Below are 72,089 nucleotides of genomic sequence, written 5' to 3' on the forward strand. Positions count from 1 at the left end.
TGAGTAGTATACATATTTAGCCTACTTATAATCAAAATTTTATCACTTCAAGTGGCAAACAAAAAAACCTTACCCCTGAGTGTGGTTCCACATGCCTTTAAATCCAACACTTGGAAAGCAGAGGCAGGTGGATCCTGAGCTCAATGCCAGCCTGATCTACAAAGTGAGTTTCAGGGCATTCAAGAATACACAGAGAAACCCTGTCTTGAAATTTAAAAAAAAAAAAAAAAAAAAGACAAGACAAAACAAATAAATATTTACCACTCTATATAGGACCTTGAGCCCTCACAGTTAATGCAGAAAGTCCACAGATATCGATAAAGGAACTATTTATTGAAGAGTTACATTGAGGAGAACAAATCACTAACACAGGATAAGGCAAATCCGTCACAGAGTCCTGGAAGGCTGAGAACTGGCCCCACACTGCTCCACACTGCCTGAGTCAGTCTCCACCATGCAAGAATGCCAGGAAGAGAGGGGGCCCGCCTGTGTGCTCCTCAGGTCTTAAGATAGCTAAGAGGCCACACCCTAGGGGCTGGTACCCCAAGGTCATAGGTGAAACACAGTGTCCTAGTTGCTTGTGTATTGGATGACCATGTGGTGAAACCTGAAATGAATTCTATTAATTCAGATATTACCATCTATTTTCTTTATTTGTAATATAATAATGTTTCTTCTCTCTCTCTCTCTCTGTCTCTGTCTCTCCCTCTCTCTCTCTGTCACTCTCTGTCTGTCTCTGTCTCCATACATGTTCTACTTGCACCTATGTGTAAGCACATGAGTGTGGAGGTCAGATGCTGTACATATTCTTCAATCACCCTCTCCGTTATTTTTTAGACAGGTTCTCTCACTGAACCTGCAGCCCATTAGTTGGTCCGGACTGGTAAGGCAATGAACGCCAGGGATCTTCCTGTCTCTGTGCCCTACTCCCCCCCCCCCCCCCCCGCCCAGCGTTAGATTGAGTGGTGTGTGCCACCCTGCTTGACATTTTACATGGGTCCTGGGGATACGAACTCAAGTCCTCACGTTACTGTGGCAAGCACCTGAGCTGAACGATATCTCCAGTCACTAATATCAGAAATTTCCTTAGAGTATCATTTCTCTTTTCTCTGAAAAAAAAAAAAATGCAAACAATTCCTTTGGAGCAGGTCAACTAGCAACACACTCTTTTAGTTCCTGTCCTGTGAGGCTACCTTTATTTCACCTTTATTCCACAGACATGTTTTCTCTGGGTGGAAATTCCTTCTTGAGACGTATTTCTTTCTCTACTTCAAACATTTGTATCACTTCCGCCTGGCCTTCCTGTCTTAGATAACAAGTCTGGCTACCAGGGTGTGTTTCCTCTGCCATTTGTTTTCAGTAGTTGGATTTTTTTTTTAATTTAATTTTAAAATTAGTAACTTTAAAAATGATTCTGTTTGAGGTCGCTTAATTCTGTGAGTGTAGATGTGCTTTTCACCAAATTGATATGTTTGGGGGCATTATTTCCTTCAAATATTATTTCTTTACCACAATCTCTGTTCTCTCCCCTGAGACTCTGATGACAGGAATATTATGCCTCTTGATATATCCAATTGTGGGGGTTACACATTTCTTATTCAATACTTTCCCCCTTTTACTATTATTAAGGAAATATCTACTAGTCTCTCTTCTACCTCATTGGCTTTTTTCCCTTCATTTCTAATCTGCTCTTGAGCCGGTCTAGTGGGTTTTTAATCTTGAGGTGTTTCTTCAACTAAAATGTCCATGTGGTACATCTTATTTCTTTGCTAAGAATGTTATTCCACTAATTTCTGCCCTTCCCTGAGTGAGCAATTTTGTGACAGTTGTTTACATTCTTGATCTTGTCATTCACATCGACTGATTGACATCATGTGAGTTGAGTGAGATTTTTGCGGGCTTTTGTACACTGCTTAATTTGAATCATGTTCTGGATATTTTGAGTGCGCTGTGATGAACTCTTGGGTCTTTTGTAAATTCTATGGAGAATACTGGTAATTTTGTGTTAGAGGATTTTAATGGTTGGTGAAGAACTTGCACTGCCATTTAGCTTTGTTCCGTATGTGTGCTACTCATTGGCTAATTGATGACCAGGTTGGTGGCTTATCTCATGATTCACTCTCTGAATGTTGGTATGCTCTTTAGGGTGAAGTTCACACACTGTAGTTTCAGAGTAAGCCAAAGGATTTGTAAAATACTTATGACCACTCAGATACTTTCCACTGACCAGATTCCTATTTTAACTCTGAGTGGAGCTTTACATACTCCACGCTTGTGTACACTTCCTGCAGCTGTGCCCAGGTCCAGATGTTGACAGGAAAACAGCAGTAGTTTCCCACAGATCCCAGATCAAAGAGGGAGATAACCCTCCTGTAAATTTTAGTCCTGTGAGCTTCTGGGATGACACTACCATGATGCCTTGCTTGGCAGTAGAGTGTGAGAGGATCGAAAGAGCCAATAACGTAGAGAAAATATTAGGAGAGCTTTTTCATGCTGCTCAAGCTAGAACAAGATGGCTGGTCCATGCACATCTTTGCCAGGCGCTGGGCTATGTGGAGTCCAGTCTGGAGAGTAAGACCAGGAAAAATAATGGTGCTTCAAACTCTAGTCTCTTCCAATATACTTGGGTGTATACTTTTCAAAGTCCTTGATACATTCTGTGGGTTTTCTAGCTGAGAGAAACAGCGTAGGCTTATTCTATCTTATTGAGACTCAGGACAACTATGCACAACTCTTAGCTTTCTGTCTCCTCAGAGCTTTGCATTCTATTCTCTATGAGGGTTAAACACAGGACTGATCATCCCTGCACCACCTCTATGCCTGCTGAAGTACCTTGAACGTGATTTTGTGTCTAGACTTATCAGAACATATGGATAGGACTTGTATCTACCTTGTCATGTTTGAGGTCTCAACAGGAATGGCTCACATGTCTGGATAAACCAAGGAAGACTTAGTCTATTTCTTGATCCTAACTTCCATCTACTGTTTAGAGGTCTCTGCCAAAAATAATTTCTTTGTTCATAAGTCTGGTGCCTGAGTTGGACTACCTGGAGCAATGAGGGCTAGTTGACAGATGACTTGCCATGGGTTAGTTCTATACTGCCCAGCATGGCAATTTCAGAGCAGTCAGGTTTCTTAGAAGGGAACTGTATTCCCCCGAAAGAATCTTACTCTTTCATGTTTTAGTTTTATTTGACTTCGTGATGCATATGCATTTAGCAAGCTATCTTAAAGTCATTTCAGAACAAGGCAGAATAGAAATGTATAAATCAAGTGGAATGTAAATGAACTATTGGGGGAAAATAAAGAGGTGCACAGTAGAGGCTGATGAGAGAGAGCTCAGTTGCTAAGTGCTTGCAAGAAAGCCTGGGGACCTGAGCTCAGCCCCCAGAACCCACACAAAAAATCTGGCTGTGATGGTACATGAGTGTAATCCCAGTACTGGGGCGATGGAGACAGGCAGATCAATGGGGCATGCTAAAAAGACAGCCTACCCATGTCAGTGAGAGTCTGTGGATCAGAAAACAAGGTGGATGGTACCTGAGAAGGACAAACAATTGCAGTTATCTTCTTATCTTCTTATCTCATACATATGGGCACACAAATGCACAGGCACCACACACACACACACACACACACACACACACACACACACACACACACATGAGTGCATAGTGGTTTCCCTAAAGGAATTTTAGGTAGTCTTTAATATCACTCAAGGTTTCCTAAAAAGTTGTGTAGACATGAAGTGTTGTATTTATTTATAGGAAGCCCTGAATGCATCAGATCTCCTAGAAATGGATTTGCATTTATTCTTTTGTTTAATTTTTAAAGAAGATGAGATTTAGACCAGCTAAAAGAAGTAGGAAGAATTAAAAAAAAAAAAAAAAGATGTGGTTTGCTAAAAAGTAGATGTATTGAAAAACAAACAAGAAACCAAGGTATATTTTGGGCACTGGCAATCTGTCAATTGGGCTGGAGAGACTGTGCAATGGAATTCTGGGCAGTGGACTTTATTTTCCCATTTAGGAGACCCTTCACCCATTACCTTGGAACTGTACCTTGATTCATGAGTTCTGTAAACCAAGGAACTTTGCTGCAACATTATGCTGAGTGAGAAGATGAGGAATGGAGAGTCCAACTAAGCTGCTTCTGCTTTGCCACTGTACCAAGTCAGAGGCTTCACTGCTACAGACAGATGGAGCGGACAGTAAAGAGGCAGAGAGCACTTGGGATCCTGAATCTAGCCCGACCTGAGTACTCAGAGTCCTATTCCAGAACCCTCCGAGACTGGGGGTTTGAACCAGGTGTTTGAGAAGGGTGAGGGGGAAACAGTGCACAGTTAGAGAAAGCGAAACATCACGGCAAGTGTGTGTGCCCTTTAGTAATTGAGTACTAACCTGTCTTTCCACCTTTGCCTCTCATGCTTCTCTTTCCTTATTCTTTGCTCTGCCCGCTATATTCGCTACATTCCATTTTGCATGGGTTTATTTTTTTTAATTCAATTTGAGCATGCGTGTGTTTGTCTGTGTGGAGAAGTGTATGTGTGTGCAGATACCCAAGGAAACAGAAGTGCCGGGTTCCCATGGAGCTGGAGCTACAGACAGTGGTGAGCCATCTGGCATGGGAACTAGAAACGGAACTTTGGCCCTCAGGAGGAGCAGTGCGTACTCTTAACCGCGGCACCATCTCCTCAGCCCCACCCCCCACTCCATTTATTAAGTACTTATTAACCTTTTATTGTTTTATGTATTTGCTAATGCTGGGGCCAATCCAAAGTTGTCCTTTTCTTCCTTTTATATAGGGAAGTTCTTCGTAACTAAGGGGTTATCTAGGTAGACCTCCCCCTTGTGTGTATGCAATCATTTATACACAGCATCCCCTATATAAATCCTATTACAGCATTTATTGTTTTATTTATTATTATTTTGTTTTAAGACAGGGTCTCATATCTCTCAGGCCAACCTGGAACTTGCTATGTGGCTGAATATGACCTTGAGTTTCTGATCCTCCTGTCTCCACCTCACTAGTGCTGGGATTACAGACAGGTGTGTGTTGCCACACCTAGTTTTATATGCTGTGCAAGAAATCAAAGCCAGGACTTAGTACATGCTAAGCAAGTACTCTACGAACAGAGGTGCAGCCCCAGCTCATTGGCTGTTGTTTCTTGTTATTGTTTCTCCTATGATTCTGTGAACTCCTTGAGCTAGAGGCCAATGTTTTTATGCTTCAAATCCCCTTTAAGCATTTAGCACAGTGTCTAATACACAATCGGAGCTGAATAGAGGTTGGAAAAATGGCTTGGGAGTTTAAGAATAGTCACTGAGGACCTGGGTTTGGGTTCAGCACCCATCTTGGGCAGCTCAGCCACATGTAACTGAGTTCCAGAGGATCTGATGTCCTCTTCTCTGTAGGCACTGCATACATGTGGTGTACATACATATACTCAGACATATACATAGAATAAAATAAAATTGGAAAGGAAGTTAAATGTATGTTTGTGAATGGACAATGCATGAATGACCTGGAAATTGCAGGTAATAAACCAAAACAGACTTTCCAGATTCCACTGGCTTTTTCCACACCTATTCCTAAAAGCATCCTAATTTTGTTCTACAGATTGCTCAGGACTTCTTATTTGTTTATAATAGTTTATTTCTTCTGTTTTTTTCCACGTCCTTTTTGGCTAGGTGTGGCTGTGTAACTAGCTTCACTGCAGTGGGCAGAGTACTTCCAGGTCTGGATGTCAGAAGTTCCATTCTCCAGGTTTCCTTTTCTCGTGGCCAGGGGAATGCCCAGGTGACCTTGGAAGCAAGGGCTGACAGCATCTTAGGTTCTGCCAACCTGCATCCTTAAATGACCGCAAGAAGCAAGTCTCTACCCACATCCTATCAACAACAAACTGTGCCCATGCCAAGAACGGCTGGAAGAAGGAGAAAAGAACTTCCTTTGTGTCACGTCACTCCAACTGGGGGATTGATTTGTTTGCTATGAGACACATTGCCCTGAAATGAGAGCAAATAGGACGTTCTAAGTCCCAACTAGGTTCTAAGTGTTGTGACAGCTACAGATGGAGAAGAAAGAATACTATTCTAAAATGCCTTCCTATTGTCTTTGGCTTTCTATGCTTTGGGGAAAAGGTCATTCATGGTCTGAGGTCACTGGGCAAGTGTGTGGCAGGATGTGGTGAGAAGGTTAGATTCTATTCCTGGATCTGCCCCCCACTGGCTTTGGGTATTCCGCCAAGGTAATTATAGCATGGATGCTCAAACAACCCACCTACAGGGAAAAATATGTAAAAGCTAAAACCAGCCCAGCAGAAATGCAGGTGATACTGGTTTCTGCACAGTGATGCTATTCTGGTTGGGCTCCTGCATGCTTCAGAAATCTCTATGCACGATGCCTTCCAGTCTTCTGAGTACGACTTACCGATTCCAAGCCTGGCCAGCCGGAGGAGCATTGTGACCTTCCTTTGATGCAGGCAGGCGTCAGATGCACCAACCAAAATGCCTCTGTTCTTGTCTGTGTTGACTTTCCCAGCCATAGAATGAATACGAAATTTACTTAGCCACAAAACGAGCAAATTTTTAAAGCTCCAAAAGGTGTAGTGCATTGCTAGAACTTGCCACTCATTGTTCACAGCTACGCACTAGAAACTGGGCCTTCTCCAGTCAATGCCCACAACTGCACACTTTCCTTATCTATGCGCCCCATCCTATCTATAGCTCCTCAGCAGGCAGCTTGAAGACCACTGCCCAGTCAGAGGGGAATAGTTTCTACATATAGGCAGACGTACCTATGTTGCCATCTGTGGGGAAAGAGTCACAGCTACTGTTCTTGGGATCCAAGTTTTCTCAGAGCCATAGATTGCTCACTCTCCATGTCTAACATGAGTGCTTTCTCTACCCTTCCCATCAGCACCTGTGACCATGAGAAGCTCCTTGGGTTTCCCCATGATTAGGCTCTTGTCCTTGACATTCTGCCACTGCTGATGTTTAAGCGCCCAGTAGGCATCCTAACTACTTTGAGAATGTCTTACCTACAAGTGTAGGCATGTGGGGTGCATGCTTGGAGGTTCCAACTCAGCAGCTGTAAGACGGAGACCAAGAGTCTGTGATTTCAATTGGGGCTTTATGTTAATCTGACACTGGCAGGTCTGAGATGCCACATCTGGGAGCGACCTCTCCCCACATATGTGAGTGATCTTTTTTTTTTTTTTTTTTTTTGGTTTTTCGAGACAGGGTTTCTCTGTGTAGCTTTGCACCTTTCCTGGAGCTCACTTGGTAGCCCAGGCTGGCCTCGAACTCACAGAGATCCGCCTGGCTCTGCCTCCCGAGTGCTGGGATTAAAGGCGTACGCCACCAACGCCCGGCGGTGTGAGTGATCTTTCTACACCACAGAAGGCTCATAATACAATAAACATGTCTTTAGTATCTTCCCATTTCTGTGAAGATTAGGTTCCAACACCATAGGTGGCAGATTAGGGCTCATCAGAAACCGGCCTGCGTTTACGTTACAGCATAGGCTTACCCCGTGAAACCTCCACTTTCATATTCTTGATTTCAGTCGTTCTGAGGGTGGAGGGAGGGATTGTTTGTGTCTGCCGTGTTTTCCATCACTGACTTGTGAATATTCTTTGGCCCTGAAACCATTTGCTTTGCCTCACAGCTTTTATTCAGTCAGCTAGCTTATAGTGAGTTGAGACCGTATTTCCTTTGGGAAGTCGGGTCACACTTTTCCTGAGAAAGAGTCCTCCTCTTGGTGTTGAGAGCTTTCCTGAGCGCCTCCACTGAGGGCACTTTCCCCATGATTTGCTCATTCTTATCCTGTGGGTGTCCCCACCAGAGCTAGAGTTATTGGCCGGGTTCACATACCTGTCTCCAAGCCTCCAGGGAACTGGGTCAGGGATGAGGACCATGGATTGTGGGCAGTTTGGGCCTGGAAAAGCCACTGCCCAATGTTCTGGTCAATAAGAAGAGCCAAACATCATTGACAAGCAGGGAACTGTTTCTGACCCTGTCAGAATAGACATCCGAAGAAGAGATAAAATATTCCCACTGGTATTGACCCATCACCACCAAACATCCTTGACTAAGCAGAACAATGTTCTAAAGTGTCCTGCACTGATACTTCACATCATGAGCAGAACTGTACTCAGGATGTCAGAGTAGCAGGGAAGAGGAGATGGCCACTAGGCTAGCCTAGCCTGTTCTGAGAAATGATGCAGGGGTGTGTGTCCGTAGGTCACTATGTAGTTGGACCTCTTTGTTATAGACTGCAGCCTTCTCCTTAACTAGTATGGATGGTGTTATACCTCCTAAGCAAGCTTGTCAGGAGGAGAGGCAATGAGTTCCCCACCTCTTGTCCTAACTGAAAGGGCAGCTCTGTGGAGACAGGAGGACAAGCTGAGCCCTGACACTTGGTGCACACACCTTTGGGCCTGCAGGGTTAACCCTTAAAGCCACAGCTCCTCTCCTTAGAGCCTCTGAGAAAACAAAGAGTCAAAACAAGGGGAAGGGAGAGGAAAGGATGCTGGGAGTCAGATGCATTTCCTCCCTTTGAGGATGTGGAATTTGGGTGCCCACCATCAAATAACACCAGAGAAAGGAATGTGAAAGGGGCCATGCTTGCTTTTGAGTTCTGTGAATAAGTCTAGGGAGAGGCAGTGGCTCCCCTTTGCAGGCTTGGGTTACATTCTCCAGACAACCACTGCTGGCTGCATGCGTTTGTCTCCAACAGCTCTTCCCCCTCCAGCACACGGCAGGCAGACCTTCCTGTTCCCTGGCTTCCCAAGAGCCTGCGAAGAAGACATCCACCCATCCCATTCTCTAAATGGGAAAACAGAGGCTCGGGGGCCCAGTGATTTATTTAAAGTGCAGCATAAGCAAGCAAAGAAGCCAGCAGGAGATAAGAGTTTGCCTAACTCCCCAGTCAATTTTCAGCTCCCCAGATAACACAGAGCCTAAATAAACCTACATCAACACCATATGGTACCAGCAAAGCAGGCGGATGTTGGGCACTTGTACTAAAATGGGCTATAAAGGAAAGAGAGTTTGTACGTGTGAGTAATCAGAGAACAAGCTACCCTTTTGATAATGGTCTTCGTTTTAGTCCACTAACCCAGGACGACATAATCTTTGAGGGACTGGATGGTTTTAAATCTCATGTCCAGACCTTAAAAACACAAATTACAAGAAAAATTCGTTTTGAGCACCTGATAAATGACAATTAAGAATCCTTAGAAATCTGGCTTATTAAGCATTCTTCTTAGTTAAAAAATCTTGAGGTTTTTTTTTTTTTTTTTAAAGGGCTTTTTAGGAATTTTGAGCTGAAAACACATTCTGTGTTCTTTGGGGCTAAGCTGTTTCAGAATTTTCCTCCCATCCAGTATGAAACTCAGGTTTAGTCAAACTACACTGCAGACCTGTGACCATAGAACAGCTACAGACTGATGGGATGAACAGCCCCTGCACACAGCAATGCATCCCACTAGGCTGCCAGACGGGGCAAATACAATTTGTCTATAGAATTAGGCTTCGCAGTCAGAGTCCCTGCTTTGGGTGTGTGATATCCTGTGGACTGCCAGCAGATTTCGTGTCCCCAAACAGATGGGCTTTCCCTGTATGGGCTACTCTTACGTTTTCTAGGCAAACCACAGCTGTGCTGATGTCCCTTTGTGCAAAGAATTGTTTAAGTTGCAACCACTTTCTTTTACCTGATGTGTGTCCAGAGTGTTGAGCAGGGGACAATGGCCATGCAGCAACATCTGTAGGAATAGAAGATCCTTTCCTTTGTGATTTTCAGCAGGAGCTGTGACAAGCAGGAAAAGCTTTTTTGACTCTCAGTGAGAATCCTTAATAGGGAACAACCAACCAACTCCAGTTGGTGAAGCAGGAAAAGGAACTTGGTCATGAATTTTTGGTAGCCCAGAAAATGTCTAGATGGCCACAGAATCAAGCTAGGGGTGGTGGAGATAGGAACAGTCTTCTGGGTGCATCATTGGGGTGATCTATGAAGCAGATGTCATCATCCCCCGCCCCCCAGCCAAATGGCATGAACCTCTGGCTCGGATGCCTCAGATAACTTCATGAGTTTCTGCCTCCCTGACCCAACTACCTTCTTCGTGTAGCACCTTCAAAATGAAATGTCACATGACACTTCTGGCTCATCTCTAGCTGAGGAGAAGCAAGTTTCCAACCTCTGCCTTGAGCAGGTGAAGGTTCTTTCAAACGCTGAAAAGGGAAATGGTGACCCACAGTGTAAAGTACACCCATAGCATCTATCTACCTTTTAGCCACCCCATCTTCCTCTCGGCTTCTTCTAAACAAGTTCCGAACAACACTTATATACAAGAACACATGTTACTGCCCAACATCCTGCATTAATTCTTTTCATGACTAAGAAATAGGCACACACACACACACACACACACACACACACACACACACACACACACCTCCTCCAAGGGGATAAGTTAGAGCTTCCTCAGTTTACGCTTTTGAGTTCTAGGCTCAGGTCACCAGGGCATGCACACCTTCTTCAGTTGAGTCAATCCATCCTAATGGTCCATGAGCCAGACTCTACCTGTTCCTGTCCATATGGCTTTGCAGAAATAAGAGGAAGTAGAAAAAGGAAAGGGGATGAGGAAAAGCTGACACAGCCATGTATGGCAGGGAGTACAAATGAGTAGCTATGATATCATTTCTGCAAGCAATCATATGGCCGTGGGCAGATTTTATGACCTCCTTCCTCATAATTATGCCGTGCTTGAAAAATAACAACAAAACCTCTTTAAAAACTAGCAGGTGGAGGCCCTTTAGCTGATGAAGAGACTCTTTCAGCCTTCATTTGGGGGTGGGGGAATGCCTCTTGGTGATCCTTCTAACATATGCTTGCTCTAGTCTTCTACTCCTAGACATGGCGATGTGTGGAGGTACCCAGAGGATCCCTGGGGTTCCAGAAACAGTCTCATGCAGAGTTGTATACTCATTGTAGAGAATGGCATAGCTCTCTATTTTGCTGTGTCAGTAAGAACCAATTCCCTAGGCAACAGTGAAAATCTATTTTGTTGCCTGAATTTGCAGGGGCAAGAGGAGTCCAAACTAGCCCCTCGTTAGGAGGAGTCTCATTTTCCAATTCAATGGCAACTTTTCCTTTCTCAGTAGAGCAATTCTTCCCTTGGGCATTAGATCCTTTAAGTTGGAGGATCCCAGGGTCTTAGGGATTGAAAGGAGAACTTCCATAGTAGGGTTGTTAGATTTTCTGTACCTTTTCAGCTTCTATCTTTTGATTCTGAGTCCATGCGTTTTATGGTATAAAAGATCAAAAAGCACCAGGAATGCATTATGCGTCTGAGGATGCGCCATATGCTATACAGACTGCCCCAAGCTTCTAACACACTATTATCCAGCCAACACTATTGGCTGAGAGATCAATGGGCATTCCACCATTCTGCAAGTCTAGTTACTCATTGGTGATAGGCCAGCTGTTTAGAACCACTGAAAACTCAGGGTTCTTTGAATCACTGGAAGATTTTTATGTGTTCTTAAATTAAATTCTCAAGGCCCTTTTCTTCTCCATTAAGTATGCCCTAACTTTGACATGAAAGACTCGATGAGGCTATGATTTTCCATTAGCATTGTAATTTGGCTACTACATCAGGGCCAAATTTGAGCTTTGCCGCTGTACATGAGAGGGATAGTTTAGCTTAGTACCAAGAAGTACCCCTTTTTATGATCAGGTCCTGAATGTGGAAATTAAGCTCTTTGGTGCAATTTGATGTATGCTCGAGGAATTAACATCATCCATATGCTTAAATTCCTTCTGTTACAACATCCCCAAGGCTCACTCTCAGAGGATGCTAATCTCCTAGAAGAACAGTAAGAATTTGTCTCCTGGTGCCTGGCCTTTAAGGCTATCTGAGGTTTTCACGAGAAAATCCATACTAGACACTCATTTCTTTATACATTTAACAGCCTAAAATCACTCTTGAGATCAATGTATTGGTCAAAGGGTTCTCAGAGTCACTATAGTTTTCTATTGAGTTCTACTTCAGACATAGCAATATGTGGATGCACCCAGGAACCCAGGAGAAACACTAGGTTCCAGAAACACTCTGTACAGAACAGTATAATGCTCTATGTTGCTATGTTAATAACAACCAGTCAGCCTGTATGAGCTAAGATATACAGGTATATGATGTATTAATCATATTAATCAGTTCACAGAGAGCCAAAAAGTAGTTATAAAGTTTATAGAACCATAAACAATGTTCACATAACGCCACAATCGTGCTCTGGTAGAGAACCCCTACCCCATCCCATTACTGTCGTTAACACAGCATGTGGCTCATACTCAGCACAGAATACTTCCTGTAGGATATTGTCACTCTTCTGAAAGATGACTGCTTATCCGCTTCTCTCCACCATAGAGATCGTTCAATATTCCTTTCTTCACATCACATTTCAAAATCTCATAAAGTGTGTTTGATTTTAGGTCCTGATAATATAATTGTGCCCTGGCTTGCAGAAGCTAGAAACAGAACAATGCCAGTGAGCACCTTCCATTTATGTGCTCAGCATCTATGTACCCTGTCCCTTTTTTTTTTAGTTAAATATACTTAGTTTCCCTGGGGTGAGAAGGCGTCCTCCTCACAGCAGTCTACATGAGGTCATCTGTCCCTTTCTACCCTCAGCCACGGGTGAATACTCAGTGAATCACTGTCCAGCATATTCCTTCTTCCTGTTTTGTTTTTGTTGGGACAGTGGGTTGAGAAACTCCTAGGCTTGAAGTCATCAGGCTTGAGCCTGAAGCTGCAGGAGACTGCTTTGCAGAGAGAATAGCCTGTGAGTAAAATCAATACAGAGAAAGGCAGGCCTAAAAGGGCTGGGTGTGGACACCCTTGAGCCTCTGGATCCAATCCAGTCAACCCTAGGAATTTTAACTGCTGGGGCCACTGCCTGCTTTGGTTTGGTTTGGTTTTCACTCACATTACTTTGTGTTACTTTTCTGTCCTCTGCAAGTGTAGACATGTGACCCAAAATATTAAGGAGACCTCGGGCCTGAAGGGCGGCTGTTATGGAGATCTGGAGGGTGGGGGTGGGATGGGAGAACTGTTTGACTCTGAGATGCAGACAGAGGAGGATGGTCTTGGAGGTCTCTTCGTCCCATTGCCTCCATGTGGAACTTGGGGGTTCCTGCAATAGTCTGTCAGAAAACAAGCAGGAAGTAAGTCACTCTCACAGGTGTACCAGCATGGTTAACACTCTGCACAAAAGGTCAGCCTGCTGCTTTATTGAAGCAATAGAAGGAAATGAGGATGTTTCACATCCAGGTCCAGAGACTAATCGGAAGAAACCCCCCTCAATTCCTTGGAATTTAAACCACAAAAGAATAATAAATGATAAGAATTAATTCTTTTTTCCCCCTCAAAACTAAGGCACAGTTCTTTTCTTCTAAAAACCAAGAAGGTGGAGAAGCCAATCTGTCCAATTCCATGGACATCTCAGAACAAAGCATTACATAAAAGCCAATGCTCACATTCTGTGTAAGACACATTGTGGACCATGTTGGAGCATAAAGATTTCTAACATGATGAAGAAATGTCTTTAGCAGCATAGGAAAATATAGTACTGATGAATGAGAGGAGCTGGGCAAAAGAAGAGTGAAATCAGCCTCTCTGTTTGCATTTAGGTAAACATTCAGAAAACGCACACCGACAACAGAAAACAGGTCAGCAGTCGCAGCAGGAACAAGGGCAGAGGGAAGGAAGTGTTGCGAGTGGACAGGACACTTTGATAGTAATAGAGGTATTCGATGCTTGCTTAGACTTCACAGGTAGGTGTGCGTGTGTTTCAAACACATCCAATTGTACACTTTAAATATGTGAAGTTTATTGTATATACAATCTACCTCAAGAAAGCCTTAAAAAAGAAAAGAATGTCGTACCAGACTAAGTAAATGAAGCACGAAATGAAAAGCAAATTGAGCTGGGAGGTGTATAAGAATTGAGAGGAAGCTGTCGCCACCCCTGGCAACCCCTTAAACCCAGAGAAGCTTCTCACAGAGTGAGACAATGCTCCACGGGGTAAGATATCTCAAGAGCCCCTCAGTTCCTCCTCTGCCGGTGTATAGTGGTACCTGAGATTATCACCAGGGTTATCACTCCTGCAGGGACCCTGGAGACAGGGGCATTTAAATTGAGTGTGTGCATCGGGTTAGCTCATTAGCTAAAGGCTTGCTAGATTTACACCACTGGCTTCCAACCTTCCCCTCAGGAACCCGAAATTATACCCCAGGGAGATTCTGGGACTCTAAGGTTCAGAGGTAGCTCATATTTTTAAAAGTGATGAGTCTTTCATGTCAATATAATTACTAAAACTCCCAAGTAGCTCTTAAGCCTTGGGCTGCACCTCCCCTTCCCCTAATTCCTCTGTTCCCAAGACCTCTGCGCTGCTCCAAACAATGGTCCAGCAGCCCCGAGAGCCGAGAGATGCTTTTGACTCCGCTGAATGTGACTCCGCTGAATGTCGCCCACAGCCACACAGCTGACTTTTCCTTTCCGTTGATTCTTTCTCCTTCCCCAATAATCCATATCCTTTATTCTACTCTGACTTTTCTAACTCCAGAACTAATGGCACTTAAATGACTCCTCTAACAGTCTTCGTGAATCCTTAGAAATGCTACTTTCCATCTGGGTATTGTGGTTCATGCCAGCACTCAGGAGGTGGAGGCAGAAGGATGGAGTTCAAGGCTTAGGCTTCAGATTTGTGGCCAGGCTGAACTACATGAAACCCTTCCTCAGAGAGAGAGAGAGAGAGAGAGAGAGAGAGAGAGAGAGAGAGAGAGAGAGAGAGAGAGAGAGAGAGAGAGAGAGAACAAACTTTCATTTTGACCTTAAATTGCAAACCACTAAGATGACTAACACTGCAAAGTGATTACTTATTTGAACCCATGTATATTAAGCTGAGACATCAGCCTGTGGGAAGACACGTAGGACTGGTAAATACAGGGTATGGAAAAGGCATGCTAGGAAGAAGGGTCCCGGGTCCCGGTGAAGCTGTGATTGATGGAGCGTGGAGTGTTGGAGGACATATGGGGACATGGCCCACCCCTTAGAGCTGCCACTTCTCTTGTTCTCTATCTCAGGGGCTCTGAAATGTGGCATTCAGGCTGGGTAGCCTCCTTCTGTGCGAACCATCCCCCTGGGAGTCGAGAATTCACACATGTCTTGTTTCCACACAGAAGAAGCAATTCAAATTTAAGTTGGGCTTTTAACTTAACAATTCAGTAATCTGTGCATCTCGAAGGAGGACAAAGTGGAGGCCGCCCGCTCTGTTCTTTGTGTCTATATTCTCACACATTCACACGCACGAGCCTCATTTGTGGAGATGTCTTTGAAATGTATTCACTGAAGATAATTATAGAGGTCTAACACTTCTGCTCTTCAATTAATGCTATAAAATTAATGGTCCTTCATTTTTACATCCTATGCAAATGATGGTGTCATCTCCAACTGTAAGCCTCTCTGCTCACACGCTGAATATGATTAGTGTCCCTTTAAGCTGAATTAGAGCATGTGACCTTCTGGGGTATGTCAGGAGTGAAACCTCTGTGTGCTTGTTTCCAAGGTTTTTCATTATGCAATGTTCTTAAAAAGCAGAATTTCAGAGTTGACACCAAAAACAGGTTTCAGTGACTGATGTTTTGAGGTTGTGGCCTTAGGAGAGGACAGACAAGGCTGGAGGACAGCTCATAAATCTACTATTTTCACCTGAGATGTAGGATGTACCATCCTTCACAGTATGCGCATTTCCAAACAAAGGACAGACAGATTCTGTAAGATAATGAGGCAGCTACATTGGAAATGCAGAGCGATTCAAATAGTGTAGCCATTAGAATACCCTTTGCAAACAGACCCAGGGGATCCCTGGTCAGACAGTAGATGTATTTTCTCGACAGGAAGTTCTGATAGCGAAAAATGGCCAACACTGTGACTTAGAAAGGAGGAAATTCAGGTGTTATCATTCTTTTATTTCAAGGACTCGAGTCAGGAGCTCGTGACTGTGCTTCCCATGAGCATGTAGGCATCTTGCAGGCATCATGTATGCACATCCATTCCACGAGATGCATTTCTCTGTGTTAGGAAGTTTGGATGAGTTGAAAAAAACTACAGAGCTCAAGTGCACTCCCACTCACAGTCAATATTCTCACTCACATGGAGAGCTTTCCTCAGGTGATGGGATAGCAGCTGGTGTTTGAGTCCTCGGGAGAAGTACACGGTTAAGTTTCAAACGACAGGAAGCCCCGGAAAGCGACAGAGGATAACAGAGACAGGGAAACATCAAGAACCCTGACCAGAGTAGGGAAGAGCGTTCCCTCAGTAAACAGCTTGCCACACAAGCATGAGGGCCTGCGTTCCATCCCCGGGATCCACAGAAAAAGCTGAGCTCAGCGGTGCAGCCATGTGCCTGTAATCCCAGCACCGGGGAGATAGAGAGAGGAAGATCCCGGTCTAGCCAGTCAGGAAGCCCCAGGTTCAGTGAGAGATCCTATCTCAAGAAAATAAAAATAAATAAAAATAAAATAAATACCGTAGAGAAGCAATTGAGGAAGATACCTGATGTCCAGCTCCTGCTCTTCACAGTTGCTCCCACACGTGAACATGTCCAAACCCATACAATACACACACACACACACACACACACACAGAGAGAGAGAGAGAGAGAGAGAGAGAGAGAGAGAGAGAGAGAGAGAGAGAGAGAGAGAGAGAGAGAGAGAGCTGTAAACATATCCTGCTCCAGGAGGGACACACAGGATTGCAAGCAGATTCAAGACATGGGGGCCAAAATTGAGTCTCACATTGACGAATCCTGCAGTTTCTGGCAGCCAGGATTATTTGTATTATTGAACATCTTTGTAAAGCCAAGTTCAAAGACAACATTCCATTTAGCCTTTGTGCTCTGCTCAATTGGGTGAGACACAATTATTCAGAAATTTTTGCTTTGCTTTGCTTTGTTTTGTTTTCTGTTGTAAGTGAGAATTCCTTGGCCACAGGATTATGGATTAGAAGTTGAGAAAATTCAAATGCCCCAAAAAGGGCAGGTTTGCAGTGGGGGTGATGAGAGCTGAATACAGGGAAAACTGGGGACTTCTATACTCAGGGTGTGTTCCATTTCACCCAAATTTAAAAGTCATGTAGAGTATGGGGCATCATATTCTTTGATAGTGTTTTCTGAACAATGGTAGATGGACCAGGCAAGCAGCATTCCCAGTGCCCTGCTCAGTCACAGAAGGGCATTTGGAGAGAGAGAGATGCAGCACACTGTGGGATGATGTAGGGTAGGCATGGGAGCTGGCCTGGAAGTAGGGGCTAATCAATGTCTACTTACAGGAAGGTGGAGAAGAGCTCATTCGTCAAAACTCATCTGAAGGCAAGCCCTGAATATACTGGGATGGAGAAGGATTTTAGCAAGCCGTCCAAAGCAGGACGTGAGACCCAGGAATCTAGGCTAGAAATGCCATTACCAGTTGCTCTGAAGAGAGGGAGTGAAGAGAGTGTGGCAAAGTGGGTTGGAGAACATGGGGGCCAGAGAGAGACCAGGAACAGGTAAGAGGTTGTGACCCATGGGGCAGCAGCCGTCAATTCCCTTTACTGCTTACTATTATTTGTGTGCGTGAGTGTGAGCTGCACTCATGCCCATGCACACCCATAGGACACTTGTTGTGAAGGTCTGAGGACAACCACATTTTGGGAGACACCTCTCCTACCGCCATTTCTTTTGGGAATCGAACGCCGGTCCTCGGGTTGGTACCGCAAGTATCTTTAATTCCATCAGCCATCTTGCTGGCTCTGCTCCTAGTGAGTGGTAAAAGTGACAAAGCTCACAAAATGCTGACTGGGTGTGAGCGACAGTTTGCGAAAAACCCTGAAGGAGCTGGGTTTTATGTCTAGTGGATGTAGATGAAACAGGCAGTTCACAAGTGTGTAGGGTTCATGAGGAGAGTGAATTTGAGCTTAGAAGACTCAAAGAAAGGACGGAGGCCTTGAGTGGCAGCGAAACTAGCTTCGAGACAAGTTTGTTTTCTTAAACAGAGGTAGAGAGGGGCCATGTATGAATAACGTGGGGAAGGTTGCCCATTACTTGTGTTCTTTGTATTAGAAATGTTGTCTATGATTAAGAGGAAACATGGAAGACTCCACTACAAGGACACAGAAATAGAGAAGCTAAAGAAGAAGCAAGTTTAATTCTCTGTGTGGTTAAGGCTGGCCACTCACCAGGTCAACCTGTAGAACCCATCAAGGCTAAAACATACATAATTCTATCCAGACACACTCCATCGGACAGTGAATTTATCTGAGTGTTTGGGACCATTCCCAATTAAGTAAACAAATGAACACAACCCCAACCTTACAGGACCAGCTAAGGGGCTGTCTCTAGAAATACCATTTTCCCAAAACAAATGGTCTCCTGACAACCAAAGGCAATAACACAATCTTGTCTAGACTCCTGCTTTGTGCTATAAATTATAATTCTTTGAGATGAGGAAAATTTGAATTGGGATTAAAATGTGAGATTAGCATTCATTTTTAAGGCTTGAGAATGGCACCATTATCATATAAGATAGTGTTTATGTTTTAATAGTCTCATAATTAAGTATTTATATTTAAGAGGCATGGAATAAAACGACACAGCAACTAGGATTTGTGTTTAAAAAAACATTTAAGCAAAAAGAAGGATGGATGGAACAAGAGGTTCAGAATCACAATTGTTGAACCAAGTCAAGGACCACAGGCAGTTGTACTATTAGAAAATAGTTGTACTATTTTCTCCATGTGAAGCCTGTCTGAAATGTTCACCACAAAAGTTAAAAACTAGTTCAGCCCAAATAAAACTAGTTTCTTACAATTTTCAGTGCCTGAAACATCTCTGTCTAGGTGGACAAACATCTCTGTCTAGATGGCTCTCATCTCCTACAACTCTTCCTTTAGGCTACGCCTAAGAGTCAGCCTACATCTATGAACCACAGATACATCACCAGCCCTTATGTATCAAAGCAGCATCAAGAAAGCAATGGGGTCTAGATTGTGTCCTCTAGGTTCATGTTAAAGACCCAACCCTAGTGCTCCAGAATGTGTGTCTACAAAGATGTAATTAAGGTAAAGGAAAAAAAAAAAGGCTTATGTAGGCATGCGGGAAGCTGTCTGTTTGGGAATATGGGATTTTCAGGAAGGTGATTAGGTTAGAGTGAGGCAGTGGGTAGACATTAGCCTGGTATAGGTGGTGTTCTTGTGATAAAGAGAAACACCAAGGGACAGGAGCAAAGAGGCAGCAAGAGGGTGGCCGTCCATAGACCAGACACAGAGGCCTCGGAGGAGACCAGTCCCACCAGCATCTAGATCACAGACTTCAACCTCCAAAAAACGAAAGGAAGCTTGTGTGGTGTGGCCCTCCAGCCCGTGTCCCAGGCACACTGGTCCAGGAGGGGATGGAGATGGGGGACCTGCCTCTGTTGAGGCTATTTCCCTTGTCCTGCAGGCACTTCACTCTTGGCTGGGATTCTGTGTTTTCCTCTTCCTCGTCTTCTCTTGGTTCAGGAGTACAGGCGTGAGACTGTGGCTCTGGGCTGTCTTACATTTGCCAGATCTGTGCCTGAACCACGGACGGTCACTTTCCTGAGGCCGCGTTGGTCCGTCCAGTGCGTCTCCTTCCAGAAGGTGCCACCTCATCTTCAGACACAAATTACCCCTGGGAGGTTATGGAAATTTAAAAATAAATAAATAATAAACTACTTGAGGGATTACAGTACAATAGTAGCCTATAATTCCACTCTTCATCTCTACTGAAAGAGAAACAGTGCCCCAGTACGGAAAGCATTTATTATATCTTAAAAGAAAGCTCTTATTTCTGGTTCAGAGATTCAACATGGCATTTATAATTATATTCTGGAGTCAATACTGTTAAAAATTTGGGCTTTCATGCTAAAAGTGATTTTTAAAAAAACATATATAATTACCTACTAATTCTCCCCAAATGGTGTGACTTGCCTTTTTTTTTTTAGATCATAACTCATCTTAAACAATCTATTTTTTTTTCTTTTTGAGGAAGTCTAAAATAACACATGGGTGGCTCGGCCTTGGCATAGCTAAACTCTGGAACATTAAACTGAAGTCATAACAATGGGTAATATTTTAATATAATGGAAAATGATCATTAACTTTTCTAGACAGGAAGGAAATGAATTTTCCTCATTGTACACATTCTGAGGAAAAAATGAGGACAAGACTATTTCAAAGGATGTTCTACCTCATTCAAATGGGCTTTAAGTACCATCCTGACAATAGACTCAGAGCCTGGTGTCAGCAAACTGAGCAAATAGAGTGACTGAGGAAAGAATGAGGCGTGATGCCTCTCCAAAACATATGCAGATGAACTTGAGATTTCAGAGGATGATTAATCCTACACAGCAGTCAAGTGCCTTCCCAAGGGTCTCTCTCAGATCTCAGGTAAATCGCAGTCTTTATCACATCCCTTCCCCCCTGACTCAAAGCGAATATCCTATTAAGCCTTCATAAGCCCCTTTCAACTTAAAATGGGACATAGTAATATTAAAAATGTGCATTTATTAAATATTCTATGAAAGTCACAAAACCTTCAAAAATATTTTCCTTAGACACCTGGGACAGTAGCTGTATTTCTGAAGCTGCGAGTCTCCAAAGTTCCCATTGCTCCAATTTCAATTACAGCCTTCCCACCCCGCTCCCAGTGAGTCTTGTCTTGTTCTGCTTTTTCTAGTCACCTCCATTTATTTCCTTTTTGTTTTTTCTGTGACTGCATTCTTCAACTATCCAAATATAAACAGTTGTATAATAGACACACATTCCAGGACTCCCTTCCAAACACGGGCTGCCAAGTCAAATCAAAGGGGACCAGAGACCAGACTCATTATTCCAGTGATCACACACTAGTTAAGGAAATAACAGAAAGCCAGCCAATATTTCAGCAATCAGGGCGAAGTGACCAGCCAATTTTGTTTCCTTCTCTTTATGTTTTATCATTTATGGAACTCACGGCTATAGCCACAGTGTTCCGAGGATCCCTGGGTCTCTATTGAACTCACTCTGGCAGGTAACTATTACAGAAATAGACATAGGCTGTCTTCCTCCTGCCCCCATCAAAGAGCAGCTCATTGTTTCACGGATTTGGAACCAGTTAACCCACCCAAAGGAGTAACGTTGCTCGCTGCCCTTATGGTACTGAGTGTGTGCCCTTCAGTCGACAGGTACTCCTTCCAGCAAGGCTGGCCATGTACAACAGTTGTATCTCGGTGTCCCTTAAGCTGAGTGTCATTTGAAGCTGGCAAGACTATTTGCACTTTGCATCACTGATTAGAACTTTGTCACAGATCAACTTTCTGTCCACCTGCCTTGCTCTAGTCTCCGATGAAGCCCTGGGGCGCAAATGTCTGCCGGGTGAGCTCCCTGTGACCCTGGCAAGCCCTGGATGGGCCCACCCTCCCCTGGGGAGAAAAAGAGAATACAGAATTCTGAGGCATTCATGAGCCTCATTCCTGCCTTTCTATCAGCTCTCTGCTTGGCTTCCCTCTGGCCTGGGGTACCACAGCCTGGCAACAGAGCAATGTTTGTGCCTGCATGATGTCCTGTGATTAAGGGGGGGAAAATTAATCACCACCTCTCAAATAGCAAAACAAACAAACAAAAGCCCAAGCTTTTAGAAAAGGAATTCAGGCTTGTATCGTGAATGTTAGGATTCCAATGGAGTCTGTAAAAAATGAAAATGATTGCTCATGAGAGTAACTTAATTTACCAAATCCTTCCTCCTTTCCCATCCTCCTCCTCTTTTTTAAATCAAGGTCTTTAGCTTCGTAATAAAAGGCAAAATTGGGTCAGAGTTGGAGAAGACTGAGAAAGAATAGAAAAGATAAAATTAAAAATAAAAATGTCTACCATCCTTTTTTTCCGTAGACTCTTCCACTGCACACAGGAGACGGGTCAACAGGTCTTCCAGTCACCATCTCTCACTGAAACAGGGTCAACAAACATGACACACTGGAGTCTCTCTCTCTCTCTCCGCCCCCTCTCCCCCCACCCCCCACCCCTGCCCCTCCACTTTTCACTGTGGTATAGTAAATACAGAGATGCTGAGAAGTAGGAAATGCCAAAGGAAAACTAGGCAGGAGAGTGCAAGAGTGCGGCGGATGGGGCAGCATTGTGAGGAGACAGTGGAAATCATTGACCGTGCAGAGTCTGAGCGCCGGTCCTGGAAATCATCTGCAAAAAAACGCACCAACTCCCACTCCGGAGTACAGCACTGCTGACGCGCGCAGTAATGAGAACAAGAGGGACAAACCCAACATGTTGGCTGCCGATGCTCATTCACTCTTCACTTCCGTTCACAGAGCATCCTGGCAGGCATCCACAGCGCCATATGCTTTCGGGAAGTGGGGAGGCTGAATGCTGTGGCTGTGGGGAATTGAGCCTTATTGCTTCATAAGATTCCTGGTGGTAGAGCTATTCTGAACAAGAACACGTCCCCATAGGTGTGCTCCAGGAATTGCAGAATAAAGAAGGGACTTTGGAGAAAGCCTTACACAGTTGGGTAGTGGGATCCCTGAGAGGCAAGGCTCCTGCCCCAAGTCCTACAGTCTGCAACTCCTGACCACGTTTGAGTCTTAGGCTCCTGGCTTTAGTCTGTGGCTTTAAGAGGGATGTTATGGGTGTTGATTGCAGTGCAGTGCCTCCAATCCTTTCAGTAAATCTAGGATTTTTTTCTTCTCTTAATGCCAAAGAATTAATATTAATAAATTAATGAAGTTAATTAATTAAATTTAAATAATTAATAAAATTAATAAAAAGAAAGAGGGGGAGAGAGAGAAGAATGAGGAAAATGCAGGCTGTGGAGTAAAGTAAGTTTCTGCCCAGTGTCAACAGTGACACAGTTTTGGAGTTCAATTTCCTAATCTGTGAACTGGGGGCTAGTCACCGTCACCATCCACATCTTACACAGAATCCATGCACCAAGCATACCAAACACATGCAAGAAAACAAAACAACAACAACAACAAAAGTCCACAATTCCAGAGCGAGCTCTGTGTGTAAGAAGCCGTCAGTGGGTCCGAGACCTGGCATGGCGAAGCATCCTGCCTTATTGAGATTTGCTCGGCTGTCCTTAGCCCCAGAGACTGAATTCCTCAGGCTGAGGCCTCTTGTATACGTATGGACACACATGTGCTCAAGTCACACTGTAATGAGTTGGCTTCCCAAAATTATCTAAGAAAATCAGTTTCTAAAGAGGTGTTTTGTTACAGGCCCCCCACCCACACCCCCAGACCTTAGCACAACTGACTCCATGATGGAAGTACCATTCAGGCCTTGGAACCCAGCATGTAGGCATCAACGCCTGCCAAATTAAGAACAAAGACCTAAACCTTCAAAGTCCATGGTTTTGAGAAAGTCCCTCAATGTGCTAGCCTTGCTTTTTGGCTTCTGTAGTTACGCTTTTAGCTAACTGTTCTTACTAACTGGAGTGTGTCAACACAGGATGCGGTTTTGTGCTTAAGAGTTCACCCTGAGAAAGGCTCAGGACTGTGCTCAGGCCAGAACAGGCCCTGTAGTTTCCACTCAGCCAATAGAGACTTTCTATTGGCTTGAGCCTGTGCCTGAGCGGTCTTCTCTGGTGGGTACCTCACAACAGTTTTAAGAAAGGAAATGATGACCGTTATACCTAATATAGAGTCCTGTGTTGATTCTTGATGAAATAAATAAAGAGAATGGTCCAGAATGAAAGAATAATTTCTGGAGAGTAGCTGGGGGCCTGGGAAGATGGCTCAGTTGGTAAAGTAAGTGCTTACATTGCTAACAAGAGAACCTGAGATACTTGATCCCTAGAAATCACACAAAAATGCCAGGCTTGGGGAGGTGAGAGCTGGGGAAACTGAGGCATGCAGACCCCTGCTGCTCAATGACTACCAAGCCTACTGGGCAGGCTCCTGACCAAAGAACAGTATCTGACATTTACCTCTGGCTTCACATGCATGTGACACACACACACACACACACACACACACACACACACACACACACACACACACATACACTCATGCATATGCACACACTTGGCTTAGATGAGACCAACTTTAAGATCATGAAAGGCAAGTCAAGGCTATGACCTGAGTTTTCCCTCCCCGTTCCTGTGAGTTTAGGATCCTGTTCTCAAACTGTGACCCCAAGTTTGAGTTACTTAATTCACTTCTGCCGGATATTTTGTCGCAGCAGAAAGAAAAGTAATTAATAGAGGGAAAAGAAGAACCTTCTCTGGAAACATGGCAGTTCCTTTGTGAGCATGGAGAGCAGACAGCCTTTGCTTTAACGTGCTCCTTGTCCTGGATGGGCCTCTGGTAAAGGCAGAGAGCCTTGTTGCTGTGGTCTCTGGGAGGGGACTACACAGATGCATTCATGAGCACTAGGCCACAGGCACGCATGTGCATCCCACACTGTGGCCTCCCTGCCTTTGTTGAGTGGGCTCTTCTGATGCACACCCCCAAGCCAGCAAAAAATGTGAACTCTGTTTTTGTAGCCTCTCTCCTAAGAGTGCTTTTCATTTTGGAGCCGGCCTGATAAAAAGGGCCACTTCACCAGCACCACAACTGGCTCATTTCTTTATTGGAATTATTCGAAGTTGCACCCTTGGTGATCCCATCACTCAGAGATTCAAAGAGAGGGAGAAAGCAAGTAATTAAAATGCATAAAGCTGAAAGGGCAATTACTGTCATACACCATGATCAATAAAACAACAATCTAAAAAGGCAAGCTTTTCACCATACCCTGAGACTAGCATATAGGGGCTCTGTCGTGTTTGGGAAAGGCAAGAAGTTCCTAAGTAAGTGCCACAAAGACCACACACACCTTTCAGAGGCTTCTGCACGCCAGCAGAAAGAGTGTGGACATGTACATCAAGGCCTTTTATGAAAATGTCTCAGCAGAGGTCATATTACAGGCAGGGCTGTCAATCCTCTTCCCCCCAAACACATGTAAGTATGGGGTTCACAAGCCAAATATACTTCAAGAAAACATGGTTGGGGTTGGAGGGAGAAGAAGAAGAAAGCTAATCTTTATAAAAATTAACAGTTGCCAAGATTAACTATTGCTCTCGACTGGGCCAGGCCAGCTGGGTAAGCTGCCTCTTAACCACTTCTATTCAGGATTCTAAAGTCAACACAATGTTCTAAGGCAGTGGTTCTCAGCATGTGGGTTGTGACCCCTCTAGGCTCCACTGACCCTGTCATGGGGGTTGCCTTAGGCCATGGGAAAACACAGATATTAATATTATGATTCATAACAGTAGCAAAATTACAATTATGAAGTAGCAATGAAAATAATTGTATGGTTGGGGGTCACAACATGAGGAACTGTATTAAAGGTCTGAAGGCAGCATTAGGAAGGTTGAGAATCACTGTTCTGTGGCAAGAGATAAAAGGTGACTTAATACCCTAGGTTGAATGTTTGACTTCTTTAAACCTGACATTGAAATGGAATTGCCATGGGGCTAGTGAGATGACCCAAGGAAGAAGTTAAAGTTATTTTTTTAAGGAAATTCTTTTATTTTTAAAATTAGGAAAAAACTGAGATCTAACTATCATTTTTTTATTATTAAGAAATTTTCTATTCATTTTACATACCAACAACAGATCCCCCTCTTCTCCCTCCTCCCGCCCGCCCCCCAGCCTTCCCCCACAACCCACACCCCATTCCCACCTCCTCCAAGGCAAGGTCTCCCATGGGGAGTTAGCAGAGCCTGGTACAGGGACAGAGTGGGAGAGCCAGGAAAGAGATACCATGATAAATGGAGACATCATGGGGATAGGGAGAAACGGGTGCTAGGGAAGTTCCCAGGAATCCACAAGGACAACTGCAGCTTAGACTACTAGCAGTCGTGGAGAGGGTGCCTGAACTGGCTTATTCCAGTAATCAGATTAGTGAACACCCTAACTGTCATCATAGAGCCTTCATCCAGTAACTGATGGAAGCAGATGAAGAGATCCACGGCCGGGTGCCAGGCCGAGCACAAGGAGTCCAATCAACAAGAGAGAGGAGGGATTCTATGAGCAAAGTTAAAGTTCTTGATGTTTAATTCCCAGAAGGAGAAAACTGACCCAACTATTTTTCCTCTAATTTCCACATTTATGTGCACCATTTCAGGTACAAACATGTACATGTGCATGTGTACGCGTGCACACACAAATAAGTAAATAAATAAATAAATAGATTTCATTGTCAATAGTAATAGAGGTGAGGTCTTTAGGATGAGGCAATGGGACCATGGGAACTCTACCTCAATGAATGAAGCTAATGCCTTAGTAACATGGTTTTCCTCTCTAGCTCTTCTGCCGTGTGAAGCATTACTCCCCTCCAGAGAACACAGTGACACCACCTTGGGAATGGAGACCATGTCCTCACCCGATACCAAAGCTGCCCATGACTAGACAGTGGACTTCCCAGCTTCCAGAACGTTGAAGAAATGCAATTTTGTTCATTAATAAATCAGCCAGTCTTTGCTCTTCTGGTGCAGTGGCATGAGTGGTCTATGACAGGTACACAGCAGCAATCTTAAATCTGTCCACCTTCTTAAAGTCAAATTTGTCATTTAGGACTATACTAGAAAGGTACTAGAAGATGCTTTTTGCCATGGGTCTCATAAGTGGTTGAAGGCAAAGCAACAATTTTGAAAGGCAAGCTTCTTACTACACATGAGGCTAGAACCTATGTGACATGTTTTGGAAGTTCAGGACCATTTTCTCCATTTAGCTCCATAGGTCTTGTAAATCTCTACTCAATACTTTGAGACATCCTTTGGAAGAGAGGGACCCTCTAGCCTGATTAGTGTCATCTGGGACCATTGGCCATCCAGGTATCAGCGCAGCGTGTCCACTGTGAGCAGAGCCTTGTACTGCTGTTGCTGAAAGGAGAGAGGCAAATAGAAACAGAGCCTGCTTCTTACCTCCCCAGTGCTGATAACCTACCGGCATCAACAGGACAAGCAGAGGAGAGACCAAAAGATTATGCCCATCGCGGAAGTACTGTCCCCAACTCCACCTCCATCTATGTGCAATTCTGTGTCTCTACAGCTTTTCAGAGTCTTGGAATTTCAGCCGATTCCCAGCCCATGCTTGCTGCATTTAAGACAAAATTAGAGAAAACCCAAACACAAATAATGTAGTACATATGGCGCCTAACTGTGAGACCAAACAAAGCAGTCGATTAAATAACTTCTGGTAGCATGAATGAGGTTAGTTTGGCAGTGGACTAGGGAGGAGGGTAGGAAATGGGATTCTTTAATGGAGACAGGGATAGAAATGTCTGAATTCACACGGGGAAATAACATGAGGATGGCTTGAACAAATGGTGTCTGTCTTGGGGAGCTCCAGTTTTAGATATGGTGTATTTTGGGAACCTGTGTGAGCAGGCAGATTGGTGTCCAGCCACTTCCTGTAAAAAGGCATCCTCCTTCTTTTGCCCATGTGTGTACTGGCCAAAGGGAAGGAAGGAAGGTAGAGGTCTGTGGGGTGAAATGGAATGCTGGAATGTTCTGAGCTTCGTTGGGAAAGAACAAGCCACCTGACATAGAACTGGGAGTGGTTAACAGAGGTTCAGTGGGTTGGGGGAAGGCCTGGGATAACTTCCGGGAGTGTCTTTATTAAGTGATGGCTTGCCATCCATAGGTCTAGATGTGACCTAAGCTATTAAGACCGTGAAGCAACTGTAAGTAGAAAATTATTAAGAAAAATGAGCACTTATGCAAAATTAAGCAAGAACGAAACTTGGGGAAATGACTTGCTGCTGGTTGGATACAAAATGTCTCCAAAGACTTATATACAAAGGCATATAAACTAAAGGCTTCATCTCACAGCAGGATTTAGAGATAGTTAGATCACGAGGACTCTGATGTAATCAGTGGGTTGATCTTTCCATGGATTCATAACTTGGGAAACCATTGGCAGGTATTGGAAACCATGGGAGATGGCCTTGATTGGAAGAAGGAGGTTGGTAAGGGTATGGCTTTTAAAGGATACATCTTATCCCCACCCACCCTTTTCATCTCTGCTTCCTGGATGTTAGGAGGTGAGCAGCTTTCTTCCACAATGCCCTTACATGATATCTCAGTTTCACCTCAGGTCTATGGTCAGCAACAGACCCTACTGACCATGGACTGAAATCGTGAGAAAAATGAGATCTTTCCCCTTTTCAGCTGGTTTTCTTAGGTCTATTGTCACAGGGACAAGAAGCTACCTAACAGCCATCCTCACATGCATGCAGAATTTACTCTTTCAGTGTGAAAGGTTATTGGTGTTGGCGAGGCTTCCTGCTTTTGGCCAGACTTTCCCACTGTGAGTACACCAAATTCCTGTCAAAGAATAGAATGGATCCCATGCTAGGGTCTGGGAGGGGAGCCTGATGGGAGAATGAAGAAGCAATTTCTTTCTATAATTTAGGTATTTTCCAGTCAGCTCACACTTGCAAATCCTACAAGCATTTCTTTTAGATTTTAAGATGTTGGAACTAAAAGAAAAGGAGTCCGAGTCCCTTGCAAACCTCGGGGGCTGTTTTATTCTTTACTAGTCATCCACATTGCTTATATGAAGTATTTGCTTGAAGGAAGTAGCGTTTGGGAAATATCTGGATCCACTGGTTTGGTTTTGTTTTGGAGACAATCTAATGCAATTCATTTGTAATAGGATTTGACCTGCACTAAATTTGAATGTCTGTGTTATTCAATAGACTTAATGAAGTTTTGTTGTTGAGGTACATCTAATATTGTACATGTCTTCTGTGGACCCCAGGTGGAAATGATGAGGCAGGCTAATAATACTAGCATGCTTTATAAGAAGGCATTAATTTATCGGGGAGTTCACATATGATCTCTTTAATATTTTACCTTGGGGAAGGCTGAAGGGAGAGGAGCAGCTTTAAAAACCCTATACATATAAAATCAGCCCCAATATAGGACCAGCTTCATTAATGCCTGCCTGCAATCATTTTCAAAGATGGCCCCCTGCACTGAGTCACATCTCTCCTCATATATGCATCATGGAGTTTCTGGTTCTGGGAGCTAGAAGATTCCGTGGCCTGCTGTTGCCCACATATGACACGAGTGAACATTACACTCCAAGCATAAGAAAATCTGCAATCTCCTCCTGGTCCTTTACACTTTCTAGGGCATCCTCTCTTGGAATGAGCTGCGAATGTTAAGAAGCCCAAACCACCCAATGAGAACACACATAGTAGCTCCAGCTGACAGTCACCAATGGTCATCCTTGGACTTCTAGCTCTGTTGAGTCTTCAGGTGACTCCAACTCCAGCTACCATCTCACCATAGTGGGATGATATAGCTTGAATGAACACAAGGGGGCTGACTACAGAACTGTCAGACATGTTGATAGGTTATCTATAGCTTCTAAGCTTCAGGGTAGCCAATGGCATAGCCATGCCTAAACAGAATGCCCTCCAATGCTTGACTAGATATGCTACTTGGGGACTTGATCCTTGAGTTTTCTTGTAAGCATCATCTCAGAGGAACACATCAATGTCTTTCAAGGGCAATCCCCTCCAGTGATCTGTAACTAAGGTCACTTCCAAAGGTTCTCTTACCTCTTACATTGCCACACTGAAAACCAAGCTCCTAATATTTAAAAGCTTGGGGGAATACTCAAGTCATGGCAAACTACAGTGCTGTGTGTCACAATTTTAAAAAGCGCTTTTATGTCCATATCTTTTAAAAAAAAATTTATTTATTTAATGTACGTTGGTTTTTGCCTGCATGTATATCTGTATGAGGGTGTCAGATCCCCCGGAACTGGAGTTACAGACAGTTGTGAACTGCCATGTGGATGTTGGGAATCAAACCTGGGTTCTTTGGAAGCACAACCAGTGCTCATACCACTGAGCCATCTCTCCAGCCCTTATTTCTGTATCTGAATTTAATTTCTTTATAAGGGGAAACAGGTTTTCCCAAACACTTCTTAAAATTTCATTTGTTTTTGCAGCACTGAAGGCTGACCCTAGGGCTTTGCATCTTCTACCTCTGAGTTAACCTCCAGCTTCCAAGTATCCTTAAAAAATCCTCCACTTACTATTTGTAGTTCAGGGAGATGTCCCCTGCCTGATGGGCACTGCTCTGGCACATCACATCATTTTTGTTCTATGTGTATAAAGAGACAAGAAGGCAGTTAAGCTCTGAAACTATAATGAAACTAGAATAGTAAGCATGATCCTGAACAGCTTAGTGGCAGAGGGGTGGGGAGCTGGAGACGGTTAAAGCTGAGGATGCCTTGAAGTTCTGTGGGTCTTACATTCCGTCTCTTCCTTGTGTGTGACCTTTGGGTCTGAGTAAGTACAGCCTGATGTTCAAGGCTCTTTAGGTAACCTGAAAAGAAAAGGATCACTTATATATGTCATTCCACTGGACATAAGGGGACACTAGTCCAGTGTTCTGTGGCTTTATTCCATGCTTCTCCGGAAGAAAGCAGGGTAGAGGAGGCTTCTGAAGTCCACCATGTCCCTGTGACTAATGCATCTAGTGGATAGAGAAAAAAAAAAGCTTCCTCAGGTGAAATTCCAAGGACTTAATCCAGAAGATCCTGGAGTCTATGTGCCTAATGGGCATAAATAAGGAGGATGCCTAAAGACCCAATTCAGACTTTCCACATTCTAAAGCCTTTGGAGAGGACTTTTACCTGGTCACTGGTGCTTCATGATGCAGTGGCCTCTGCTGGGCAGGCTCTCTTCCCCTCAGAGTTTGTAGGCTTCATCAAATACACTGGTAGAAATGAAAGCAAATGCAAGCACAAAAATGCTGTCTGTATAGAAACCGTGACTTCAAATTCTTACTCTTTATTCTCCCATTTCCTACCAACATTTCCTTGAGAGCAGAAGGCACCCATCTGCCCTCAGCCACTCCAACCTCTTTCCCACCCACCTCCTGTCTACCCTCACTCTCAGTGGCAGCAACTTGGATGTGAATAGGAAGAATACAGGGACCCTCTTATAAGAGGGACTTGGGGTACCTGCATCTGCCCAGGGTTTAGCAATCCAACCCTTCACATAAAGGCCCCATTCAGACCACAAAGCAGTGACTCTGGTCTTCTGTTTTACATGTTGCCCTTGGCTTCTAGGACCAAAGCAGATGAAAAAGGGATAAATGGTGACCTGTCCTGCCTGGCTGTTGAATGTATCCATGTCTAAGCAGCACTGACAGGAAAGGGCACTTTACATTTACCCCGAGGACAAGGAACTGGGCACTGCCAGCTCATCCTGTTACTTCATTTCCACCCTCAGTTTGTGGATAGAGCTGGCCAGTTTCATAGAGGCTGTGCGTATTGTCCAGGGTAGCATTGGGTATGGGGAGCTAAATAAGTATAAGAACTGAGTGGGTGTGCTCACAAAGCTATTTCCTTCCCTTGAAATCAAACTTGATTAAAAACACGTTAGCCCTCGTCATCCCAGGGCCAGCACTGCCCAGTACAACCATGCAGATTGTGATCTGTCTGTCTCTAGTGTCACCACCGTGGGGATCTGTGCTGATGGCACAGTGTGGGGTCATCAGTGCCCCACCCGTACCTACAGTGAAAAGAAATTTGGCCAAATCAGTAATTTCCTGTTGGAAGTGGGTACAGTGCTTCAAGCCTATACTCCCAACATGTGGGAGGTTGAGACAGGAGGATTGCTAAAACCATTTAAAAAAACAGAAATAATAAAATAAATAAATAAACAAACAAACAAATAAATAAATAAATAAATAAATAAAAAATAAACAAACAAAACTTTAAAGCAGTCACCCCAAGCACAGTTTCCCAAGTTTTCAGTGTTCTCACTTGGTTCAACAGAAACTTCAGTTTGCAAGTCATTGTTGCTTATTAGCTGATGTGCGCACCTCATCTGCTTCCAGGGAGTTTATGGCAGGCAATTTATAACACCCACCTCAGAACCAGGAGCCAAGCATTGCCTTCAGGGAGTTGAACTCGCCGTGTGAGAGATCCGCAGTGTGAGAGACTTCTCAGCGGCATGGGGGCCTTAGGAGTGCTTCCCTCCAGCAAAAAAAAAAAAAAAAAAAAAAAAAGTCTAGGTAGGCATCGCTAAGCTCCTCTCAGTGTCTCTCCCAAGATCTGGCAGGGACAGCCCAGGTCTCGGGAGGAGCCTGGCCCTCCCCAGGTGTCTGACACACCCTGCAGGCTAGCCTCAGGAGCCAGAGCTGTTAGCGGCCCAGGTGAAATCCTCAAGGGAGACTCCTAATCAGAAGTGAAGAGGCCAGGCTTGAGGCACTGGGAGGTGAGGCAGTAGCATCATCGCCGGAGTTGGGTATCATCTCTGAAAGGAGAGCAAGACGTGCTAGGCAGGGTTTTTAATATTCAGGTTGAAAGGGGGTTTTAAATGCGGCTTGGCATCATCGGCAATAATCTACTTATTTGCTGGGGGGGGGGGGGATGCCACTTGTGCCTCTTGCACAGACGTTTGAGAAAATGCTCCCACCCCACCTCCACCCTGTTCCCATCTTGGCTGAATGTCTTGGCCACATTCCTGTGGGCCCAAGGCTCCCAGGGCAGGGTGCCGGAGTTACTAGCTCTGCTGTGGCTCTCTTTCTTCACACGGTTCAGGTCAATGCTGTTTTCCTTGGAAGGTCCAGCCTCAGTGTCTGGTGGGGGAAAAGCGATAGCCTAGCCACTATCGTGAGTTGTCCTCTGCTTCATTTCTCCTCCTGATGCCTGTCAGGCACCCGAGATAAAGAGGGCTTCCCGACGTCCTCAGTTGTCACCGACGCAGCCGGGCAGTCCGTGCTCAGTCGCCTCGCCTCTCCCCATTTCCCATTTCTAAACGCGCAGCATTGATTTGCACATAGCACATGCTGCCTCCAAATAATTGACAAATCTCCCTCCTCAGCATAGCCAATGGGATCAGATGAACAACTGGAATTTTCAGCCACTCCACACCTCCCCCCCCCATCCCGTGGAGACTAAGAAAAAAAATGCACATCTAGGAACAATATGTGCAAGCGTGGTCTCCTGGCAATTTGCAGCCAATTACAAGTGTACATTGCTTTGCACAATGGATGTGCTGCAGAAAAGGTTATATGCAAATCGAATTTTTGTAAATTGAATTATATTTAACATGCACCAAGGGAGTGGGCTATTTTAGGGAGACCAAAGTTGAATTCATTTTGTGGGGCAAGGAACCGTTTTTTTTAAAGCAAGTTACCATCCTCCAATTCATATATATATTTCAGATAAGATCAGTGTTTACTATGACTTTTCTGAACTGCAGCATCCCTACAGCGCTGAAATGATAATAAGATAGTCAGGATCTCATCAGAGTTCTAGAGGTAGGAGAAGGAAGGTACAAACTAATGATTCTGCTCCCGACGGGAAGGTGGATGAGACAAAAGGGAGACTTGCCAGCATTAATCTGTGAGCTTCCCTGTAGTGCTATTGTTGTTTGGGTCTAAGTGCAAGGGACTCACCTCAGCCGGAGCTCTTGGTGCCTGTTACATTATTCTCCCTGGGGATTGCAGACCCCCCACCCCACCCCAGATGATGTTATGTAACAATGGGCAGCCTAATCAGAGCCCTGTTAACCTTTAGATCGTCTCAGCAGGGGGTCTGTGGCCTCTGGGCTCTGTAAGGCCTCCACAAACGCCTGGGACCTGAAAGAGCACTGTGTGTGTGTGTGTGTGTGTGTGTGTGTGTGTGTGTGTGTGTGTGTGTGCGCAAATCAAAATGAACAAACCCAGAGGTAAAGAGCCGCAAACTGTGACACTGTGTCAACTTCATTAATTGTGACGTTTAGCATTCATAAAAATTTAATTACCTAAGAATTAGAACAAAAGAAATACAACTGCCATTATTCATGGCTACTGTAATAGTCCACACTGAAAAAAAAAATAAAGTTCCTAGGGAATCTAGAGACAAACTGTGTTGGTCAATACAGGCTGGGTTATCTTTGAGGAAACATCTAACCCTGAAATGGCAGTAACACAATACAAAGACGATTTCTTTCTTTCTCAGGGATGAGGTTTGAGTGACTCTCTATAATGATGTGGTTCATCAGCGACGACCTGCCACTTCCACAGGGGGCATCCAAGCCTGCTTCACTCATGAGCTTCCCGTTGTCTCTGCCCAGAAAGGTATCATCGCTTCTCGGTTTCATGGGCTGCAGCTGGTTACATGTGCTTGGGAGGTACAGTTTTTAGTACATTTAGAGACACCTGATCTTGTTTATGATGTATACTACTAAAATCTGTAAGAACCCATTAAGATAAATATAATGAGCTCACTCCATTCCTATACAGCTGGGGACTTAAACAGATATAAATACAAAAGGCAACAAAAGCCATTGGACACCTCAGGACAAATTTATCATAAAATCTGCAAGAGTTCTGTACACATAGAACTTTATTAAAGGATAGGAAAGAAACCAGTCCTCTTTCTACTGTTTGCATTGAGTATGATTGTGATTGAAACATGAATTTCTTGATACTGGTAAGGACATCTTATCCAATGGCTAGAAAAAAAAAAAAGACAACTTGTAGAAGATGACTATGGGTGACAGACAGAAAATGTACTGAAAGCAAGTGAGGAGGATGTTCTTTTCGTTGCAGATAAGTAGACAAAGGCTACAGAGAGGTTGGGCAGCTCTCCAAGATGGAACATCCTATTGGAGAAAGGTGACAATATTAGTCAGTGCAGAAAGAGGTCAACCAGCCATTGGCATCACTGGCTAGTCTTAAAAGATAATATAGGCCGAGGCAGGAGGATTACCATGAGTTTGAAGCCAGCCTGGCCTAAATAGTGAGTTCCAGGCCATCCTAGACTCTAGTGTGAGGACGTGTCTCAAAGAGATAACAATAATAACAATAAAAATCACAGATTATAAATGATCATAAATATTTGAAGTAAAATAATATCAAAACACAAAACTATATAAGAAATTTTCAGGAAGCGGTGAGAGAGGTCGGGGGAAGTATCAGGGGAGCAGATGTGAGATGAACAAGGACGCATATGTATGAAAATATTATAAGGAAACTCAAAAACTTAAGAGAAAGAAAATAAAAGGTTTTCCCCAGGTTTCCTTACAGTAAAAATAGTATTTTTAGTGTACATTTCGGGTATATTTTGGTATGTTTCAGAGGATTTGAAATGGAGCTCGGAAACACAAGGGTCCACCACAGTCCCATCCTGCAATCGCATTGATTGTTTGATCTCCACGGAATGCCAACAGGGCAGAGTTTGAACTCTTCAGCAAGGATGGTGAGGAGCTTCCAGGGCTTCAGGCAGCCCATTCAGTTAGGCTTGTGTTTGGAGCAAGACGGAGTGGCAGGGATATGGCGTTGAGAGGGACATCTTACAAGCTGCCCGTGTCCCTGTTAGAACAGGCTTGGTGGGTCTGTGGCACAGGGCTAACCTGGGACTTCCGGAAAGGAGAGCAAATCTTCCTAAAGGAAACCACTTCAAGGAAGAAATGGTCAAGGACAGTAGCCTGGTCCAAAGACTGAGTCACAGGAAAAAGAAGGAAGTGACTTTGAACCTCCCATTCTCAAGGTTTAGATCCGCTTTCTTTTTTTAATGGGTTTGCTCAGAATAAAAGAGTATTCCTTGCCTTTTCCTATAGCTCACCACCACTATCTGTCTACCATGCAGCTTCCTTCTGCTCCGGATGTCACACTATTGAGCTACACCATCTTTTTTGTTTTTCCCTGTGTCCTACATCCCCTATTTACCACCAATCAATGGCCAAAGATCACAATTCCAGAGTAACTGGCTCACTTAGCTCACCCTGCCCCCTACACACACACACACTGGAGCTAATTACAGAGAGGCTGTCATTGGAAGACAGAGAACACAGGACCAAAAGGATTCTAGAAAACAGGACTAGGGAAATCAATAGGACACTTACCTTCTTCCTGACACTGCTGGAGCTGCCCGTCTACATAATGGAAAATCTCAAGTGGTGGAGAGGCCGGCTGTTCTCTATGACTGTAATGGTTTATCTCGATGGTCACCTTGACAGGATCTTGAAGCTCCTTGGCATCGTATCTCTGCACACACCTGTGAGAGAGTTTGTAGACTGGGTTAATTGAGGTGTGAAGGTCCACAGTAAGCTTGGGTGGTAGCACCCCATGTGTTTGGGTCCCAGATTGAAGTCAGTCCAGGAAGAGAAAGGAGCAGAGCACAGAGCACCAACATTCACTTCTGTTTCTTGACTGTAGATGCCCTCGTGTTCCATGCTTTCCCACTATGATGGACCACAGCCTCGAACTGCAAGCCAACAACAACCCTTCCTCCTTTAAATGGCTTCATCTCAGGCATTTTATCATAGTAACGAGAAAAACAACAAAAAACATAAAAACAAGAGAGCAACCATGGCTACCCATGCTTCCTGCTCAATAGGCCACTGAACCTCGTTGTATCATGACTTGGGAGACAACTCAATAACTGGTACATTTTCCCAGGGTGATACGTGAACATTCAGCTGTATTGATGATACCATAGAAATGATTTGGCATGGCCTTATTGAGATGGTGGTCACAGAATTAGGTAGAAATGAAAGGAGACCCAATTGAGTGTCATTTAAATATCCCTTGTAAAAAGTTTTAATATGAGGGACTCAGGGGGTGAGAAGCATAGAATGAGGTAGGAAGGAGAGAAACTGAATTCAAGGATATGGTAAAGAAATGTAGTGACAGAGATCTGAGAAGTCTAATATCAGGGAGTGACCTGTCACACATTTGAGTATTGACAGCAACCATCAACAGGAGAAGCTTCATGTATCAGCTCTGAGTCAAGGATATAATTCCGGTCAGTGTCCTGGCATCCTGGCTTTTAATCATGACTAAACTCAAGCCAGCTCAAAATGCCACCCTAAAAAGTGCTTAGGAAGGTTTCTTCAGTTTCTTTTGAATGATGTATGTTGTGTGACATTTTGATTGCATTCCGACAATAAAGCTTGCTTTGAGTCAGAGGGCAGAGATAGCCTCTAGCTGACCAAAATTAACCATACAGGTCTTGGAGGACTGAGGACAGATAGGAGACAGGAAGTAGCAAGGCAGGGCTGAGAGAAGATATCAGCCCTTTTGGATTGAGGAATGGAAGAAAGAGGAGGCTACTGGTGGCTTCTCCGTTGATTCTCGGATCTCTCAGGTTCTTACCCCGATATCTGATTCCTGATTTTTTTTTTATTGATAAAGCATAATTAGATAAATACTTCAGACAGACTTTTTTTCCCTTGGTGCTATGCATCTTTTAAACTAGAAAGATTTAAATATATTTCCCTTAAATCTATATCCATATGTATACATACTAATACTTTTACATATATAAAATGTATAGACTTTTTTTTCTAAGAAAATTTAGGGAATAAGAGAAATTGGTAGTAAATTTGTGCACATTCATTAATTTTGGAGAACCTGTACTGATTAACAGAATTTTGCTTGTGTGTATGTGTGTGTGTGCATGATTGCGTGCACACATGCAGAGTTCCACAACACCCTACTAAAAGTCAAATTTTGGAAGCTCACTTTAATACACAAGTGTTCGAGTTAGCTACAGTGACATTCTGACAACCTTTAGTGAACACAAAAGGTTATATCAAAGACAGCAAAAACTCATACGTATCTTTAAAAAATATCAAAACTCCCATATTAGGAAGGATTGTCCTTTAAAATAGTCATCTGGAGGCCCTCAGTGCTTTCTTTGATGGCTCAAAACTCCCTTCAAACTCACTTGAGATTATTTTAGTATATCCTTTTCCCATTGTCAGACATATTCCAATGTCTGAGTCAGAGACTGGATGACAAAATCACCTAACACAAAACTGAACATGTCTCCACTCTACATGTTTGCATTTGACACAGACACCCAAAGGGATGTGCTTGGGGCATGGCGGAAGACTTCCTTTCCACTTGTCCTTCCTGGTCCCTCTCCAATCATGCTTTGAGGGGCTTTGCTTTTTTCCTGGAGAGTAAAGGGGTTTTCCGATCCAAAGCTCAACATAGGCACAGATGGGAAAGTCTTCTGAGACTAAAATTCACTAAGTTTTGAGGTGGGGAGTTTGGTCTGGGGCTTCTAATGGAAGTGGGGATGTTCAGAGTGTGAGGGTTGGGTCTGGGGTGTTCCTTGGGGGTTGGTGATATGTTTCTGTAGCACCAAGCAGATGTGTTCAGAGACAGAAACAAACCCACCCAACAGAGCAGGGACTCAGAGCGCTGAGTCCTTGGGAAGCCAGTGACAATTACTTCTGGACGTGGCTGATAATACATTTCCTTTGGTGTTCGCAGTCTAAATTCCAAAGGGGGTGGAGCAGGATGGGAAGGGTGAGTGGAAAGGCAGATTATAGAGGAAAAAAATACAAAAGAAAAATCCCTGCATTTGACTTGGCATCTTACAGCCACACTGACTTGGACACTAAGGATCTTTGCTGTTGCCTTTTATTCATTTTTTTGTTTGTTTGTGAAACAGAAAACTTCACACACACACACACACACACACACACACACACACACACACACACACACACACACATCATGTTTCCTCATCTGACTATTTGCCTGTTCCTGGCTGTGCAACACCTCTCAACTTTATTAAATATAATTATACAAAGAGTGGGTCATGGAATAGAGATATCCCCTCCTGAGTAATTTAAAACAAAATTTTCTTAAAAAAAAAAAAACAATAGATTTGCACTTGATTTTCTTTTTGAACTCCATCAAATCAATGACAAAGTGACTCCTTCGTATTTGCTCGGAAGTCAATTGCTTTTAATGCATGTCAGGTAATCCTAAAAACAAATTCTACCGAGCTTCAAGGGGAATCTCAGGTGCGTGCTCTGCATGAACGGTAAAGGCTGTTTCACAAAGGGCTGGGTACTCTGCCTCTGCACAGTCTTCTACCCTTGGAGCAGGCGCGTTGACATGGCCAGGTGCTGTTTATGCATCTCCCGAATGAATCTGCATCAGTAGGCACGATCTGAGAAGACCAGAGAAGCCCTGGGCGCCTCTCAGGGCAATTCATTTGTTCATTCATTCACTCATTCATTCAAGCAAAGTCTTCACTAAGCATTTAACGTGCCCACGACACAGGCAAAGCTCTGGACTCGGGTCTGTAAAGTTGTGCGAACTGATTTCTTTCTGTGAAGTCCTATCAAGGACACAGCCTCTCAAGGGGGGCCTGCTCCACTTAGCATTGGAAATTACAGTGTGGCTCAGCAGGCAAAGTGGATTACTAACAATTAATAATGATTACTATAGTCTAAGGGGTTCTAAGTTCTCATTTATTCCAGAATGGTCCTGGGACCTCAGTTGGAATATATGGATAATGGGGGAAATACCTTCTCTCTTGAGGACCATCGTGGCAAAATTCGAGCAAGATTGGAGGGTAAATAATGAGCAGGAAAGGTGGCAGAGGTAGTGGAGGGCACAAAAGAGCCCTGAGTTCGTAAGGTGTTTACTCACCAAGGGTAGGATTCACGGGGGGAGTCATTCATCTTTACAGGGCCTCAGTTTGCTCATTTTTAAACCAGAGGAAACGGTAGCTTCCATGTAGGTTAGTGTGAGGATCAAATAAGATGCCATGAAAGAAGTGCTCTGTGTAATGTCAGGATGTGGTGAGACCCAGACCAGCACTTAATGAACAAGTGGATGATTAGAAAGGCAACTCGTGTAGAAGCCAGAGAAAGAGACTGAGCCAGAGAAAACCGATGTCTCACCTCCTTTCACTGGCCTCTTTTCACTGGGGCCGGGGCTTCTGTGCTCAACCCCTGTGCCGGTGTGACAGCTAATGGTAGCCTTCCGGCATTGACATAGCTCACATTGATAGAACTGACTCTAATAAGATCATTCCATGTCTACCGAAACTCCGCTTTCAAATATTCTTCCTAAAGGACTTGTATTCATGCTGAAGCAATTGCCCCACATTGCAGTTTGGAAATTATGGTTACTGTTCACTTGGCTCTCTTTAGGAAACTAGGCCATGAAGACTTCTTCCGGCTACCCTGAGAGTTTGTCTCCTCATATTGTCGCCTACTTTGCTTTCTGTCTTACGTCCTGTACTTTTCCTATCCCAGGCAGTGGTATGGGACTAGAGCAGGGTATTGGGGATAATTGGGGGTGGGGGGTGCATAAAGACATGTGCTCCTGGCTCTCCACTACACAGGGAGCCTGGAGAAGTAATAACTGTTGTTTTGAGGAAACTGACCTCCAGTCTTTCCTCCTTCATCAGGATTTCACAGGCTCTGCTATCCAGATATTTTGGGAACATGCCAGAGGGAATGATCTGGCAATCTACAAAAAGTTCAAAATTCATAGTCATCTTTAAAATGATTTCAGGGGTGTGGGTGAGATGGCTGAGCACATAAAACTCAAGAAGGCCGAAAACCTGAGTTTGATTCCAAAAAGCTACGTAAAAAAAGCCAGATGTGGTGGTGCAACTATATCTCAGCTCTTTGATAGTGAGACCAGAGGCAATGACAGAAGTTTCCAGAAGTACAACAGAAACAGGAGATGTTGCCTCAACAAGTCGAAGAAGAGAATCAACACCTGAATTTTATTATTCTCTGACTCCTCCATGTGTGTTGGGCCATGCATGCACTTGTACACACACACATACACACACACACACACACACACACACACACACACACACTTTTCTTTTTGGTTTAATTTTTTTTCTAATGATTTTAGGCTAATTCCTGAACCAATAAGCGCTGGCTTACTGGTTTATAAAACGGAACCTATTATTGCCTTTGGATGATGAAACAAGATAATGTTGGGGAAAAACAACACAAACTGTAGGCCAAAAAAATGTTAGTTTTGGCCAGGCATGGTGGTACAAGCCTATAATCCCAGCACATGGGAGGTGTAGACAAGAGTTTTGGAGTTTAAGCTACTCAGGGAGACCCTGTCTCTAAAAACAAACAAACACACAAACAAGAAACGTTAATCTTGATCCCCACAGTATTTTGAATCTCTCTGGTCCTCAGGTCAATGAGCAGGATGGATTTCAGCCCTTGGTGTTTTTTACGTTGTTGTCACTGTTTTTTTGTTTGTTTTTCTTTTCTTTCTTTCTTTTTTGTTTTTTTTCCTGAGAGAGGGTTCCTCTCTGTCCTGGATCTTGCTCTGTAGACCAGGTTGGCCTTGAACTCACAGAGATCTACCTGGCTCTGCCTCCTGAGTGCTGGGATTAAAGGCATGCACTGCCCGGCTGTTTTATTTGTTTTTACCAGCATGAGGCAAGAAAACAGACATGTCACTTCTACCTGAGACACAGAAGCATGCATGACCTTCAGTGTGACATTAGGGGTGTCCAGGAGCTGTAGACCATGGTCTAGCCCAAGTTGTCCTCTTTGGCTGCCCCTGGGGGATCAGTCTCTAGAAAGATATTGTTTCCCACCTCCATGGAGAGGTTCCCATGTGGGCAGGCCATTAACTTCTTCCTTCACAGGTGTCATTGCCAGCAGGCCATAGACACTGTCCCTCCCAGCTCTCCCAGGAAAGATGTACATGATTCTCGTTCCCTTCTGAACCTTGGGCCTGTCCCCAGCTTCAGTGACAGAATGCAGAGTCCAGATTTACACTGTGAACCCATTTAGAGCATAGACTTGAGTTTGAACCAACCATGAAAACCTGTACTTACAAACCTGTGTTTCAGCCCCTTAAGTGGGGGAAACTAATATGCAAGAAACAAGAGCCAAGACCCAAAGCATCACACTCTTGGCTGGCAGGGCACCTGCCAAGAAGTGCACTTCCCGTTTCCCAGTCCCTTTTGTCCTGAGCTGCCCTTCTGTTCCCATCAAGTGGCCCAGGGCCTTGTTCTCTCCGGTCCTCCCTGCAGATGAGGACTTGGGAATTATTAACATCAGAAGCTCCATTGCCCCCCTTGGCTTATCGTTACTGAACAGGCAGAGCAGAGCTTTAGCCTACCATTGATTTAGATTAGTCTGTCCGTTTCGATATTATTAATTACCCAAGTTAGCCATACCACATGTCAACATCCAAATCCGACTTCTTCGGAATTAACTGTTTCACTTGCGGTGACTTTGCCCCGCAGCCGTACCTGCCCGCAGTCCTTCTTGCTTCCCAGGGCCGTGTGAAATGAATGCCTGGAAGGTATGGCTTCAACTACTGTCACCCAGTGTTATTAGGCTGGGGATCAACACAGGTCACTCCTTCCATGGGAGGCCACCGGGCTAATCTTTTGAAGTGACATTTCCCTAATAACGTAACATTTGCCAAAAGTTCTCCGTTGCATCTGCGGAAAGTAAACAGGAGGGTTAATTTAGTCCTCTGATCTCTTGTTATAAGCCTAATTATTTTACATGTCTTCATTTCATTAATGAATTGCCGCTTTCTACACGCCGCTCCTTCCCCATTGCTTTTGTTTAAACCTCCTGGTGGGAAGGGAGAGATTAATTTTGTTGTGCCTTAATGAAACTGTATGCTACATTAGATCTCACCATTTGGCATGCACTGCCAACATCACCATTATGCATAATGAATTATTTTTTGTGAGTCCCCAACTCCTGTAGACCTTCAGTGTTCTCCTTCAGACACCCCGAGGAAGCAACTGGCAGGCACTCACAGCGAGCTCAGTCACCGCCCCTGGTGTCTACGGAAGCAGGCCTGTCGCTTTTCACTTTCTGTCAGCTGCACGGAGGCATCTAGGTTTCTTGCTGGAAGGAACCCAGAGAGGTGATAGGTTTCCGGGGGGGGGGGGGGGGATCTCAAATGAAACTAGCCAATTAGTTTAAAGGTTGGGAGGACAGAGCCCGGAGCTAGGCGCCTGGAGGCAGGTCGGAAATTTGTTTGGTCGTTGTCTTCATATCTAAAGGGAACTAAAGTTTATCACAGCTCCTCAAGCAAGGGCCATCTGAGGTTGAGCTGGTCTAGCCTGGGCTTGGCTGGCAGCTTGGCTCCAGGCTCCACTGGCTGGGGTATCGCATGTCTCCATTTATCTTCAGGGACCAGCAAACTAACCAAAGTGATGGCAGAAGCTTACGAGGCCAAGGTCAAAGGCAGATTTAGAGCCTTATAGACATGATTATGCTCACATATTTAATGCACTCCCAAGTGTATTGCTAAGCCCAAAATCAAGAGACTAGGAGGTTTCCTCTGTGAAGGCAGAGGCATGCATACATGAGACTAGGAAAAGGCAAATGATTGAGACCAGCAACCAAGTTGTTGACATGGTTCTAGAGTTTGTCTGGGTTCTAGGTTGTAGCCACCACCAAACTTTCAAACTGATCCATATGCTAAAATTAAGGTGGGCCCAGCCTGGACTTATCCTTAGGCAGAGCTCCAAGCACATCGGGCTAGCAACTCCCTGACTTACCACTGAGACAAACCTGATCTAGTGTGGCTGGAACTAAGCCTCGTCTGAGTTGCATGCATTCTCATGACTAGAACTTGGGTTCCTAGTGGCTTACTGCTGAGTCTGTCCTAACGCTGTTTGAAAGCCATCTCCTTGGTTACCTAACTTGCCTGTTTCAGGACCTTTTCCGAATTGACTTGGAAACATTTTGTTTCAAAATCCTTACTAATTGTTTCTTGCCTCGATGTGTCTACAGGACACAAGCCCTTCCAGAAGGATCTCCATGTTTAAGGCTTGGAACAGCTGCCCTTTTGCTTAAAACTAGAGTTTGGTTTGTTCTTTATCTTGGAAACCGTCAACTTGACCTTATATGGCCTTGACCTTTCCCCCAATTAAAGTCCAGCTAGAAATAGGGGTACCCAATGCCAGAGGTCGATGGTGTCTTCCATTCTTCTGAGTGTTCTCTGCAACTCTTTTGATATTTAAAATGTATTTCTGTAGACCGGGGGTTGAAATTTAGGGCCTTGCACATGTCAGGCAAACACTCTGTCACCAAGATACACCCCAGTCTTTATTTCTAGACAAGGTCTTGCTACACTGCCTAGGCTGGCCTTGAGCTCATTCGGTAACCCAGGTAGGTCTTGAACTCAGAATCTTCCCACCCCAGGCTTCAAAGCAGCTAGGATGATGGCCCTGCAGTTTTAGAGAAAGCTAGGCCCTCAAAGCTGGGACAAACCAGGACAAATGGTTTAAATGCAGAGAGGACTAGGAACCCAAGGGGGCAGAGAAATACTCAACAAAACGATCGTTTAAAATTGTGTTACATGTTCTGGGTTAAGGAGCAGATGCTGCAGCCACAGGCAACAGTCTACAGACTCCACTTGCTTCACATGGAGAGTCCGACTCTTCCCTACGTACAGCATTTGTCTTCACGGTTCCCGGCACTGAGGTCATTTCCCCACGATGCTTCCCTCACTCATTCAAATCATTACGCCAGCACACCTGCCTACAGACTGCCACCTTGGCGCTTGTGTCTCTCCTGACCTCCCCAGTTGTCTTCGCTGCTCACCTTTCCTCCCCTCACGGGCACTCTCTGTCTCCCTCCCCTCCTTAACTTTTTTAGTCTGTGTACTTAATGCCATCTCACACACTGGGCACTTTTCCTTTTTTGTTTTGTCGATGGCCCCCTTCTTCCAGAGTCGATGTTCCTTGGTTGTCTGTTTTGATTTTTTTCAGCCTCTAGAATGTTTGGTAGAGCCTAGAATGTATAGCCTTCTAGAATGTGTAGTAAACACTCAAGCAATGGCAGCAGAAGGAGGGAAGGACAGAAGAAATGGTAGCCAGAGAGGGTTGGAGGAGAAATCCAGGTAGAAATCAAAGCAGGATGTACAATCGCATGAAGACAAAGTTCATATCCGGGACTTCAAGAGGTGAGTCGGCCGGGGGCTCAGAGGGCGCTGCTGAAGTTCAACATCCATCTCTGCTGGCTCCTCACCTGGAGTCACTCAAACTGAATTGATGATTCCTCCACCATCACTTAATGATGTCCTCCTTAGTTCAAATCCTACATGCACAGGCTGGTTGCTGATACAGCATCCATTTATTACTCAGCTAGAGAGCTCAGCATCTTCTGCCTCCCGAAGATGTCTTGACTGCACCTGCCTCTCACTCTCTCCATGGCCGTTATTTCTATCATCTCTTAATGGGCAGTGACATGTTAACCAGCTCTCTGTGGCAGCACCCCAGCTCTCAGTCTCATTGGCCACCACGTTTCCTTACCCCTGGGACAAAGTCCAGTCTTAGCAACATCATATGAAGCCCTATATTCTTACCATCCATTCGAGCCTCATCCTTCCTCCTGCATCAGGGTGCGTCTCCACAGTCCTCCACACCTGGAAGGCCCAGGCCACTCTTACTTACCTTTTTATGGTGCAGCTTCTGTTATGATTTGCCCACACAGGTCCTTATGTATGTTCAGTTTTTAAAATAATTCAGTATTTATCTCTCTAATTAACATCGTCCAGGAAATAATAGACATATTTTCCTTATTATCTAATAAATACCCAGTAATTAAAATGAGAAGTATCCATACATGTTCACCATCATTGGATTTTTTTTTCTGTATTGTGGCTACTGTTCTACATGCCCTAGGCATATTTATTCATTTGAGGCTCCTAATAACCCCCATGAGCGGGAACTAAAGTAATTTTTTTCTTACAGAAAAGAGTTCTGGGGCTCACAGCCTGTCGAGGCCAGTGTCACACAGATAATAAGAGGTTGACATGGCATTCAAGCTTAATCATTGGCTAGGCCACACCTTTGCCCTCTTCACACATCATCTCCATAGGTCTTACTGCTGCAGAAGCCTTCAACATTTGAACTCTAGGACAGCAGAGCCCGTTCTGATGGGAAGGTGAGTCATCCGGTGAGGAGGACGGTAGGACATCCAGAAAAGGGGACCTGGTAGAAAGCAGCACCCCAGCTGTCTGAGGTTTTCTAGACTTGCTTTAGGACTCTCCTGAACAAGTTGGCATCACCGTTCTGGCAGAATCTCAGGCTGCTGGCTTTTTCTGCTGTCCTGTGCACTTTGGGTCTCCAGAGATGCTCTGAGCTTCCCAGCTCCAAGTAAAAAAGCTATGGAGCCGGATTGCCCAACTGCTGCCTACACCGCACAAGCACGGCCCCTGGTTGCACACAACAGAGGCCTGCCCGCCACAGAAGAACCTCAAGGTCATGTACTAAGCCTTTGTGGTATCTACGCTTTATCTTTAAAAGAAAAATCTTAACTTGAGTCATCTCTTTCCCTGGTGTTGAGAGTTTCAAGGAATCTGTGCATGTTAATAGTCATTCCTGTCACATGCCTGTCACCGTGGCTGGGAGCCTGTGTGTCACAGCATTTGAGATGATGCAGTCAGATACTATCGTCCAACTCAGCATCTCTCTGAGAAACCCATGCTCAACCACATCCCTGTGGGTAATAAACAGGATGGATGTCCTCTATCCCCTGATAGACTGTTATCTACAAATGTATAACTCAAAAGGAATTACCACCAATATTCTTTTAATTGGAAATATCCTTCTTCCGCCTAAGCAGATATGTGCAAGCCCCTTTCTTACTGAAGCCATCCACTGCAGAGGAACATGTGTGTGAATGACAGCCTTTTAATCTTCTCTTGTAATCAGCTCCCTGAGCCCGAATGCTGAGTCTGTGAAACTGGCAAGCCCTGTCTACTCCTTGGCTCCCTCCTGCCGCAGGCTCCAGTGGTCTGCCCTGCCCTTCTCCCTAACTTTAGCACTGGGACTCTTTCGAAAGTCAGAATGGTTTTTCACCCTGGGCTTCATCCTCCATTAAAATCAGCCGACCTAGAAAAAAAAAATAAAGCTTAGGCGAGGCGGCTTTTCTGATCCCATTATTGATAAGCTCTTAGAGTTCATCAATGAAAATTAGAAGTTGTTAATCCCGTACATTTGCCCCCCTTGATTTTTAATTACAGAAAGGAGAAGGAATGGATAACGTCTGGGGTTGCAAAGACACCGAAGCTGTCAAGAGAAAATTAAATTTACAGTCAGAGAGTTTTGTTTTCTCGAGTGTCCTTATAAAATGCAAAAGAGGCTCCTGGCATCACCAAGGCAATTCAACTGGTTTCCTAAACTGGCAGGATTTTCTTCGAAGAAGCCCTCCTTCCTTTGCCAAGAGAGTGTATTAATGACAAGGACTGGACCTAAAGGGAACTCATTCAGAAGAAAACTGCATTAAAAGAACATTAAGGGCGATGTTTTAAAGTCTGATTTAAACTCATGAAAGCAAGGAGATTTATTGTTGAAGCCAAATCGCCGTGCTGACGCGCCCTGCCTGGTAATGCATTCTGATTGGAGCACAGGGGATTGAATCTGTGCAGAGACATCGCTCACTGTGGCCTCAGCATTCCCGCTGCTGAGCGGGAGATAGTGATGGGGGGGGGGGTGGCGGTGCGGGGGTAGGGGGTGGGGAACAGGCTGAGGACAGCCACATTTCTGAAAGCAGATGGGCTAACATCCCAAAGGGGGCCAACTCACCAGGGAAATAGGAGAAGGGCGCTGCCAGCTGGGGTCAGCCTTGACATTAGCCGACAGCTCTGCAACATCACAGCTTCCCAACACAAGCAGCCATGACTATAGTGTGTGGGGGTGAGGACGGGGGCGGGGGGGGGGGGGGCTGCGGTGCTCTCCGGAGAACTGGCGGCTCAGCAGGAAGTTCCAGCCCATCTCCTCTGAATCCTAGTCTTCCCCTCTCTCGCCCCGCCCCGCCCTCCGGGGAGAGGGTGGAGGGGGAGGGCGGGACCTTCTCTTGGGACGCTCCTCCTACATTCAAAGGGACCTATAACAGAAAGAGCCCTCACCTTAACCTGCTGCTCTGTTTTACTTGGCCGTTGCTTTAAACCCAATGCAAGTATTTGCTTGTGCTGCAGACCTGGATGTTAGCCAAAGGGCCAGCTGCTTGCCATCTTGCAAGTCAGGATCTGATTTCTGGATTAGCAATGTTTGTGCCAATGTTGGAAAGGTACATTGAAGTCACCTGGAAAAAAATCAAAGAACCCAGTCTTGAGCTTGTGTGCCCAACCTTCCCTCCCACTTCAAGGTCACATCTCCCAGTGAGCTTCAGTGATTCAGCTGGCCACATCATCAAATTCTATTCCAAGTAGCAATAGTCTCTGGAGGGTGCCTATAGCTTTTTCCACTAGGCCTTCAAACCGATCCCCTTTTTGTCCCATTCTCGTGTCCCAACACTTGGACAGATGTCCATTTCTTGGACTGTCTGTTACTCTCTAAATGGTATGGAATCTTCGCCATGCATGGGTGGAAACAGCGCTGTCTATTCAAGTGGTCACATGTGGATAGCCAAAAGATAGTAGAGATGTGTCAAGTCAATCTGTGAAAACTAGAAGACCTCAGAGTGTCACTTTGGGAGGGACTCAAAAGTGTGTGGATGTTGTTTGCTTTGCTTTCTGAGTTTGATTGTTCGTTCAAGGCAGGGTCTCACTCTGGCCTAGGATGACCTGGAATTCACCTAGAAGCCCAGGTCAGCCTCAAACCACGGTGATGGCACCTCCTACCTCAATCTCCTGAGTGCTGGGATTGCAGGTGTGAGGCATGACTCCTAGAACAAAAAGTCTTTGGTGAAAGCCAAGTCAAGTATCAACCTAGGAAAGCTTCCTTCAGGGAACAGAATCAGGAGATGATGGGAGGGGGTGGTGGTGGTGCTCAGGTGACTATGTGGGATGTGAGATCTTCTTGTCATGTATTTATCTAGTCATTTGGATGTTGAGTGCTTGCTTCTCAACATCACAGAGAATGAAGTTGTGTAAACAAATAAGCAGAATAAATTCAGCAAGCCATGTCCCGGAAGAATGTTCACCACAGCAGAAGCAGCTTTGGGGAGGACTTGGGGACTGGGACAGGGGTGTGTGTGGGGTGTGGGGGGGTTGGGGGGGATGGTCCACAGCAGGTGGGGCTCGTAAAGAAAGTAGAAACTGCTTAGAGGCAAGGACTAAGGTGTGCAGGAGGGCAGGGCACATGAAGCTCAGAGTGGGAATATAGCCACTCATGGGGACTAAGGGACCAGCAACTGTGGAAGAAAGACTGGCGGGACAATGGGGAGCCATGGTCACAAAGGCTCCCCGTCCTTCTGAGGACCATTAACCCTCTCTGGCAGCAAGTAGGAAGCCAATGAATGATTTTAGAAGCTTCTGAATTATCAGTCTGAGGGAGAAAACTCAAACTTTGTCACACACATAGCTGTCCCATTTGGGTTAAAGAGGATGACCCTAGAAGGAGTCCACACTGGTTTGGATGGCATGAAGCTCTGAAGAAGACCTGCAGGCATCCCAGGCCCCAAGAAAACTGCTCATACGTTGAAAGTTTTGTGAATGATTGTCATGGGCTGCCCAAAGCCAACCCATAAAGCTCAGTCTATAATAGCTTTAGTCTAAAGAGAACTGTGACAAAGAACTTGCTCTTTAAGGAGGATTTCATAGATTGTATTTAAAAAAAAAAAGAAAGAAAGAAAGAAATGGTGTGTTACAATGTCCATGTTTGCTTTCTAATGGGTTCGCAGTATTTTTAAAGTGTGTACTCATATGCTCAAATATGTTTTAAGGGAAAGCAGCAACCTAGGCTTGCTAACAGTTGATGAATCTGAGGGATGGTATGTGGGTGTTCATTACCATTTCTTTCAACTTTCTGTACATTTGAAATTAAAAAAAGAGAAAAAGCACAGAAAAACAAAGCCCTAGCTGACGGCAGAAGTAACAGGAATGAATATAAAGTGATGAGCTTATTCATTGATATTCCTTTACCATATTCTGTCTGAACACACACTGTAGTGGTTCGATATTTACTTGGAATAATCAATAGGATGTAGCGCCTGATGGGAGGCGCAGTGGCAGAGCTTGAAGTGGCCAGTGTAAATGATGGGCAGCTCACTGAACAAGGCGACCAAAAGGCATAAGGGCAGCGAATGGGTGGAAGCGTGGGTAAAATTAATTCTGGGAGCAGCGTCGTTAAAGGTGTGGGTGATGAACTGGAGTGGGTCACTAAAGGATGAGTGGAATTAAAGGGACTGGGTGAGAGCAACACAGACCAAGGACGGGGAGCTACTTGGAAGGAGGCAAGGGTTAGGAAGTGCCGTGAGTGTCGGTTGCCTGGAGATGTGTAAAACATATGCAGAGCAGCCGATCTCATTTCTGCAGCCTCACAGGGCTGTGCTGGCAAGATGGCTGCTGGCTGCACAGCCTGACTTGGGCTTTACCTTGTCTCCATTGCCCTGCTAGACTACATCTGTGCCTCAAGCAAACCCTCAAGGAGACCCCAGCGCAGTGTGGGAAAGACACATCTAAACAGCTACCTCTGGACCTCTTGCAGCCAATGCCGGCCAGATGGAAAAAAACTGAGACCTTTCAGTTTCAAAAGAAAAACTTACCAACGCCCCACAGCCTTTATTTCTCTCTACAGACGCTTAATAGGTCTGAAAAAATATGGCCTGGGCACAGATCATGGACCTTGTAGCAAATGCGTCTCAGTTGCATGAAAATACCTGTCCTAGTTAGTACCAAATACCAAAGCACGCCTCCCCCTCTCCCCCCCCCCCCCCACGCCCCCGCCACACACACACCATAATACACAGGTATTGCTGTGGCTGTGGAGGACAGACCTTCTAGAATGAGATTTGAATTGGGATGCCAAAGAGTAGTAGTTTTCCAAGATGGGAGAGGAGGGAAGGAGGGAGAGAGGGAGGGAGGGGAGGGAGGGAAAGAGAGAAGGAGGGAGAGAGACTCCAGAATGTACAAGGTAGCAGAACAAAAGTAGTCATAGCTCCATCTCCACACTTCTTTCAGGGACATAGGGTTGAGGAGTTGAGGAAACCCGGTGAAACAGAACAGTAGTCCCCTCAAGGCTGAGTCCCCTCAAGATGGTGCGTTTGCCCTCCCGGTTGAAGAGTTGTGTCGCTAAATCAGGAATTCCTCTCCTCAATGTCTGAACTCAGAGTTGCCAGAAGACCCCACTCTGGCTTGCTTTCGGCTGCCACCCCATCCCGGCTAAGCCCAGGAAGGCCCATGCACTCTGTGCCCTGAAAACAATGCCAGTTCCCTCTCTTCCCAAAGTAAGATGTAGGAATTTTAAAAATTCTCCATACACCGGAAGACTATCATGTTTTTGGCATCGTCTTCTCTACATCGTCTAGGCTAATGTTTCATGAGCAATTTCTATGTGCCGGGCATCCTGTGGGCTGTTTGAACGCGTTTCATCCCCATAACGGCTCCATAGAGAAGATACTATGATTAACCCCCTTTATCTGGATGAGGCGGGGGAGAATAAGGTAGTTAGGCAACTTGATTTAAGTCGCACTGCCAGGATATGCTAGAGCAGATTCTAGGACCATATGGGATGACTCTGGAACCTGAGCTCTTAAAAATCCTCATGAGATGGGTGAGGGAGCTGACCCTCCCCTGCAGCACTCAGGAAAGCGGGCCCTGCACCTTGCCTGGGCAAGCACCGCATCGGCAGGGTTACTGTGAACCGACCCCTAGAATGTGAGTCTGGAAAATCTGGCCCGGACTCTCATCTGCTGTATTGTGGTGTGGGCAGGGAAGAGATGCTCCCCTCCCCTCCGCCGCCTCCTCCCCTCTGCCGCCTCCCCTCCGCCGCCTCCCCTCACCCCGTGCTGCCTGTGGTGTGTGGAGAGATGGCGCCGAGGTCAGAAGAGTGGGAGAGCTGTCTCTCCCCCCTCATCACTTGCAGCACTCATGAGAGTGGCCCCCGCACCTCGCCTGGTCAACACAGTAGAGCTGGCCCTGATGGTCCAGGTGTAGGAGAGGGCACCCTGAAGGCATGAAAGCCAGGAGAACTGGCCCTGCCCCTTGCTCATCGCTGCAAGGGGTGAACTAGCCAAGGCAATGCTGGAGAGCTCATCCTGGTAGTGAGGACAGGGGAGGGCAGGTGGGCTGACTAACCCTGCAACTACCCAGGCCCAGAACCAGGGTTATGAGGTGGCCCTCCCAACATCCACCTCATCTATGATTGGCAGGAGTATGTGAAGGGACCTGACCCACAGATCCAAAGCTGCAGGATCTCCACAGCCCAGGGCAACAACAGGATATTCGAGAAGAGTCCCAGTGAGGGCCATCATCAAGAGTGTAGCAGAAACCAGAGGCCTGAACCAGACCAATGACTCTTTGCAATGAACACTTGCAAGTCAAGACATATGGACAAAGGGGTTTACTGCGTGACTCAGTGTCATACTACAGCTCCCATGACTAGATTGTTTTTTCTTCTTTTCTTTGTTTCTCTTAAATTGGGGCGGGGCGGGGGGGGTGGTTGCAAGGGCAGAGGGCAAATACGAAGGGATAGGGAAATCAGTGGGATGGAGATGTGTGACGTGAAAGACACAAAGAATAAGTAAAGAAAGTTTAAAAGAAAATCCACATGAGAGGCTGTACTGTCTCATCCTTGAGGGTCAAAATCCATAGTATGAAAACAACAATAAACGAAGAAATAGTGACGTTGTGTTTTAGACTTTATTCTAAGGATATCAGTCATTTTCATTATCAGAGACATAATCCTTCAGCAAATGCTGAAGCCTATTTTTCAGCCCCCCTTCTCTCTGTGGTACTGTGGATGTGTGGGGTGTGAGTACATGCGTGTTTGTAGGTGAGGATACTCATGTAAGTACATATGTATGGAGGGTGGTGGACAACTTTCTGTATCATCCTCAGAAATGCCGCCCACCTCTTTTGAGATTTCTCATTGGCCAAGAGCTCACCAACGAGACTAGGCTAACTGTCCAGCAAACCCCAGGGATCCTTCTGTCTGCCACCCCAGATCCCAGCACTGGGATGATAAATGTATGCCACTACACCTGACATTGTTTTGTGGATGTTGGGCATTGAACTTGGGCTCTTGTACTTGCAAGCAAGCACTTTGCTGCCTTAACTGCCTTCCTTACTTCTGTTACCTATTTTATTAATGAATCAAATTAAGGCAAAGAGAGGCTGGGACACTTGCCTTAGGCACATTTGGACAGGTAGTTGGGTGTCTATGTAACATGCCAGGGCACCCACTGTGCCTGAAGAACAGCACAGACATGTGTGACTCACAGGAAGGATCTTTCTACAGCTATTGTACATCTGGCATGGACTCAGGAATGCCTCACCAAGCACTTCCCCATTGGCCACATTACAGCCAGGGAGAATCTGCATACCAGTCAGGTGCGCATCTCTTTGTAATTGTCCTTGTCTCTGGAATCTCCCACTGTGAGAGAGATGTCAGAGATGTCTCCAAAACTACAGGAAAGGATTGGTTTTCAAGTGTTAATAATGTGAAACTCCTGAGAAACATCTTCACTCTGGGAAAATCCTGCTAGAGATTAAACTTTGTGGTCAAATTAGCATAATTATCCCCAAAGTTAGAACAGAAAAAAAAAAATTCCCTTGCTGTTGGCATTCATTAATAGTTTGTCTCAGCCTAAATGTGAAATATTTTCATACTTCTATGTTTTGGCTGTTATCAGTGAAAAAGAGAAGTACTAGTTGGATAGAAAGGAAAAGGTAAGCAGGGCATAGTGGCTCATGCCTATGATCCTGGAACTCAGGAGGCTGAGGCAGGAGATTTATCATGAATTTGAGACCAACTTGGGTTACATAATGAGTTCCAGGCTAGCATGGGACACGAGAAAAGATCCTATCCCTGGCTTTGAACCAGCAACATCCTAGAAACAAAACAACAAAAGCAAGAGAGAGAAACAGGGATAGAAGGAAGGGCAGGTAGAAAAAGGTAAATGGAGTATCTTTTCCTTAGAATGAACCGTTATAGTTTGAAATGAAATTTCCGTGGTCATCTGAAATATTTGGGGACTTGCTGACAATTCCATTTTGTGACATGATCATTCTGTCCTTCATAGATCACACCTCAGATCATCATCTGGAAACTTCTGAGGTCTGAGAATGGTATGTCCCAGGATATCCTTCAAAACCTGATGACATCTAAGGCTGATGAGATGGCTCAGGGGGCTGAAGGTGCTTGCTGCAAAGCCTGATGACCTCAGTTTGATACCCAGGGCCCACGTGGTGGAAAGAGAGAACCAACTCCCACAGGTTGTCCTCTGACCTCTACGTGAATGCTGTGAATGTTGACCTACCCCCCACATACACACAGATAAACAAATAAGTGTAATAAATAGTTTAAATCTGTGAGAAGTTTATCGCCACCATCTCCGTTTTTTTTTTGTAACATTTGCCCATTGCCAAGACTAGTCAGAGCAGCTGCTTTCTGGCATATGCCATTTATGTGAATCCTAGGATGAAGTTGCTCTGGAATTTTAAATGAGGCCAGTGGGAAAATAATGCAGCAATATATCACTTCTCAAATAAAAATTTCCAGGATTTAAATAATCTAAAAATGGCCACATACCAGGAGGTCTCTACAAAAGGACCACTGTGCCGCTGAATCCTCTCTGGAGATAGTTGCCACACCCAGCACTTCACACACAGAGTCCTTACACGATCGATCGTCCATGGCAGTGGCTTTGACTTCCAAAGCAGCCTACATTTGCCTGTGTCCTCCAGTCAGACAGGAAGCTGCACATGGAAGAGGGTAAGTAGGGAGCTCACCGCTGGAAAGAGCATACCACAATTCCAAAACAAGAGACAGGTGACAGGAGAGTTGGGGACCAAGTGACTACAGTCACTCCAGACACTCAAGAATCTGGGCTCATGGCGTGCAGGGTCTGACTGCCCCAAATACCTCAGTCAACATGCCAGGGGGCCAAGTACCATGGCACGTACACATACTGACCACTTTGGGCCACCAGGAAAAGAGGAATTTGTTTTCTGGGTGAAAAACAGAAAGAAAAAAATCAGGCAAGGAGGAATGCAGTGAACATGAAAAAGTTCCTATATAAACAGACTAACACACTGAAAGAAAGTTTTAGACCAACCTTGGAAGAAGAGCTTGTTAGGGTTTAGTTAGGGTTTCTGTGGCTGTGATAAAACACCATGACCAAAAGCAACTTGTGGAGGAAAGTGTCTATTTAATATTACACTTCCAGGTCACAGTCCATCACTGAGGGAAGTCAGGGCAGGAATTCGAGGCAGGAACCCGAAGGCAGGAACTGAAGCAGAGGTCATGGAGGAATGCTATTTGTTGGCTTTCTCCTTGTGGCTTACTCAGCCTGCTTTTTTTGTTTTTCACAACTCAGGAATGCCTGTCCAAGGTTGGCACCACCCACAATGGCCTGGCCCCTGAATCAATCATTATTTAAGAAAATGTCTCCACAGGCCTGCCCATAGGCCAGTCTGATGGAGGGCCTTATAAGTTGGAGTTTAAATTCCCTTCTTTCAGATGACTCCAGCTCATGTCGAGTTGACAAAACACTAGCCAGCATGGCTGCTGTCTACAACTATCTCTTAGTTCACATAACACAGGTTACTCTCTATTTAATTGTGTATTCATATACACACAATATACACAAGGAAGAGTAGATTGTTCTAGAGAACAAAGGAAATGGAGGTGTGTTTAAGAGTGTTGACTTTTATGGTAAATTAATTAAAAGATGTGATGGGAAAGTTGCATATTCTAAAATTGTAGGAGGGTCAAAGCAGGATTGCTGATGAGGTCGAGTTGTTTGCCATCTAAGCACAAGATGGAGAGAGTGAGAGAACTAGGTCCCACTGCCCAGGGCCATTGAAGCCTGGGTGTTGGAACTGGCACCTCTGGAAGACAGTGAGGCAGGAGAAGAAACCAATTAAGATCAAAGGCTCTGAGGTGTGAGACCTCAATTCTCATCATTTGGGACCTTTGATCTAGTCTCCAGACTCATAATATTATCATGAGAGGTTGGGATGTTTTAATGTGGGAACATGGTTAAGGAGCTGAGGTCTATGCTCTAGCAGGCTGGGCGCTAAACTAATCTGGGACTCTTAAAAAGGATTTGGAAGAATTAGATGAAATCATAAGGAAGTAAGTATGGTTTTATAAGCACAAAGGATGAGTGATGGGTTCAGGCTTTGAGGATTTGAACCAATTATCCTGAATTTCTGAGACACCGAGGAACCTGAGAACCCCCTACCCCCACCCATGTGTATTTTAATGATTAATTGTTGTTAAATACCTATCAAGGAGTATGTGTCATGTAAAATCTATTCCATCCATTTAATCCTTAAACCAGCTCAGTGGTGGTGGTGGTGGTGGGTGGGTGGGGGATAGGAATTCTTACAGTGAGGAAACTGATGTTGAGAGAGGCTAATGAACTCTCCCCAAAGTAAAAGTAACAGAGCCAGGGAAGACACAGTTATTATAAAATGTTCAAGTTACCAAGCCCCAGGTGAATTTGCATGTGGCAGAGAAAGCCATTCTATTTCCAATCCTCCTTTCCTTCAAATAGCCGGGGTGTCTGTCTTCAGGCTGTCAAGTCACTGAACCTTGACAACAATGAAGGAGAATTTTAATGTTCCAAGATTTCAATAGATCTGGCGCTGTTTCCATGAGAAATACAAGATGCGGGTTTAACGTGGTACGGGAACAGCCGTATCTTGTAGATTTAAGGCATTTGCAGTGTATCCATGTTCAGGGTAGTTTTCTTCCGCCACCTCTATACCGCCAGAGATAAAGAATGAGTGATAGAGGGCTCTCAGGACTGATATCTGCAGCAGCATTTACTCCAGCCTCATAGGAATCAATATGAGGCTGTGCTGATGATTACACTGATCTGTGAGAGAGGATGTTAAAATGTCCCTCGTCTTGCCTCTCACACGGTGAATAATAATGCCGTCCAGTGTTTATCAGAGGCCAAGTATTTAAAGCCCTGTTGTTATTTTCACAGGAAGACAACTTTGAGGAAAGCATGCTTTCCCTAGTAGCCCAGGAACACCAGCTCACCTCACAGGCTCACCTTTTTTTTTTTCCTCTCTCTACTCTGCGGTAAATTCCTCGTATTTAAATGCAAGGAAGACATTGGCACCTTCACTTTGAAATGAGAGAACTCTACAGAATGTCAAACAGAGCCAACAGTTTCCTGACTTCTGACCCTGCTCAAGTATTTTTTTTTTCCTTTTCCTTTCTTTTTTTCCCTCTGCATGACTCAGACAGGCTCTTGGAAGCCGAGAGATAAAAGGCCCTGTTACACGTGCAAAATATGACTATTATTACCTCCTTTAATAAGGCTTCTTGCCAATTTTTCAAACGACTAGGGTCTGTTTGCTAATTATTACTCCATCGTCTCTGCATTCATTTTCTTTCCCTGAAGGAGACTGTTCTGAGCGAAGAAGGGAAGAGCTAGAAAGTGTGTGTACTGCCATCTATGGGAGGTGGCTGGGCTTCCACCACAGTGGACCAGGAAACTTCAGTATCCACATCCACACACACAGCCTGTGCACTGAAGCCCAGGAATTGAACTGGGCCTCAGAGGCAGTGCACGCGTGTGGCGCAACACACACACACACACACACACACACACACACACACACACACACACAGCATCTGTGCACTGAAGCAGGGCAATTAAATAAGAGTTCCCATGTAAAAACATCATCGTACAACCACTACTTGAAGTTTTACACAAATATACAAATATAAATTAATCAGGGATGGAGAGAAGACATTTCTCATATTCAAGGCAATGATGTTTATTTCGGTAGTATCCTTTGGGCCATGGGCTCTCCTGATAACTAGGGGCTTCCGTGAGCATCCTCAAACAGTCTGTTCGAGAACTAAGAATTTATCTGAGTACTCTGAGAATTCTAAAGAAAGCCAAGAACCAGGAAATGATAATCGTTCCTGAATACTGTTTTAAAAAGATCCACAACGTATTTGCGTGAACTTGGCTCTAGAGTCAAGCTTCCTAGTATTTTATAACAAACTCCATTGTTTCAGTATCAGAAACTCTTATCATCAGAAGTAGCAAATTGTAAAGGGAGGCAGAGGTTTTGAAAGAAGAATACACAGGGCACTTGGAATTTGAAAGGCCATTCCACATTAACTGAGGTTTGGGAAAAGAATCCTTGTCTGTATTGAACATTCTATAGAATTGATTGGTCAGAACTGCAATGATTCTGTAATGGCTGGGTTGTCCAAGGTTCAGAGAGAAATCGTCTTGGGTTATCTTAGCTCCCTAAATAGCCACTTACTAACTGACTGCCTCTGACTGTGACCTAACATCTTTGTGACTATTAGGTAAATACTTTCGTAATGTATGAACAGGCCTCTAGCTTCCACCAGCCCCAAAGGGCAGAATGTCATCAGACAACATCAGAAACCCATAGCAGACTGTCTTCTCAGTCTTGTATAACCCACTTCCCTGATGTTTCTACCAACTCATTTTAAAAGTGTACTGATTTGTGGCTTTCTCCATTGTTACTATGAAAACTTCACAAAACCATGTTGGAACATGGAATCTAGGGCAGCGTAAATTTATGTACCTGGGCTGTGATCACTCATATTTGGATCCGGAATAAACTACCTCTTGTTCCCTGAGGTAAAAGCTGTGCTTTCTGTCAACACACTTCATTCATAAAAACAAAACAAAAAAAGAAACTGCAAATCAAACATGAATGAGTTAGGGAAAAGCTACCGGGAGAAAATATTTGCAAAATATACAGTGGATGAAGGACTTGTGTTCAATACATAAATCGTTCTTAAAATGAAATAATACGAAAATGAGCGAACAAGTTGAAAGTTGGGCAAAGACCTGAAGAGGTGCCACACTGTGGTGGTTTGAACAAGAATGACCCCAACAGGCTCATGTATTTGAATGCTTAGTCACCAGGGAGTGGAACTGTTTGAAAAGATTAGAAGGATTAGGAGGTGTGGCCTTGTTGAAGAAGGTGTGTCTCAGGGGGTGAGCTTTCAAAAACCTACACCAGGCCCAGTCTCTCTCTCTCTCTCTCTCTCTCTCTCTCTCTCTCTCTCTCTCTCTCTCTCTCTCTCCTGTGGACCAGGATGTAAACTCTCAACTGCTTCTCCAGCACCATGCTCTCCCGCCATGATGATAATAGACTAAGCTTCTGAAACTGTTAGTGAGCTTTCAATCAAAAGCCCCCCTTTTAAAAGAGTTGCCAGGGTCATGGTGTCGCTTCACAGCAATAGGACATTGACTCAGATACACCCCGAGGTCTCAGGTAACAAGGAAGTGTAAAGGATGATCAGTGTTCTCAGAGAAAGGAAAATGAATAATGAGATGCTGCTGCTGCTGTGTGTGTGAGAGAGAGGGGCTAAAATCCAAAACACTGACAGCACTAAGTGCGGGCGAGAGTAAGCAACAGGAACTCTCTCGTTCCGTAGTTGTTTGGAATTCAAAATGGTGCAGCCACTTCCGAAAACAGTTTGGCAGTTTCTTAGAAAGCTAAAGCAGATCCTTGCTATATGATCCAGCAAACATGTTCTTAGGTTTTTTTATCCAAACGAGCTGAAAACTTATAACCGCGTGAATTTTGCTATCACATGAATGTTTATAGCAGTTTTATTCATAATTGCTCCTTAATTGGAAACAACCGAAGTGTTCTTCACTAGGTATCTGCCTAAACAAATCATGGTACATCTTCACAAAGGAATATTATTCAGCACTAAAAAGAAATGCACTATTAAGCCAAGAACAGGCATGAAGCCATGAGAAGTGTAACATGAAGTGAAAGAAGCCAGTTTGAAAAGGTTCCATACTGTATGGGTCCAACGACATGATGTTCTGGAAAAGGCAGAAGTATGGAGACAGTACATAGATCATAGACATAGACAGTACATAGTTGCCAGGAATTCAGGAGGAGTATGGGTTTGGGGGAGAGGGACAGACTGGTAGAGTATGGGGGAACTTTCGTCCAAACTCAGAAAACGTTCAGAACCATAGAGAGCCTTACTGTGAGTTATGAACTTGACTTAATAACATATCAACATTCGTTTACCAACAACAACGAATTAGTCACGTTACTGTAAGAAGCAAACAATCGGAGGCTTTGGAGAATATGGTGCTGGGGGCAGGGGTGTGTGGGGGGAGAGAGTATGGGAACTCTCTCTACCTGTGCTTGACCTTTCCACACGTCTCAACTTATTCTAAACATGGAATATTTTAAAAGGGGGAGCAAGTAAAGTTGATAAGAAAGACTTGAAAAGAAGAAAGCAAACACCGCAACCTGAGTATGAGACGGAATGAAAATCAAGCAGAAACAGAAGAGAAGATACCAAGAGGGACCCTTGACAAAAGCCACATTCTACAAGGAAAATATGCCTTCAAAATCCAAATGCCTTCATAGTCTTCCTTACCAACTAAGAAAAGAAAAAAAAAAAAAGATTGCTTATGTGGTAGCTGCTCTATGCTCTAGCTGTTAGTCCTCTCAGGTAGCAGAGAAAGCTCCTCCCTCTCAGGCCCTATGAAGGTGACATGTAAGTGGTTATTAAAACGGCTAATGGGCACATCCTCTCCTCAAGCCAGAAAGTCTCCTCAAAAGTCAGCAATGGAACAAATACAGATTACCCCATCAAAAGACAAGATGGGAGCTGGTGGGTTGCCTACCAAGAGAGGGTTGCTTCATTAAATGGCAATGTCTCTGTGCACTGGGATGTAGGAGACCGGTCTTCATATTGTGTTAAAGGATGAAAACCACAATTTCAGTGTTTTTAAAGTGAGGCATGGGATGCTATCCTAGCATGCTGCCCTGTAGCACCCCTGCACAGACTGTTACAGCAACCTTCGTCTATGACCTGTCAATGTCAGAGCTGGTGGCTTCCGTTAGAAATGGGGAAATGGAGCATTTGGTGCCAAGGCGAGAAGAAGGTAATATTCACTCCCTGCCCTCTTGCTTCTATCCTGGGAAAATGTGATAAGAAATAATTTTAATATTGAGAAGACAAGAGGGCGTATAACACATTTGTGGACGTTTCTCTTTACTCTTTATAATGTCGATCATCGAAATGTGAGTCAGCAGCAGCACCAGGTACCGGGATGAGTTACCTGCCTGAGTGAGTGCCACACCTCATTTCCTGATGGCGGTGGGTGACTCCAGCATTGCTCTAGTTTACTGATTTACTCAAGGCTACAAAGTTAGCAGCATAACAATAGCACTAAAGAGACCTGGAGAAAGGGCAAGGGCGATGCTCATCAGGGACCCAAGTCAAAGGAGGGGGACCTCATGGGAAGTGGGTCCTTCTTATACTGATGGAAGGGTGAGGCTTTGTGGACACCCGTGAGCCTGTGTGAGAGCTGTTCTTGGTGTTTCAGAGGCAAGGCACGAAAGGTCAGTCAAACAGAATGGCAATCGGCTTCCTTCACACAAAGCTGCACTGATAAGAACAGGTCTAGTGACCAAGAACTGCTTTGGGGGTCCTGGACAGAAGGCAATGGCACCATTTCTGTATTGGTTTAAATATTAAGGCAACTCCACGTAGTTAAAAGGGAGGTTTATTTTGTGGGGTAATTTACAAGTGAAGGGATAGGTTACAGGGTCTGGGAAAGGTATGGCACAGTCTAGCGGTATTCTCTGGAGAACTCTGCTCAGTCTACCTCCAGCATCCAGGGTCCAGGAACCAAGACAGCCGGCACATCCGGATCATGGGTCTGCAGGGGTCCTCTCTTGGCTCCACCTTGTAGGCGTGACATTTACCGAAGCCTCAAAGGGGGTGGTACTTCCAGGCTACCCACTACTTTTCTGCTCTCTGGGTTTTGAAGTCAGGTGTTAGCTACAGGGGCAGCGCTGGGCTTGGGACTGCAAGTATGGCTGCCACATAAGAACTGAACTGCAAAGCAATAGCTTAAATAGATAAGCTGCCCATCAGGATGACTGATAAGAGATCATAAAAATATGCCTCCTGTGTGCCTTAAAATACAGGTGTCACAAGATAGTGATACTTTAGCACCTTTTTGAAAACCAGAAAAATCTAACTGTAGGGAGCCTGCTTTTCTTGCATGTGAACAAGCCAGTGGAGCTGACTGAGCAGGGACTGTCCTGTCATCCTACCTGTGGTCTACTTCAGTTTCTGCAAGTCCCAGTGCTCAGCCGAGGAAGGACTGGCAGGCGGGGCACGGTGGCTTGGTGAGCTGGCCACGGAAGGCATTTTAGAGTAAAGTGGCTAAAAGATCACAATATTTCCCTTTGACTGAAAGTATCCATCCCATCCCATCCCACCCATGCTTTGGAAAATCAGATGATGTGTTAGTGAGCAAGGTCCTGGCCATCCAGCAAACATTGACTGAATTTCTGTGCGGTGCCAGGCGTGTTATAGGAGAGCCTTCGTGGACATTAGTGGACAAGCTGATGGTGGCCTGCCTCCCAGAGCTTACAGATGTGGACAGTGGGCAAGGAAACAAATGACCACAGGCAGAGTGCTGTCTTAGAGACAGCAGTCAAGGTGGACAGGAAAGGTGACAGAGAGAAGCTAGGGCCCAAACCGTGACAATGGCTAACAGGAACGTGATCAAGAAGACCTTCAGTGGAGGGGGAAGCCAAGGTGCTGGAGCATGGAAGAGCTTGAACTAGTCCAGGGACCAGAACAACTCCAGTGTCTGAACAGGGTGAGGAGGAGGAAGGTGGTGTGACGCTGCTGTTGGAGATGGCCTGTTAAGCCACCGTCTCTGAGTAAAATGTTTGAGGTGTATCTACCCCGAGAAGAAGCTATAGGGAGAGATGGGAATGACTCACTCTAAAGGTCTCAGACAGTGGTTCTCATCCTTTCTAAGGTTGTGGCCCCTTAATACAGTCCCCTGTGTTGTGGTGACCCACCCAACCATAAGATTATGTTCATTGCTGCATCATGACTGTAACTTTGCTACTGTTAGGAATTGTGATATAAATATCTGATATACAGAATGTCTGATATGGGACCTCCAAAGGGGTCAAGACCCATAGGTTGAGAACTGCTGATCTAAGAGCTCTGATGAAACCACCTGGGGAAAGACACAGCCGAGCAGCCGAGCAAGCAGTCAGAGACAGCGGAAGATGGTGACATAACTGTGTCAGTGCATGTGACCTCATCTAGCGGGTACCCCTTCTCTCCCATCTCTTGTTCCCTTCACCTCTACCCTGGAGTTCATGTCTTGTGGCTATCTAGTCTCTATGTGGTAGAGAGTTTGACTTTCCTCCCCGTCCTTTACCTATGTGAGTATGTACACACACAGTGACTTCAGACGGTGCCCCCAGGTAGTGCAGGGGCAGAGGGGCCCTTGGAGGAGCTTTGGCTGGCTAGAATGTAGTGGTCATAAGAAGCCAGTGAGAATGCTGGCGGTCTGGTGAAGCAGGGTTAGATGGTGGTGGACTTTTGAAACTGTAGACGAGAGGAAGCCGAATATGATTTGGGAGCCAACTGGGAGCCTTTCTGGGCCTGAGAAGAGCAGAGCAGTGTGATCTAAGTGACTCTGGGGGGAGATGATTCTTGATGATGTGTGTCCAATAGATGAAAGTAGACACAGGCTGGAAGAAGAGGAGCTAATAGGGAGACGAGAGTCCAGGTGTGAAGCTATTACGGCTCTGCTGACCAGTGCTGCTGAAAGAAGGAAGGCAGAGGAAGAAAGGGCCGGGTTTAACGTTGAACTCCAGCCGCCTCTCGGTGTGTATTGGAGTAGGAGACGGCACACAAAGATGAGTAAGAACTGGGAACACGCTTGACAAGAACGTGGAACTAGGAAAGGATTGCAGACCCTGAGGTGGGAAGGCTAAAGCCAAGAAGGCGGTGGATCAAACATAGGAGCTGTCAGAGAAGTATTTATTGAAATGCACTCCTGTAAGAAACCATCTCCTTCCCTGCCTACCTTGGATGGCCAGTTTCTTTCCCCGGCGGCGAGTTTTGGCTTCTGTTCTCCTGCTGTGCATGCACCATGCACTCTAACTCACCTTTGCCTGCCTATGTGTGCTAGGGATGACCTATAAGCCCCCAAGGGCAGAGTCTCTCATCTACTCCCTCTCTATTCCCAGGGCTCAGTTAGCTGAATAAGTACTCTTAGCACATTTTTGACGAATGGGCATTCCACTGAACTCCAGACACTCAACAATACTGTAAAGCTTCAGAAATGTGTGGCAGCTTGTGGTGGTTTGAAGGAGAGCTGTCCCCCACGGGCTCAGGTATTTGAACACTGGGTACCCAGTCCATGGAGCGGTTTGGGGGTGGGGTTATGGCACCTTTAGGAAGTGCAGTCTTGTTGGAGGAAGTCCATCACCGGGATGGGCCTTATGCATCTACAGCCTTTTCTCACTTTGAGTTCACTCTCTCTGCTTCGTGTTTGCTACTTGAGATGTGATCTCTAAGCTTCCTGCTCCGTGCCTGCTGCCCTGCCTCCCTTCTCATTATGAACTCTCCCTCTGGAACTATATGCCAAAATAAACGCTTTCTTCTATAAGTTGCTTTTTGGCCATAGCATTTTATCACAGTAACAGAAGATAATTGATGTAGCAGATGTAGGAGATTTGAGGTTCTTGATGGGAAGAACATGACCATGTTGTATTTTAGAGGAATTAGAAAAGCAGTTGAATGCTATAAGCAGAGCTTAACAGGCCATTCCATGGGAGCCTAGAAGATAGCAATACTGAGAATAATACTATGGTGGTTCAGCACATGAGGTTTCAGAGGGAAGCAAGGGCTTTAACAGCAATTGGACTAGAAGCCGCGCCTGTGATACTTTGGCAAAGAATTTTGCCTCCTTCTGCCTTTGTTCTAAGAACTTGCCTGAGGCTAAAAGTAATGGAATAATTTCTTAGGCGGAGAAAATCTCACGACAGTGTAATGTCAAGTCTGTGATTGTTACTGAGCACTCTTATGCAGGTCTATGAAAAGAACATGTGGATAAGAAAGAAATACACGTGCAATTTGTAAAGAAATGAACACTACGAAATTTAATATCATAGCCAAGGTGTGTGCTGACAGAGGGCATGGAATTACTAACGAGTTTAGCATCATTAAGGCAAGGCTTTCTACTCTACACCAGAACAATGGGAAGGGTGACCTCAGGACAATATCCCACACAGCTAAGCCTCCAACTTGTAAAAGAAAAGGCCTAAGCAATTTTCGGCTCCTAAAAAAATAACAACACACAAATACTGCCATAAATGTGACTCAAGGGGACAAGTGTCCATCCCAAGCTGGCAGTTGAACTGGCAGTACCATCCATGTGGTACTGACTGGCTTTGGAGGCATGAAAGGCATAGGCATGAGGAGGTATGGATTCTTCCTCCAGTGAATTCAAAGAGCTGCTGAGGTCAGGCGCACACAGCAAAGGAGTCCCAGGAAGGCCATAAGAAGCTACTGGATGAAGCTGTGAAGGTGAAGCCTGGGTTGAGGTAGAGACTCCAAGATGCTGGTGATGCAGGAGCTGCGACATGTCTGCTAAGAAGAGCTGCATACACAGAGAGGAAGCAGCCTAAGAGAGAGATGCATGTTGCAGGTAGCAAAGCTAGATGATGGAGCCACTCAGTCTTACGCAACTGAAGTTCTAGACACTGGGGCTGCAGGATTTGCTTTGTGTCCTGCTGGGTTTCTGTCTTGTTTTGGTTCAGTATTTACTCACTATGTGCCCTTTCCTCCCTTTTGGAATGGACATTTCTTTCTTTCTTTCTTTGCTTTACAGGGAGTCACAGTTAAGCGATTGCTTTGAGTCTCAGAAAAGACTTTGGACTGTAAAACAGTGTTGAGACCGTTAAAGACAGTGGGGGTATTTTAAAGGTTGGATAGACATTTTGCATTGTCACATGACCATGAACCTATGGGGGCCAGGGAGTGGAATGTTGTAGTTTGAATGAGGAATGGTCTCAAGGCTCAGCAATTTGAATACTTGGTCGCCAGTGAGTGGAACTGTTTGGGAAGGTTATGCAGCCTTCAGGAAGTATAGACTTATTGGAAGAAGTATGTCACTGGGGTGGGCTTTGAGATTTGATAGCCTCATCCTACTTCAAGTTCACTTTACCTGCCTTGAGTTTGCAGTTGAGGTGTGATCTCTCAGCTCCAGCTACTTGCCCCCAGGCCTTCTTGTCATTATCAGCTCCTACTCTGGAACGAGAAGTCAAAATAAAGTCTGCCCTAAGTTACTTTTGGTCATGGTATTTTCATCGCAGCCACAGCAAAGTAACTAATACAGAGCTACTGAATTTCTTGAACACTGGTAGAGGGGAGTGAGCAGCTGAGGGCCTCTCCTTTACCTTCCCTGAAGTCCCAGCCATTAGAGCCATGGTCAGGAAGTCCTGGAAGTAGCACTGGAATTGGCTGACAGAAGGCAGGAGGAATTAAGATAATGCTGAGATGGTCTAACATCAAATTATAGGATTGTTTAGACACTGTTGGGTTACAAATGGGCTTTCACCCTTAAAATCTGATCCGCAAATATGCAGCTCTCTACTGTCTAACTAGCCCTCTCAATGATGTAAATCCCAATGTTGGTAGAGACCCCAGGAACAGCTTTGCATATTCTCACCCTGCTTCTTTTGCAGAAATTACATTTGTGTTACAATGAAATGTAAAACCTGGAAAACGCATTAAAAAATGAGCTTTTCCCTACCACTTCCTATTCCATCAAACCTACATGAAGTGAATTTGCTAAACTTCCTGGGTAATTATTATTTAATTAGTGTGTACTTTGGACAGGCACTGGGAATAGAATTTGGTAGTCACAGCAAGTGCACTCTGGGAGCAGGGGTAGACGGTTCTATTACTCCATTCTGGAAGATGAGTTTCAGCTTAGAGACTGGAACCCCGAGTAGGTGATCTTATAAGGGCATCACTTGGTTCTGCGACCATCTGGTGAGTCCCCAAAAGACTGAGAGGTGGAGCTCCATGAAGAACAGAGAGTTGTCTATGAATGAGAACAGATGAAATGTTAGGAGAGTCCAACCCTCCTAGAGGAGATACGTAGAAGACTCCCGGCACATCATGGGAATAAAAGAAAGCATTCGTGGGACCAAACATCTTTTCAAAAGAACAGCTGGAGGTCCACTCATGACTCATGAGAGTCTTTCTATAGTCTAACGTACTATTTATAGGCCACCTGTTTTCTTTTCTCTTTCTCTTTCCACATCCCCTTCGCAGTGGATAAGCAGCTGGAGTGGAAGACAGTAGTATTTTCAATTCCATCTATGGAAAGCAGCTTGAAGTAAGAAAGGAGCAGCTTTTAGAGTTGTGCATGTCTGGGTTCTGACCTCAGATCCATCCTTTCTGGCAGAATGACCTGGCGGGGAGGATCTAGGCTCCTTGGGCTTCCTTCTTGCATGGATCTTGAGGCTGGTGAGTCTACTTCAGCAACTTTAGATTTAATAAGGTCAAATCACTGTTACGATTTGGGCTTTGGCATTGGAAGGAGCTCAGGGGATCTCTCAGAAGAGGGGGAGTTTTCAGGAGAACATGGCCCACCAAATCAACTAAGCAGGGCTCATAAGGGGCTCTCAGAGACTGAAGTGGCAATCTCGGAGCCTGCATGGGTCTGCACGGGGTCCTCTGCATACATGTTGTGGTTGTTTAGCTTGGGGATTTTGTGAGACTCCTAACAGTGGGAGTGGGAGGTGTCTCTGACTCTTTTGCCTGTTCTTGGAATGCTTTTCCTCCTACTGGGCTGTTGTATCCAGTCCATCCTTGATAGGAGGGTTTGTGCCTAGCCTTATTGTATCTTGTTATGTCATGTTTGGTTGCTATCATTGGGAGGCCTGCTCTTTTCTGAAGGGAAATGGGGGAGTAGTGAATCTGGGGGAGAAGGGAGGTGGCGGGGACTGGAAGGAGTGGAGGGAGGGGAGGCTTCGGTCAGGATGTATTGTATGAGAGAAGAATAAATAGAAAGAAAAAAAGACTTCGGTTTGGGAAATAAGGCAAGACAGGCAAGTAAACATCACCCAATCAAGAATTCCTTAACCTTTCATATACAATAGAAAATTTCTTTGAAAGCTTGTGTATTAATTACTCTTTTGTTGCTGCGATAAAACACTATGATCAAAAGAAACCTAAAGAAGAAAGAGTTTATTTTGGTGTAGGGTTCCAGAGGGGTAAGAATCCATCATGGCAGGGAGATGTGGGGACATGTGGATGGCCTGGCTGTAGGAGCAGAAAGCTGAGAGCACACATCTTTGAACTACAAGCACGAAGCAGAAAGCAACCTGGAGATAGCTCAAGGCTTTGAATCATAAGGCCCCTTCCCAGAGATCTACTTCTTTCACAAAGGAAGTACCACCTGAACCTCCCAAAACAGGGCCACCAACTGGGGACCAAGTGTTCAAATGCCTGAGGTTAGGGGGGACATTCCCATTCAAACCACCACACATGGCCCTTTTTAGCAGTAAAGTCAATAGTTGGAACCAGAAATGACAAGAAAGCAGAATTCAAGGGCATAAGCTAGTGCTTAGTAACAAGTTCCTTTAAAACTTAGCATGTTGATATGGTAAACAGTATCTCATGGTTTCTATGGGTCAGGAATTTGAATGCTCATGAGCACAGTGTTTATCTTGGAGACCATAGACACCAGGCTACAGTGTCCTGAGGGTTTGGCTGGGACTGGAAGATAAGCTCTTAAGATGGCACACACATACGGTTTGGGGTGGGAGGTGTTCAGGCCACCTGCACCTCTCAGCAGAGGCAATGGAGTGCCCTGACAATGTGGTAGCTGGCTTCTCCCAGGGTGAATAATCGGAGGAGAGCCAGGAGGAAGCCCCAATGTCTTTTATGACCAATTCGTGCCCCATCACACCCAGCCTTTTCTGTTTGTTAGAAACAAGTCATTAAGTCTAGCTCATTCAAGGGGAGGGTAATTAGTTTCCACATGTTGAAGGAAGAAGTGCTGGAAAATGTTTGAACAGAAATTGAAAGCAATGAAGCTAACATTTACTTAAGTGTAAATATGATCCTGGTGGCCAGGAGGCATGTGTATGGGAAACTAGGGACTCTGAAAATATTACCCTTCAAGGACTGCATTGTCATTGGGAGAATCCGACTCACAGAGGGCATTTGTCTGCCTGGGCATCAGCCTTGAGAATTTGTACTTAGACTTACACTGCCACGCGGACTAAAATCTCCAAATGAAGGGTGTCCTTAAGGAAATGTCTCTCTCAAGAGCAGAGTCTTCAAATAATTACGAAGTTTCAAGGAACGTGAGGTGATAATCAGAAATTGGTATTATAAAAACATAATAAAGTAAGCCAATATGTCCAAGAGATAAAAAAAAAACAACAAAACAATCAGACATGCTAGGCTGGGTCTTCAGGAACTGTGATGAAACTCACCCTGGAACCCAAACAACACAGTTACAATCAATAGATGTGTGTGTTTCAGACGGTTCTTTAGACAGATCTTGGTGTGAGGCTTAAAGAAGTAGCAGTCAGTTTAGCATCTGGACGGTAGACATAAGAGCTACTTTAGGAATGCAGGAGATGGAAAAGTACAGCCAGTGAAGGGGTAAAGGGAAAGAAATCTGTCTTTCAAGAAGACACACACACACACACACACACACACACACACACACACACACACACACACACACACTCACAGAGCCGTAGAAGAGTAATGCTATACTTCCGTTGGCTATTACAATGGTAAGCCATGGTTTTGTGCGTGTCCTGGGGCCCCTGCCAGGGTGACAACGGGCAAAGAACAGTGTGAACCTTAGTTTTGACTTTCTACAATGTGACTGCAGAGATTCAAATTATGGATTTAGATTGAGCTTTGCTAAAACTCAAAGGAAGTAGAAGTTGCTTTTTTCCCTCCCTCCCTCCCCCCCTCCCTCCCTCCCTTCCTTCCTTTCTTTTTTCTTTTCTGAACAGTTTTTTATATATAGTCTTGGCTTGCCTGAAACTCACTATATTGACCAGCTTGGCCTCAAAAACCACAGAAATCTATCTGCCTCTGCCTACTAAGCACTGAGATTAAAGGGATGCACCACCAGGACCAGCTAGGTAATTCATTTGGTAAGAATTACTTTCTTGGTGATACTAGAGGAGGGATGATCTTGGGAAGCAATATGGTTTAATTTCTGACTTTAAGTTTTAAAATTACATTTGTATTTGGGGGTGGAGAGTAGGCAGGGCATGCAGATACAACAGTGTGGATACAGAAGTCAGAGAAAAGCTTCTAGGACTTCTAGAATTCTCTCCTTCTACCATGTGGGTTCAGGTTTGTGGGTCAAACTCAGATCATCAGCCTTGGTGGCAAGAATCTTTACCTGCTGAACCATCTCTCTGGCCCCCAGTTTCCTAATTTTAAAGACCTAGTAATTCAGGAGGTCTGTAGTTAGAAGTGCTGGGACTAGACCCAATTTCATGCTGCAGCTTCCACTGTGAGGTAGAGGAGAGCTAGGCAGCCATATAAATGCATTATCCCAGCCATGGTCTTCCCATAGGGAGTTTTTGCAAATTCAGTAGCTCCAGCAGCTCATTCTTGGTTGGAAAGCCATGGTCAGCCAGGAATATGGTTAGACACACCTGTCTACTTAGAGGTCTATAGGCTCATTGAGGGGATTAGTCCCCCTATTTTTTTTGTTAGTTTGGATGATTAATTACATAAATAGATGTTTATTTAGTACACTCAATATGTATTCCTGATCTAATATTAACATTGGTTTGCTAGCTGTACAGCCCAATGAGAACAGATTATTGCTAGGAAATGGTATATGCATAATTACAAAGTACTCACACGAACTTGGCCATCCCTTTGTTTTAAATGATCACACTTTTTTTTTTTTTTACATGAATTGAGAGATGGTAAGGGTGATGTATTAGTAACTTGTCTTACTATGGCAAAATATCCGAAGAAAGCAACCTAAGAAAGGGTTTATTTTGACCCACAGCTTGGGTGCACAGGCCACCATGATGGGGAAGTCCTGGAGGGGGATGAGGCTGCTAGTCATGTTGCATCCAGTCAGGAAGCAGGGGAGATGAGCGCTGAGCTCAGCATACACTCTCCTTTTTATTCAGCCAGACCTCCAGCCCTGGAATGGTGATGCCCACAGTTAACGTAGGTCTTCCCAAATCTATTAACCTAATTAAAAAAAAAAAAAACTCGTTTGCAGACAAGCTTCGAGGTTTGTCACCCAAGTGATTCTCAGTCCTGTCAGTTTGGTGATCAATGCTGACAGTCACAGTGCACGTGTCTTTTGCATGCACGCCTTTTGGTTTTCATCCCAGAGTATGTGGTGAGCATGCTGGGTGTAGCAAGATCATCTGATACGCTCCCTGCTCCCTGCTTTTGCCTAATCCCAGTCCTGAGACGTATATGGCATCTTTTCATTAGGAGCTGGGTCCAACCAGCCGGAAAGCCTGGTGAGCAGGTTACATAATGCCAATTACCTCATTAGTTTCCCATATTGTTTCTGGAACTTCCTCTTAGGTAGAATTCCCATCTCGTCTCAGGCAGCTAGCAACTACCTAGACAATACTTTCATTTTGTTAATGGTGACCTGGGCCTGGCTTGGTTGGCATTTATACCTAGGGTACAACATGCAGTCAAATGGAATTTTCCCAGCCTCTAGTTTTCTTCCAAGTGCAGATGCCTTGGCTGAGGACCTCAGGAAATTTGGATGTGACAAGAAACACTGTGTGGAGGGACGGCCTGGATAGTCCAGGAGAACGTGCTGGATTGGCACAAAAAAGCATCGAGCATAAGGTGCTTTGTGCCCTTTCTGGCAGCTCTCAGACTGTTCCTCCCATTCCCCCATCACGTCCTCTCTGTCCCTCTGGCAAGGACTTTCTGCTGTGTTCTCCTAGAAGCAGGGCAAAGTTCCCTTCACTCTGAACATATTTTGCCTGTTTAAAAAAATAAAGCCCAAAGAGTACATTGAAATAGACTTTCTAGGGGGAAACTGGCATTATATCAAAAGCCAAAAAAATTAATTATATTTAGGGGCATTTATCCAAAAGAAATAATCACATTCATTTGCAGAGGTCTAAGAACAGGGATGTTCGTGACGGTGCAGTTTAGTGAGAAAAATAGGATTCCAAAGTTTACTTAACAGGATCAGGCAACATTTACCCCTCCCCTCCAATATGTTCCTTGATTTATAAGGCTCACACCAGGCTAACTGAGGACCTGAAGAGCCTCTTGAGGGCAATGTATCTGAAGGACTTTGTTTGTTTGTTCTCTCGTTCACTTTTGAGTATGCATGGGTTCATGTATGTGTGCATGTGAGATGCAGGCCAGTGGTCAATGTCAGTGTCTTTTTCAGGCACTCTCTTGTCTTCCTACTTCTCAAGACAGTGTGGCTGGTATTTTTGCTCTTTTGGGGGGCCCAGCACTCAGCTAGAAAATAAAATATACATGGA

At 44.8% G+C, this 72,089-nt stretch overlaps 2 long non-coding RNA genes across 5 annotated transcripts; one reads left to right on the forward strand and one right to left on the reverse strand.

Annotated features, from left to right (window-relative positions):
* Positions 1–18,227: 18,227 nt before the first annotated feature.
* LOC121822931 (uncharacterized) lies at positions 18,228–45,693 on the reverse strand. 4 transcript variants are annotated; one of them, XR_006064239.2, is made up of 9 exons: positions 44,435–45,693; positions 42,112–42,306; positions 35,960–36,111; positions 31,994–32,380; positions 30,751–30,833; positions 30,148–30,215; positions 27,040–27,189; positions 21,968–22,041; positions 18,545–19,748 (listed from the first exon to the last, which is right to left on the reverse strand). It is a non-coding gene; the product is annotated as an uncharacterized LOC121822931 (long non-coding RNA). The 4 variants fall into 4 exon arrangements; XR_013044765.1 differs by lacking the exon at positions 31,994–32,380 and having other exon boundaries at positions 18,228–19,748; XR_006063988.2 differs by lacking the exons at positions 18,545–19,748; positions 21,968–22,041; positions 27,040–27,189; ... (1 more) ...; positions 30,751–30,833; positions 31,994–32,380 and adding an exon at positions 34,441–34,717.
* On the forward strand, positions 44,653–47,169 carry LOC121822768 (uncharacterized). The gene is made up of 2 exons (XR_013044766.1): positions 44,653–44,795; positions 46,860–47,169. It is a non-coding gene; the product is annotated as an uncharacterized LOC121822768 (long non-coding RNA).
* Positions 47,170–72,089: the final 24,920 nt, after the last annotated feature.

Source organism: Peromyscus maniculatus, chromosome 15 (genome assembly GCF_049852395.1).
Source record: "Peromyscus maniculatus bairdii isolate BWxNUB_F1_BW_parent chromosome 15, HU_Pman_BW_mat_3.1, whole genome shotgun sequence".
Lineage (NCBI taxonomy): Eukaryota > Metazoa > Chordata > Mammalia > Rodentia > Cricetidae > Peromyscus > Peromyscus maniculatus.